The 72,089-nt window shown below is 40.2% G+C and overlaps 1 protein-coding gene across 2 annotated transcripts; it reads right to left on the bottom strand.

Annotated features, from left to right (window-relative positions):
* Window positions 1-16,924: 16,924 nt before the first annotated feature.
* Window positions 16,925-19,091, bottom strand: LOC147905094 (hypersensitive-induced reaction 1 protein-like). 2 transcript variants are annotated; one of them, XM_087390159.1, is made up of 6 exons: window positions 18,793-19,091; window positions 18,502-18,701; window positions 18,306-18,426; window positions 18,134-18,225; window positions 17,741-17,837; window positions 16,925-17,550 (listed from the first exon to the last, which is right to left on the bottom strand). In XM_087390159.1, the coding sequence occupies exons 2-6, from the start codon at window positions 18,688-18,690 to the stop codon at window positions 17,183-17,185; spliced, it is 867 nt and encodes a 288-aa protein (XP_087246285.1). In that variant the 5' UTR covers window positions 18,691-18,701; window positions 18,793-19,091; the 3' UTR covers window positions 16,925-17,182. The 2 variants fall into 2 exon arrangements, with proteins under 2 accessions (XP_087246285.1, XP_087246278.1); XM_087390152.1 differs by having other exon boundaries at window positions 18,502-18,712; window positions 18,793-19,088.
* Between the last annotated feature and the right edge of the window lie 52,998 nt (window positions 19,092-72,089).

Consider the following 72,089-nt stretch of genomic DNA (forward strand, 5'->3'; position numbering starts at 1 on the left):
GAAATTAGAAATTTAAGAAATCTTGAAAGAAATTGAATTTTAAGGAGAATAGAAGGAGGAAAATAGGCAAAAAAAATATAAAAATTTAGGAAACAATTTTAGGAAGAAAATTCAGAAAAAAGGTAGGAAAAAAGTATGGAGAAAATTAGGCAAACAAATAGCAAAACATTGGGGGAAATTAGGAGGGAGAAAATAAGGGAACTTAGGGGGAGGGATATAAGCAAACAAAGAAAAAATAAGAGAAAATATAATCAACAATTTTTTAAGAAATAAGGAAAACTATGGTACAAGAAAGGGGGTAAATATTTAAAGTTTCATTTGAAGAATTTAAAAAAGTAGAGAGAGAGAGAGAGAGAGAGAGAGAGAGAGAACGTAGGGAAAAATCGATAAAAATTTAAGAAAATTTTAGAAAACTGTTTAGGAAAAAAGTAAAAAGTAAAGAAATTTAGAAATAATGGAAATAATAGGGGGAATGAGGAAATACTTAGCGGAATTAGGAAAAAAATATAGGAAGAACTAGGGGAAAATAGGGGAGAATAGAAAAAATTAAGAGAAACCTCTGAAAATTGAAAAAGGTGCTAGAGTGGGGTAAACTGCAAGGTTTTAGGGGAGTTTAGGAGAAAGAGAGGGGAGAAAAGAGTAGAGAAAGAGTGAGGGAAAGAATCTAGAGAGAGGGAGAAAGGGGAAAAGGTAGTATAAAAGGGTTTTCAAGGGATTATAAAGAAAAAAAGTAATTAGCATGTTCAAGAGAAAAAAAGAGGATAGTAAGTTTGTGTGTGTGTGTGTATACCCACATTTGCCCCAGTAGGATACAACACACTAGGTGAGACATTAGGTCATCACCTAGTGTGATGACCTACTGTCTACCGGAAGAGAAAAAGAAGTATCGAGAAGTGCAATTTAAAGTAATGGAAAAGGAATGGAAGAGAAGTACTAGAGTGCGGTATGTAAACAGTATGGAAGCAAATTGGTTTAATAGAAATATGGGTAAGTTGTGGTTATAGAAATATTAGGCAAGCAAAGGAAGTGGACAATTATTACAACAATCTAGGTTAGAAGAGTTTTATATAAAAAGAGAAAAACTAACAAGGTAAGTGTAATAAAACAGTATTACACAAAAGAGAAATGAAAGGAGTCAAAAAAGGCCAAAGGCCATGATGACTTAAATGTATTGTATTGGGAGGTGGGAGCCGAAATCAAGGGTGAGCTGTTGAGAGTTTTGGATTTGGAGTGTGACATCCGATGAATAATTCTGCAAGGACAAGACAAGGATTAGAAAGATGTTTATTAGAAAAAATAAAACAAATGAAGAATAAGTTAAAGAAGGGAGTCAAGAAGCCAAAAAGGCCTTCATGACTTAAGCGTACTATGTGCAACCGTCCAAAGTTGCAGGGGAAACGACCTGTGTGTGGAAGACTTGATAACACCCCTTTACATAGTGAATAGACAAAAGAGTGAAGCTAGAGAATGGAATAGGACTTAATTGCATTAACGGAGAAGTTTGTACAAGTCAATGAATTCCTGATTATAAAGGAAACCAACAATGGGCCATTTTGTAGAAATGGCATTGTGGAAAATGTATAGAAGTTGAGCTTGGATAAGTCTTGGCAAGCATCACTTTTATTGAAGAGGGGAGTCTGCCTACCTACCGCTGCCATCCAACAAGAAAAATGATAAGAACCATATTTTAACTTGGTTGGGAAGACAAGTGTCATAGACACCCCTCACTTGTTATCGGGATCACAATAAAATTAGTTGCTCACACTACAAACTTATAAAGCTAAATTTTGATATTATGCTTTAAGTGTAAAAATTAATTGGGGTGAGTTGAAGAAAAAAGTGAATAAATGGTTATGTAGGGAGAAAACAATTAATGTATTAGGTATGAGAATGTAAAAGGATAAGGAGGAGCAGAGAACTTAAGATTTAAAGCAATAAATGTAATATTAAGACTTAGAACGTAAGGCAAGGATCAATTATAAGAAAGAGGAGTTTAAAACTAATGCTTTATATCATTAAGTGTAAATTTTAACAAAGAAAACTTAACATAAAATATTTAAAAAAAATATTTAGACAAGGAAGACTTAAAAAATTTTAAGAAAATTTTTTTAAATTGAAAGACATAGAAAGAAGGGGGAGTAAGTTAAAAAGGGATGGGAGAGTAAGTTGTATGAAAAAATCCATATCCATTAACAGCATATGCTAGGTGCTTGTTGGGAAAACAATAGCTGTAGGTATTACTTACAAAAACTTTCAAGCATCTATAGAACCGAGTCCTCTTTGCCATGTACTCTTTTAAAAAGAAGAGAGAAATTTTAGAAAAATTTCAGGAAATGAGGATATAGAAGGGGAAGAGGAAGAGGATTGAATTTCAATAGTAGGAGTAGAAAAAAAGGGGGGAAAAGGGGGGTTGGGGATGGTGGTATGAATGTGGAAGGGGAATAGTTATATAGGAGATAAGAAAAAGGGGTTATATATATTGGAGAAAGAGAAATTATATAGGTGGAGAAAATAGGGCGAGAGGATAGAGGCATTCAAGGCCACCAGCGAGAGGGGGCGGGGGGTTGGAATAAAGATATGGACATTTGAGTCCATGGTGTAGTTGACAGTACAATAGTCGAGGAGGCAATTGTAAAAGCAACAACGGATCAGGGAGCCGCACAGAGGATATTGTCGATCGTACGGGCTAGGGGGGTTGCCAGTTGAAAACTCAAACATGCACAGTGGCAACATGAGCAGTGCACAACAGGGACTGCAGGACGTCGCACAGTGGTGAGTGGAAAGCCGTAACAGAGGGGAATGGGGTAGACATCAGGAAAAGGTGGATAGCGCTCAGCAAGGCATGGCAAGGCACATAGCAGCTCGTAGGGGAGGAGAGTGTGAGGACAATGGGTGTGGCAAAGGAAAGGTGGTTAGCGACGAGCAAAGAGCGAGGTATGGCAACACAAGTAGCAGATCGTAGGGGAGGAGAGTAAAGGGTAACACAAGGGTAGAAGTAGTTGGTAGATAGGCATTTTATAGTTAGGGGAGAAGGGTAGTCGGGGAAGGGAGAGTCGGGAAGATGGGGAGTTTAAAATAGGTATAAAAGGGGAGGGGGTTCATAGGGGGAAGTAAAAGGGCATATTAAGATCAAGGGTTGGCCACACGCACTAAATGTGGGAGAGTCAGAGGTTGGGTTATTGTTAGACGGTAGTTAGTGGTTAAATATGTTGTAGTTATAGAGGCTAGTAAAGAGATGATTAGGTTGTAGAGCTTTATGGAGGAACTTGGGAAGAAGCAAGAAAATTGTAGCTTGTATAGTGATAGCCAGAGTGCTATTCACCTCGCAAAGAATTCAACCTTCCATTCAAGACCCACACATATACAAGTCAGATATCATTTCATCCAATTGCAGCAATTTCTTTCATAGTGTCCAAACTTGTGACAGTAGTTGCACTGAATGTTTGACATGTTGGTGGATGCATTCTCTCGTCCTTGAAATCTTCCTCGGTTGGAATGATTTCCTCTTTGCTGATTCTGATGTTGCTGATGCTGACTTTGATTTTGTTGCTGATGATGACCACTTTCCTGATATGATCTACCTCTGCCTTTGCCTCTGCTTCTGCTTCTGTCTGAAGCTGTGAATGCCTGATTATTAGAATGACCTTTACGTGCTTGAATGGCCTGAGTCCTGAGTTCTTCACCAAGTAGGATTGACTGAAGTTCTTCCAGTGTCAGAATTTGCCATTGAATGGCAATACTTTGGACTAGATTCTCGTATCCCTCTCCTAGTCCATTTAGAATGACTTGAACCATTTTTGCGGGGTTCATAGTCTCTCCTCCTGCTACAAGTTGATTGTTGTAGTCTTTTATGCGGAGTACATAAGCATGACCGGTTTCACTATTATTGTGGAAACTCTGGTTTATTTGGTTTCTCAGGGTGAGAATCTTGGATGTGTTCTTGGACTCGTAGAGAGCTGCAAACATATCCCATGCTTCTTTTGATGTCTTGACTATGTTGAGCTATCCTAGCATGACATCTTGCACATTCTGCTTGATCAGATGATAGGCATACTTGTCTTTCTTATCCCATTCTGCCTGAGCTCCGGGCAATGGCAGGATCTACTACTGGTGCAAAAACTGTTTGTGTAGCTGTAGATGCCGTTGTAGATCCCATTGCTGGTGCTATGCCAACAGATGGAGTAGATCTACTGGTGGCTGGATCGGCCAATGTTCTAGGTGTAGACCCGTCGACATACTCCCATTTGTCCTGAAGTACAAGAATGGTCTCCATTCGGTATTTCCATGTACCATAATTGGAGTTGTCTAAGTTAGCAGATGCCTCTAGATTGAGATTACTAGTCATAGACATGGTGCAAGAAATGTACTCAAAAGTGTCGTGAAAATCTCTGTATGAATCAACTACAAATACACTGACTATGCCAATGAAATCTTTGTACCATCGGTGAAGATAGAACTGCAATATATAAAATCTGATTTGTATTACAAGGCTTGTGGCAATGATGCTGAGAATAGCCAAGAGGCTTTACAAGGCTGAAATGATGTGCACGATGCCGTGAGATAGCCGAATAGGCTTTACAATGGTGGCATGTGTGTGTGAAATCAAGTGCTATCTGCCACTGAAACAATCTGCAATGCCTCTGTACTCTCTGAAGTTTGCTCATTGAACTGATGAACGTAAAGTTTCAGGTAATGTAATGATGTGAAACCGTATGTGAGCGTATGGACCGACTCCGAGTAGGTACTAGTCGGGAATTTCGGGCATGGCTTAGATTGGCAACTTGGGAAAATTCAAAGCATCCCCTCTATGGCGATCTAGTCTACTCTGATCTTACCAACCGTTGAGCGATGAAAGAATAGCAAATAATTTCTTTTCTTTTGTTCTTTTTAAGTGCTGGGTCAGATGCTTCGATGTAGAGGCAAATGTGCATGAAGGAAGTGGTTTTGTCGACGAGGCTAAAATGTGAATGTAACTTGCATCAAAATGTGCACATGATGTGACAAGCGCATAGAGCACGAAAAAACGAGCGACTTTTCTTTTTGAAGTGCCCTCAAATTCTTCTGGGATCAAGAGATACAACTTGATCTGCAAATGTGCTCAATGATGATGTGTCACTATGGGTCACATGTAGTGATGATGTGGCACTGTGCCTAGCAAGATGTGTGCCAGTGAAGCATGTGCTTAGGTGGCATAGATGATGTGGTAGATGACATGGTAATGATGATGTGGCATTGATGATGTGTCAATGATGACATGGTAGTGTTGACGTGGCTGTGCTGATGTGGTAGTTGGCATGGCTATGCTGATGTGGCAATTGACGTGGTTGATGAGCTGGCAAGGTGATGTGGTAGATGATGTGGCTGCCACCGTGGCAGAGATGACATGGCAGTTGGTGATGATGTGGCAAGTTGAGCTGGGGTGATCATGTGGTAGATATGGTCTACCACATGGCAGATAAGGGTTAACACGTGTCAACCTTGAGACCACACCGGTGTGTGTGGTAACCCTTGTGATAGGGTTGGTGGCCTATGCCATGTGTCATGCAGTACTTCACTGAAATCTCGATGATTCCGACGAAGATTTCGTCTAGGAAGAACATTGAGCTTGCTGAGTTTCGGGTGATCGTCGATGGAGAAGAAGACGTCCCGTGAAGAAGATGGACGGCTGAGGAGCACGTTGGCTTGCTATTGGAGAAGCTATGGAGGTCGACCGTCGTGAGCATTCTTTGTGGTCGTTGAAATCCGCCCTTGAGCTTCGTGAGCTCCGTGAGCTTTAGTCTTATGCTGCACGTCACATTGGCTGCTATGCAGCTGCTTTTGTTGGAGAGGCTAAGGCTGCCAGCCGAAGGAAGCTATCGTCCGTGGAGGCTGGCTTTTGGAGATTGCGGTGCGCATGGGCTTTGGAGCTTGGGCTGGTGCTGCTACTTGTTGTTCGCCTGTCAGCTAGGAGTTTTAGATGGAGTGGACGCTATGGAGAGCCAGAAGCTTGGGCACAGTCAGTCGAAGTTGTTGGGCAACATTGAGTAAGATAGTTTGGAGCCCTTTGGACTACTCGTCGCGATGGAGCCGCATTGGTCTGCAAAGTTTGTTGTAGTTGAGGACTACAGATTTGAGTCGCAAGGTTGGAGCCACCGTCTCTTTGTAGGCGATAGAGGCCAAAGGTTGTTGAAGATGCTGTGCTTTGCTTGTTGGTGGTGTATGCACTAGAGTAGCAAGGTCGATGGGCATTGTTGGAGAAGAGTCTCTTTGATGAAGCAAGCCGAGAAGAGTATTCGGATCCCTTGCCATAGATGCATTGAGTCCTCTTGTATGCCTCGTGGCGGCTTTGCTCTCGTGGAGGCTTTGCTCTCGTGGAGGCTTTCAATTGTCCAAGAAGCTCTTGATCATGAGACAAGCTTTGGAGTAGAGCCTTAGTTGCAGAAGGGTGTCGAAGATGGCTTTGGACCTTTTGGAAGTCCAGGCAAATAAAGTACCTCACAAATAAAGTACTCTCTTTCTAACAAGCTTTCTTTCTCACTGCAACAAGATCTCTCTCTCCCTAAGGAGACTAATCAAGAAAACACTCAAATGAACTCTCTCTCAAATGATGGAAATCTCTCAAGAACAATGACGGAAATTTCTTTCAATGGACGGAATTTTCTCTCAACGGAAGAGAATGGAACACTCAATCTCTCTCGATCTCTCAATCTCTCAATCACTCTCATAAGAAGGATGGCGCCTCAGTAGAAGGCAGAATCATGCTCTGATATCATGACAAAATATGAAGAGGGGAGAGGAGAAGAGTGGATCCAGATGAGGAGAGAGGGCACAGCTAGAGAGCACACCACAAATGAATAATTGTACACTAGATTTAGTTGAAAAAATAGAATATATATAAACCCATATAGGGTTAGGGTTAGGGGATTTAACCCTTTCCTTTATAGCACTCTATAAGGTTAGTGCTATGCACATATGATCATCTGATGGTGCTATGCACACATGATCACATGATGTTGAGCGTGAACTCTCAACATAGCATGATCTCTGAACACCTTCCCTCAAGATCAACATCATGAAGTATCAAGATGATGATTCTGGGGAATCAAAAAATAATGAACATTACATTCCATCACACCCCTTTAATGGGAATGTCCTTCCTCTGCGTCAAACCAAGAGCTTGTCGGTGTTTCTCAAAAAGCTCTTTACCGAGTGGTTTGGAAAAGATGTCTGCAACATTCTCTTTGCTATCATAATGTTACAGTGTGACATCACCAAGTAATACTCTTTCTTTGATGAAGTGCTCACTGACATCAATGTGCTTTGTCTTGGAGTGATGTTTTGGATTCATGGCCAATGCTTGAGCTGATTGATTATCATAGTATATTGTTGTTGAATTTGATTCATCAAAATAGTCTATTTCTGACAATAGTCTTCTACGTCATATAGCCTTACATACACCTATAGTGAGTGCTCTATATTTTGCTTCAGTCGAAGACAAAGAAATAGTTGGCTGTTTGTTTGACAACCATGATATAGCACCTTGACCAAGGAAAAATGCATATCCCTGTGTGGATCTGCTAGTCTCATGATCTCCGGCATAGTCAATGTCATAGTATCCATGCAACCGTGGATGACTTCCTCTGTATTCTATCCCAAACTGTCTTGTAGCTCTGATGTATCTCAAGACTCTTTTGACTGCATTTTTAGTGAGACTGTTTTGGATTTGCCATAAACTGTGCAAGTGAGCTTACTGCATAACAAATATCTAGCCACGTGATAGTTAGATATATAAGAGATCCGATGAGTTGCTTGTAATACCTGTCATTGACTATAGGCCAAACAAAAGCATGAAGTGTGTAGGGTACGCCTTCCAAATTAACAATTATAAGGAGTACAAGACATTATTTTGAGAGAAGATCCATAAATGCATCACCAAACGTATGTTTCAAAACTATGGTTAATTTTTAATAAATATGAAGTCCATTAAAAAAAAAGAGAGACCATAATGATTTTGTTGCTTCAATGTTCATAAGTACTATCTCATATACTTATTACAAGCCAGGATGCACACAAAAATTAAGTAAAGAAAACAAACCACCTAGACATAGAATGTCACTACACTACTACATAAAGAGACAATCCATACTAAACAAATGAGGATGTCATAAATTTCCCGTGCACAAATCATGTAGAAGGCATCCCTTCTTCATATAAGACCTTACAGTAGATCAATCTGCCAGCAAATTAGTGGTACCCTGCATTAGCCATAGAATGCACAACATACTGTAAGTGTGAGTATGAGTAATCAGTATGCAAGAGTGTGGGTAGTTGTATGTGTGTGTGTGAGTGTGTATGTAAGGGTGAACCTAGAGCTATGTGTGTGTGTCTGTGTGTGTGTGTGTGTGTAGGGTTGAGTGTACTCCAACAAAGAGAGTGTGTGTATAGGACAAAACTATATATATTAGGGGGGTGGGATAAGCAAGTAAGGAGGGAATTTTTTAATAATATTAATGTAAAAAATAAAAGAAATAAAATTATTATAAGGGGGGAAAATTGTGTTTGTGTGTGTAGATGTATATGTAAGTGTGAATGAGAAAGAATATATATGTGTGAAGGGGGGAGAATTCATAAAATTGAATAATAAGAACAAGAGGGAGACTCGTGGGAAATATATAAAACTTAAATTTAAAAAGTGGGGGTAAAAAGTGAGGGCTATATACCAAGTGTAAAGCTTAGTATTTAAAGATAGAAAACAAAATACAACTTACGAAATAAAATAGTTCATGCCCATTATGATTGGTTACCACTTACCATGGTTGATCAAAATGCATGCAATAAGTTTCTTGCCACGCAACCTTCACAGACCAAGTGTGGGGAGTGGCACTATAGATTTATTATACTTTCCCACAAGAGTAGACTTGAAATAGATGCGTAACCTTCATGACTTATACAAGAAGCATCACAAACTCCAAGCATCTCCTTTGCAACCACAATGCCCTTGAGTCCATCAACGTTACAAAAACTTGCACATGCAGGCATTTGTGCCTTGGGTCCTTTAATATCTCAATGACATCACTTGGCCTCAATAAACTGGATTGAGCATATGAATCGTCAATATCATCTCTATCCATTCTTCCCATCACATCTTCCATTAAGTTCCTGAAGAAGAAACCAAGTGAAAATTAGCACAAACAATGTAGCACAAGGGTAAGAACTTTCATACACTAGAGAACCAACCTTGTAGCCGAGATTCTCATATTTCTAGGACCAGTAGTGGGTGCCAACACACCTATATACTGTAATTGTCTTTTCCTATCCTTGAATATCAAAGATGTGTTTCCTTCATCTTTTGCACTCATCTTGTTGTCTTCTCTCATTCCTTCTTTGCAGTTCATTGAACATGGTTTTTTTTTTCCAATGTTTTTTAAAGTGTCAGCTCACTTATAGAGTGATTCCTACAATTCCTATTGCTCCAAGTCCAATGCATTGGATTTGTCATAAAGATCCTAGTTTTGCCTTTGAAGGTCTTGTATAGGATTGTGCATTAGGATAGTGGTAATATTTTGCTAATTGTTCTACTTGGGCTCCATGCACCTCGCTTGAGAGATAAGCTAGAGACAAATTGAGAATTGCAATAGATATCATTTTGGAAAGTTCAAGGTGCAAGCTCCATGGGCCCACTACAGTTTCCAAGCACATATCTTGAGGAAGTATAGGCTCTGTAGCTGCCCATGTTGCAGTAACTTATGTGGATATAAATCCTCCTCAATATATTTCGTAAGATCATCTCCATCTATGACTCATGCAATCAAAGTTATGAGCCACAAACAATAGCTAGTGGAAGTGATAGGGAGGAGAGAGAGAGAGAGAGAGAGAGAGAGAGAGAGAGAGAGAGAGAGAGAGAGAGAGAGAGAGAGAGAGAGAGAGAGAGAGAGGCACACGATATAGCTACCTGTACACTAAGTTGTATTGAACATGAACATGAAGAACCCCTTAGGGTTAGGGTTAGGGTTGGGGTTAGGGCTCGCCCCTAATGCCCTAGAGGTATGGTGCAATTTACACCATACTCAACACCCCCTCTTAAATTGCACTAGGTAAGTAGAGGGTGAATGTACAAGACCTTTTTGTGTTTTAGTTGGTGCATATGATAGCATCCAAACCTGAAAAGAAAACTGAAAGAAATCAGAGTAGTATGCATGTATGTGAGCATAGTGACTATGTAGCGGAAGCATGTACAATGAGTACAAATTACGATCCTATACATAACGTGCATTTCCCCCTCTTAAGTTGTGGGAATAAAACCCAAAAGATCGGCCGAAAGGGAGAGGAAGGAAATATGCAAAAATTCAAGTCCGCCTCGATCAAAGACTAGTCGATCAAAAGATGGCTGCATGGATAACTATGTGTATGGAACATGTCAAAGATGAACATGTCATGAGTCACTGTGGACTGTGCAGATGCTCTATAGAAGAGGCATCCGGATGTGAGGCTATTCAATGTGGCTATGGAGAAGTAATCCAATAGGTTGTGACATACGAGAGAGTCACCAACCTAAAAGAACTAGCAGCAATGTCGGATGTATGCTGCAGTAGTGTAATCTCTATCAAATGATGCAAGGTCAAAGAAGCCTGCACTTGTACAACACATTGTACAAAATTATATAGTACAAACCATATGCAAAAGAGAAATATCCTATACTATGTGCACAGTTGTCTTAGATGGAGGGAAAATAATAAATAATTTATTATGTGCATAGTTTTCTTAGATGGAGGGACAATAATAATTCATTTATTTGCTATTTCACCATGTAGGGAGGCTTTCCACACATCGATTGATGTATCACATGTAAAAGAGACAAGGAGCTACATTATGGGTGTATTGTCAAAGTTCCTAAGAGAGATAGGCCCTAATAAAATTGTGTAGGTTATTATGGATGATGCCAATAATTATAAGAATATTGGTAGAAAACTACAGAGGGAGTTCAAAAATGTATACACATCTGTACAATACACACTCTAAATCTTGTGTTGAAATAATGGGATCAATTTGTGGCATGTGGTTCAAGTAAATTCTATGTGGAGCCTATGACATTTTTAAATTCATAGAAATTTTCATCCCAAGGTATTTCAACCATGTTGCAATTGCTAGCAATTATAAATGTTTTCCCAAATATTTCTACATGTTGTAATTGCTAGCAACCAAATGATTTCCCATGTATTTCTACATGCTACAATCATTGATAAGGAACAAAAGTATCCTAATTGAGACATTCCATTGCAATGCTTTACATATTATTGGCAGCTGGTAAAGGCAAATAATCCATAGTGGTGTCTATCTCCTTGATCCTGGATTGTAAAAGATGACACCCAAAGAGATCCCCATGGTCATGAATGACTTCCATAATGTGGTTCCCGCATATTATCCATAGAAGCATGAGTTTTCAAGGTATTATAGTGAATTAGAAATGGAAGGTGGGGTTATTTATGTCAAGTAGTCTTTAAGGAATAGTAGAAAGCACACCTACTTAGAAATGATGGACTATATATGATGCCAATTGTGAGATTTTGTGTCCCATTACCATGAAATATATTTCTCAATCATCCTCCAATGCATACTCAAAAATAAACTAGAGTCATTAGAAGTACATCCATGGTAGTCTGAGGAATAGATGCTTGGAGGATTGACCTAGAAGGTCATGTATATTTATGCTAATCATAAAATTCTAGAAATGTTGGGGGATAAGAAATATGAGGAGTAAGTTCCAAAGTGGATCCATGATGTGGGATATGAGGAGTAATCTCCAAAGGTGGACCCATGATGTCGGATATGAGGAGTAAGCTCCAAAGGGGACCCATGATGTGTTGTCTGATTCTACCCGATCTTAAAGCCATCCTCCACTCCAAGTTCTAGATGCCTAGCACGAGAAGGCAAAGGAAGAGGGGAGCAGGAGGGGATGGTGAAACATTTGATGATGATGAAGATGACAAACTCTAATGAGGAAGAAAGCATTGATAATTTTATAATGATGGGAAAGCATTGATGATTTTATAATGATGGAAATTATGATGCTTAAACCTTATGTGATAATACTAATAGTGATGATGTTGATGATTCCTTTTTTAACCATGGAATTTTTTCCATTTTGCTAAAATGTGCATGCTTGTACCTAATTTGAGTTTGGTTATTGGCTTTGACTATTTGATATTATGTGATACAAGAGAGGCATTAATATGCATAAAGACTTATCATTTTGCTATGGGAATAGCATAACCTTTTATAAATGTTGTGTATAGATGTCATTTTTCATTATAAAAAGCTTTTTATGTTTTGTAAAACTTAGTTGTTAGGCTTCTTAAGCACATATGAACACAATAAGCAACTATGAAAGAAAAACTATTAACAAACAAGCAGATACAAAAGATGTATTCAAAAATAAAGTATCATATTATTAGTGTTGCATATTTAATAAAACATATAAAAAATTAAAACTCTCTTAATCAAGGTAGGATAAAACTATCTTAATCAAGGATAAAACAAACCAAGTTCAAAAGCAATGTTTTCAGTGTGATGATTCTACTATTCTAAATGTTACACTCGTGATTTGTTGTCTTTAAAACAAGCAATCTTCATTGTTTGCTAATGTTTCTATTATCACATGGATTCTGAACAAAGGCTCATCAAAACAAGTAGTGACTTCTCCATATGCATTGAATTATAGAGGTATGTTGGGAATATAGAAAAATTGCAATGGAAAATGAAATTTTCTTTCCCACAATGAATAAGCAAAAATGAAAAAATAGACAATTTCGAAATTGAATGAAGTGGCAATTAGTGGCGCTTTGTATTTCTTTTGCTCAAATTCAAGAGTTTTCTTGAAGTGGTTCTCATGGTACTTGAGGTGGCATATTTAATGTGTTTTATATCATTTCAGGTGGCAAGAATAGCATATTGGTAGCAAGATGATCGACATTAAGCCTTTTAAGTTGGACTTCACGAAGGGATCCTAACACTAATCTCTTATGAAGTTGTTAGCAGCATCATTTTTTGCACATCAAATTCTTGCAAGCCATTCCTTTTACTGATGGACTACTGTAAAATTTAGCAACTATGTTCATTAGTAAAAGGAATGGTCTTGTCTGCAAGACCATTCTTGGAAGAACTATTACTAAATTTTTTATAAATAGCGAATGTAGAGAGGAACTTAAATTGATCCAGTAGTAGAGGGTCAATAATGTAAAGAACAGATCCCTGAGAATGCCAAAGATAGCTTGAGATCCTAAGGCCATGAGGACCTCATCAATGCGGTGTAGAGGGAGAGCAATGACATGCTTTGGATCGATATCTTGAGAGGCAATGTGAGAGACTAAAGTCACTTCATACAAGCATGCAAGACAAACCTGGCTCTTTTGGTGTTGAGAAGTTGGCATTGTGGACCTTTGTGTGGTCTGATAACAGAAAAGAGACCTTAAGCCAAACCAATGAGCTACCATTACAATTAATTGGCAAAAGAAGTTCATGACTACTTTTGGTAGGTCTAAACAGTTGGTTGGGCATGAATATGATAAACCTTCTAGAACAAGTACCAAAAATGATTTTCTCACACACCCCTAATCCTTCAAGTTTGGACTTTATCTTGTAGCTTGCACCTCTAAATATAACTCCAAATAAAAACATAATTCACGTCCGGGATTTAGCTAGTCTCTTTTATAATACATTCAATTTCACTATTAATATTTCCTAAGAGAGAGAGAACTTACACCATGAGCATTGACTTTTTAGGAGCAAGCTTGTTACAAAGCAAGAGTTGTTGATATGGCCTTTGAAACCTAAGGATGATGTAGAGGGAAGCATTGATGGGACATCCACCTTATATAAATTGATGAGCTTATTGCCTTGTTTATCCAAATGACAAAGTCATAAGTTACTCTAGATCACGAAGCATCAACTACTCAATCTAAGAGCTGTAATGTAATCACTTTTTGGCCCAAATTTCGACCTTGAAGCACTTCTTCTTGAGATAACAATTGATCCAAGGAATTGATACATTAAAAGCCCTTGATTTGAGGAGATGATCCTTTATGATTTATAAAAACTTATTACTCTATCATTTGATGAAAAAGAAAAGAAACTCTTGTATGTGCTATATGGTGCTCCTAAATTAGATCCCTCTTAGAATCATGTGACATGCATGGAGATATTTGTTCGAGAGATTGAATCATTGAGGCCTAACAAACCATAAGATGAGATAATTTCTCATCTCATCCAAGGAATCCTAGAGTTATCCAATATTTCAACCTCTTAGATATAGATACTTCAATCTATACATCTTGCAAGAGTAAAGTAAAATGATGTTTCCTTTGTCGTGTTCAAGAGCAGTTAACTAATGTAACTCATTAAGATAGACAAATTTGTCTTGAAACAAAACTTTGTAAAATATCTCTAATGTGTCATAACAATGTTTTAATATCACATTTCTAATCCTCTATAATACAGAGGTATTACCCCTTATGTCACATGGGAATCAAATGAAAATTAATCATAACTATGTGTCTATGGAACAATATGATATACATGAGGATGCTATCTAGTTAATAGGGGCAATCTTGCTAGTTGGGGGCTTACACACGCTAAATGCTCCTCAAGTTCCTACCTAGTGTGTAGTAATGCCTGGTTTGCTAAATGCAAGGTTATGGTCATTATTAGAATGAGTATCCTAGTCTTAAGGAAACAATTAAGTCATGTAGTCAATTGATATGTACCATTTGCAATATGACTAATCATGTTAGAGCTTATCAGAATTTCCATACAACAAAGTGCTTGCCCTTGAAAGACATCATTTCTAGTTGGGGGCTTACACACGCTAAATGCTCCTCAAGTTCCTACCTAGTGTGTAGTAATGCCTGGTTTGCTAAATGCAAGGTTATGGTCATTATTAGAATGGGTATCCTAGTCTTAAGGAAACAATTAAGTCATGTAGTCAATTGATATGTACCATTTGCAATATGACTGATCATGTTAGAGCTTATCAAAATTTCCATACAACAAAGTGCTTGCCCTTGAAAGACATCGTTTCTAGTTGGGGGCTTACACACGCTAAATGCTCCTCAAGTTCCTACCTAGTGTGTAGTAATGCGTGGTTTGCTAAATGCAAGGTAATGGTCATTATTAGAATGAGTATCCTAGTCTTAAGGAAACAATTAAGTTGTGTAGTCAATTGATATGTACCATTTCCAATATGACTAATCATGTTAGAGCTTATCAGAATTTCAATACAACAAAGTGCTTGCCCTTGAAAGACATCGTTTCTAGGGACCATTTGAAAGGGCTTTAAAGAAGAAAGCCCCCTTCAAATCCTGCCCTTCTTAATGCCCCTTGCTTTGTTGGGACTCCTCTATAAAATTGACTATGTTCATATATGTGACTCTCTAACTTATGTTGATGGCATAGAATGAATATTCTCATCATGTTCATGAGTTTTGAGCTCTATGCCTAGAGAGCTTGGCAAGTGCTCCCTTCTTTGGTTTTCTCTTGAATGGTTCAAGGTCCTTGGCTGCTTCTGGTTTTACATAATATTATTCTTCTAATGTGATGCACTAGTCAAGTTCATTCACCTTGTTCATCTTTGTGCTTTGACTTGCATCTCCACAAATAGCTCTCTTTAAACAAAAGAATCAATGTACTAGATTATCCAAGTTATACGCTTTGCTTTAATATGAGCAACCACTATATGCTTTCAATCAAGTAATATCAAGATATGCAAAGGACAATCTGGACAATTCCAATCTGACTACTAACTACCAAATCCATAAGAGATGACCAAACATACAAAAGTTAAGCTCAATGGCAGCATTCAGCCTGAGAATGCAAATGGAAACTCATGGAGGGTGGGAAAACAAAAAATTCCAATGCCTATTCCTTGATAGACCATTCCAAAGCCAAGTAGATAGACATCACTAAGCCATATGTCTATCTACGTGGCAGCAATGAGTGGCATCAAAAAGCACAAGGGAGGGGTGCCCACCTTTGAAGAACTGGAACAAGAACAAAACTCAGTCACACATACACTACAGCAAACTCCACAACCACCTCAATGCCTACAATGAAAAGGAGAGTTAAAGGGAGGGAAGAATCCAAATATTGCCTTGAACCTGAATGCAATGCATCTTGTACGACTTGTATAGAAGGATTAATTCATAGAAGCAACAAGAGCAAATTTTGAGGTACCATTATGTGCAAGGTCACATCAACAACAATGATTGAAGGGTGTCATTTTATTGAGTTTTGTCTGAACATCAGTTTCCACGAGATGCTGCTTCTTCAGCTCAGCATTTAAGATAACAGTAGCATATAGAAACCTCGGAAGTTGAGGGGTCCCACCGCATGAGCAAAAGAATCTTTGAAGAGAGAGAGAGAGAGAGAGAGAGTGATCTTTGATTTTATAACTTTTGGTCCCCTCCTTTTCTTAAGGGACAGTTTAGTGTAATATAATCTACATGGTTTTCACCCCCCATGTGCGCCATGTGTGTGAGCCTTGAGGGGGAGAGAGAGAGAGAGAGAGTGGGACGTGGAAAAGGAGGCAAAAATGTCAACAAGCTAGCTCGATATAACCATCAGCCAAGTACTGTCAAGTATATACCAAGTATATGCCAAGTACTGTCACGTACTCTATTCTACCTTGCCCAAATGTACATAGCCCTATCTTGGGCGAGCTCATGAGCGTCTATTCCTCACTAGTCTCTTAAGTGCGTTCATGCAAACCCTTAGGCGTGATACTGTGAGAATAGAGATATCAAGGATCATCACTCTACTTCAAAGCTTAAATAAGAGCCAGTAGCTCATGATTAACACTACAAAATCAGCCATCCTAGCATCAAAGTGTCACCGATGACCAATAAAGATGGTGACAAAAAGAAGGACAAAGCAGGCTAAGGCTGGGCCAGTAACGTAAAAGAACATAGCACAGGAGATACACTTCTATTTCATCACGAAAGTTGGAAGGAAAACCAAGACCAGCTACCTTTCTATATACAATTACTCAACTTTACTCAATTTTGCATGACCTAGCATTGTAACAATACATATAAATTCCTGTACAATTTGCAGAGTCAACAATAGGTTCAGGCATTCCTAATTTCCTACATTCAAGAAAAACGCATGAGAAAAGGAAGACACGACTGCAGCTCCAATCACAGTCCCCTAGGCTTTATGGCTGACTTGAGCCTGCAGCAGCTTGAAGCCAACCAGTTCGGACCTGTCCCGCTATATCACTAACAACTCCTGGTCCATGGGGGAGGAAAACTGTGGAAGATTTGCTGTGGGCCCCAATATCTTTCATTGTATCAAAGTACTGAGTGATCATAACCATGTCCATAACATCTCTTGGTGTTGTACCTGGGACATCGTGTGAAAACCCAAGAACACTCTCTCTCAAGCCATCAACTATGGCTTGTCTCTGTCGTGCAATGCCTTGACCAGAAAGAAACTTCGACTCTGCCTCAGCCTCTGCCCGTTTTACTTGCAGAATTTTCTCTGCCTCTGCCTTCTCTAGAGTTGCAACACGTAGCCTAGCAGCTGGAGGCCCAAAATTATGCGCAGCCAAAATTAGTATCAGGGTTGCAACCTCAAGGGTCATTTATTGACGTATCAAAAGGAGAACTTGAGAAACAACAAAAGCCACAGAACAGATAGAAAACCATGTCAGAATTGTAATCCACTCGCAAGTTTTTTGTATAATGAGAGGGTTGGGAAGCTTGAACAACACCTGCATTGATTTCATTCATGGCCTTCTTTACAGTCTGATCTGGGATGATATCAACTATCAACGTTTGGACTATCTCGTAACCATAATTGGTCATTGCCTGCATTGAGAAAATGGGAAATCCAGCTTTACATTATTACGTGAAAACAGATACGCTCACTAAAAAAGGTAAACAGGCGATTCTCTCTCTCTCTCTCTCTCTCTGTGTCTGTCTGTCTGTCTGTCTGTCTGTCTGTCTGTCTGTCTCTCTCTCTCTCTCTCTCTCTCTCACACACACACACACACACACACACACACACACGCTGTATATATTTAATCACCGCAGATCTGTTTACATATACGTAACTCAGCTACAAACAGCTGAAAAGGGCAGAGCAAGGGGTTATGACTACTTGCCTTCTCCAGTTCATCTTCTACAGATTTAGCAATCTCATTTTTCTGCTCGAAAACATCGTCAAGGAGTAACCTTGGCACACTCGCTCTTACAACTGCACAAACCGCACTGCCGATGGTGATGTTTATGAAACCTAGCAGAAAACATGCTACGAGACCAGCATATTGTATATACCATCAAAGACGTAGGCTTGAATCTGCTCCTGAGGTCTCGAGAGTTTGTAAAACGCCTCTTTTGCATGTTCTCTAACAACTCGATATTGTATCGAAGCCACCAGCGTGACGAAAACGTTATCCTGAGCATATACCATATAATGGTTACCAAGCTAAGAAGTCGGTAAGGCGAAAAAAATCGTGCAAGAGATGTAGACCTTTGTTTTCGTTTCGCAATGGACATCCATCTGCTGAACTCGCATAGTTAGAAGGCCTGCAACTTTGGAGCCAAAGCACCAATTCACACAATGGCACCCCGGTTCTAGAACGCCTTTGTATTTGCCCCATCTTTCTTTCACGCCTACCGTAGCCTGATTCACTTGCATGCAACAAAACAACTGTCCCATTCTTGTGATTCCTGCAAGAAGACTGAGCACATCGATTGTGAGCCTCTAAGTACTGACCTGTTGTCAAGATGTTCTCTGAAAAGCAACATTAAATTCACCTACCAGACGGGATCCAATGGAACTAACGGCTTCTAGAATGCAAAAGCCTTGCGATTAAAGAGGCACTAGTTGACCGACCATACGATGGATCATGAAGACGACTGAGAATAGCGAAGCGCAGAGCGATTGCGTGTTATAAGAAGTGTCCGCCTCTATTCCTTGCGTTGCGTTTTAGGCCAGGATAAGATCAAGACGAAGGAGAATCTCGCCGGCGTGGATCGAAGAAAAGACGAAACGTGTTGCTAAGTCCACTCTTGCAAATCAGCCTGGATGGGAGCAATTTCGCGCAATCAGTGAGCTGCCGGTAGACCACGGGTAGGGCTGCCCATCTCAAACGGACAACTTATCCTTTGGACCTACCGTCAAGGGCCCCGCTCGACCAAAAAACCGAGGAAACGCACTTATGCTCGTTTTCACCGGATGGCGCCTTGGCGCCTGGGCTTTGTTCTTGCCTCCCTAGGTCCTTTCCTTAGGACCTTCTCAATAGGGACGCCTCTGGCTCAGCCTTAAGTTGATGAGGGACGCATCTGGAAAACCTACCAACCAAGAGCTCGATACTGTGCTAGCATTGTCAGTGGCTTGCTAGCCTTCCAGCACACGAGGAAGCCCTCTAAGATGACCAACAACGTGTAGATCTCCTTGACCCATAACTCTGTCAACACTACGGACATCTTAGTTTATGGAATTAAAAATAAGAACACCAAGCAACCTACCTGGCCATCAATATGGAAGGGAAAAATATCTATTGTTGTGGTAGAGGCAGGGCCCAAAATCTCCAAGGTGTATAATGGTCTAGCAATGCACCTTGTATATTTAAACTAATCATGTGCATTATTAGATGAAACATTGTGTGGAGGGGCCAATCATAAAATCTCTATGTAAGGAGGAAGGCCTAGGGGAGGCTCTTGTGCATGGAAATATCTATCTCACTCTTCTTATGCTAAAGTCATAGCACATAGTTTTCAAGGAAGAGCAAAACAAGAAAAGTGGAAAAATGCATGTAGTGCACTAGTTGCCTCAATAAGTATAACATTTTTCAATTATAAGTGAATATAATGCTAAAATTTGATGACAACCATTAGAATATTTTTGAAGAAATTGTAGCCCTGAGGAAAAGATTAATTAATAAAAGAATCTTTAGGAAATATCCTTAAGGAGGTGCAAATGATGATAAGCTATGCATGAGACAGAGTGCAAAATGTTAAGTATACTTGTATGGTAGATGTGTCAAGGTTTGATAAAATCAAGGATAGGAAGGAAAGAGTTGTCTTATTACTAAGTTTACATGAGATTCGTAGTGTCTTAAACTCGAGGCGGGGTCACTGTATAAAAATGTAAGGTAGTAGGTTCATTCATCCAAGGGGATTTTTAAATTTTGGGGAGTTATGGGCAATTTATGGATATGAGGGGATTAAAAGATAGATATCTAATGTAACTATGGTATGTACATCTAAGGAGGGGACTTTTAAATTCATAATTACAACATATATACATATGGAAGAGGGATAAACAACTATGCAAAAAAATGTAAAATTATAAATATAGGGGTATTTTAAATATGTGCTTGCTCACATGTGCTTATGGATTTTTACATAGTGATGGCCTGGCCGTCTTGAATGACTTGGAAATGCATACATAAATAATTATTGAAACAGACAAAGGAAATATATGTGAGCGAAGTTCAATATCATTATGTTATACTTGAGATAAGACCATAAGAAACCATACATGGTTTCCTTCCTTACACTGGAGCTATTTGTGTGAAGGGAAAGTAGCATCCCCATTGATTAATGAAAGATTAATTATTGAATCTTATTTGATAGCTAATTAGACAACAATAATTTTTGTCTTTAAACTGGTTATCCTCAATTTCCCAAGTTCATGTGAATAAGGTGCTCCTATAGTATTGGTAAATAATTTTAAGACTATACTCTACATTATTTGCATCTTTATTGTTTCATCGCAAATTGATTCTAGCAATTGACTTTGTCATGATGCTAGGATTTAAGAGAAGTTTTCAAAAGAGCTTGAAAGGGGCAAATTCAAAGTTGTTCCAAGCCATGAAAATGCTTTAATTGTGTTAAGTCTCTAGGTATTGAAAATTTTTATTTGTTGAACTAGTAATTTATTTAAAAATGGTTTTTCTCGAGACTCTTAAGGAAATATGAGCCCTTAAGTTATATATATGTGTGTGTGTGTGTGTAGTCCAACTTCTTTTAAGGGACCATCCTCTAGCTTTAAAATGCATTCAATATCCTCAATTCGAGTAGAAAGATGATTATTTTATACCATCGTAACTTGTAGTTTTACGAGTACTGAAAGTGTTGCTAGCACACAAAAAAGCACTTAAAATTTTATTGCTTTTGAAAAGCTAGTTCTCATAGTGTACTTTGGGGGGGATGTATAGCTTAGCACTTAGTACAAGCAATCTATTACAAAACAAAGAAATGATAATGGCCTTAGTAAAGAAGTAAAACAATAAACAATCCAGAGAGAGAGAGAGAGAGAGAGAGAGAGAGAGAGAGAGAGAGAGAATAATGAAGATACAAATGGTGTTATATACAATTTACTCCTTAGGTGTAGGGTTTAGGGGGTTTCCTCATGTCCCCTTTTCGGATCCTCTCTAGACCTTCGTATATTTTATGCCATTCTCAACACCCCCTCTTAAATTACTCTACATAAGTAGAGGATGAATTGCAAAATCTTTTAGGTTTTTTGTATCGAAAAATTAAAATTGAAATTGAAATTATCAAAGTAGTATGTGAGTGACCACTATTGGAAGATATGGTTCACTCTGGAACCCAAGACCAACCTACCTCACTCAAATGAAGTGCAACAAAAATCCATTATCACTTCACGGGACAACTCATAAGAAAAAGCTTCTCAAATCACATGCCTACTTTTATAGATTATAAATACAATAGAAGAATGACACGATGCAAACAAATTCACAAATGCAAGTCACACAAAAACAAAACTCTTGATCATAGCTATCAAGGAGCTTACCAATATATTGGACCACTATTGAATTATTATATCAACACTTTGACTACAATAAGGAAGAGATGCTGTATCATCCCTTGAATTAGGGCTTCAATGGGATAGTGTGCCTACTCGGCTTACAGCTTATAGCTACTCGAACTCACCTTGCAAGTTGTGCCTTCTTTGTCTCACATGTATCTTACAACTCCTCCAATTTGCTTTGCTACTCACTCTTTGAGTGGCATCGCTCGATAGAGTCCCAGACTTTGTTGTGTGACTAAGTGCTTGGACTCATTGACTTCCTACTTGCTCCCTGAGTTCGTTACACAATGTAATATGTGAGTGACTCCCTAAATTCACCCCACGACTTTAGTCCTAGACTAAGTTCTTCAATGCTTTATTGTTGACTCCTTGAGTGTGGCTAAATATAAGTGTCTATGCAATTGTGGACTATGAAAAAATGTCCATGCGGTTGAATGTAGTTGTAGGACTATCAAAGTGTCCATGTAGTTGAATGTAATTATCTTTGCAACTATAGACCATTAACCATTCACCTCTATACATAGAGCAAGATCCTTTTGCACCAACCTTGTAGAGGTGTCACTAGTGGCACTAATCTGGGAACGGTTCTATAGATTCCTATGGAGCCTGGAGGTCAAGGTGATTAAAGCCATAATATTCAACATTCAATGGCTCTTGACTCATCATATATGCTTGCAGGTTAACCTATCTTTCGAATCCAATTTGAGACTCTTGCTTCTAGAATAGACTTGGACAATCCTATGTATTTGTTCTATCTCTATTCGATGGAGGCTTGATGGATGTAATGTTGTTGGAATCATATTCGATGAGAACACTGAATTAATGATTTGGTGCCTATTACCATTAACCAACCTAGTTCAATGGTGTGTCAATTGTCATGAATTGGATCCTACACTATGACGTGGTAACTATTTAATGCTCATTCCAGATTCAATCATGTGGCAAAGTTGGAAAAACAATTTTGGTTTGATGACTTGATTATCACTTCTCAACGATGGAAACTCACATGTGGGGTAGTGATTTCTAGCACCCACTCTCATTGGCAAAATGTGCACCAACACAAGCATCAAATGAGATCCTCCATCTATTGTTGTGGTAGAGACTTGGTGAAAATATCTATGATATTTTTCCTAGGTACGTCTTACATCAACTCAAACTAGCCAATCCTTGATGAGCTACTTGATTGTGGTAGCGAGCCTTGAAGTGGTTCATGCTAGCATGCCTAGTGAGTTCCTTGCCATGGCTATGCAACATTAGTTCTTGCAAACAATATATCTCCACTACATTATTTTGGAGGAACTTTTTGTGTTCTAGAAACCATCTCTGGCATAATGACTCGCATGATACCATACATGGAGATTGGTGCAAAGATAGAGACATTGTGGGTTGCTTCTGAAATAGTCCAAGCTCTTAGCATGAAGCAATATCCAAAAGTGGATTGCCATGTGTCCTCATATTTTGGAAGTCAAACTCCACTTTGGTATAGGTGATTCCATATCCCGTGGTACACAAGTATTGGAGCACACAAAGGCATTCCTTAGCTCCTTGCATGAGTAAATACATGAAAGTGGATCATATGTTCCACAAATCTTTGGGCCAACTTGTGAACTGCAATACCCATGGAATTCAAATTCCACTCTAGTAGGTGATTCCATATCCTATGGCAAGTATTGGAGAACACAACGTCATGCCTTTCAATGTCTCGCCCTCAGTGCAAATGTGAATTGATAGAAAAACAATTGAGAAGAAAATGTCAAGACATCTTGCATTAGCCAAATATAGTAGACTCTTAACCAGTTGTCAATTACAGGTTGAGCTTACTAATTGGAGTAACTTTTTTTTTGGGCAAAAAAAGGTATTGTATTATATTGATGATTTAAGTTTATACATTCAACCTCTTAAAGAGGGAGTATATCAAAGCATAGAATAGGTAGCCTAAGTGCCATAAACATTTTCCCTTGGCAAGAAAACAAAGTACAAAAATCCAAATATTTTGTCCAAAATCTTCAAGTAGCTAGAGCTACGACCCTGCTCAAAGGATGAGTGTTCACTAGAGGCATTCATCTTTAAGTTTTAGGCCTGAGGAATAGGACAAGGGACATGAACATGAGAGCCTGCAACAAGGACTTGTGTAGCAGATGTATGAGGCCATAGGATCAAGGGTAGCAATAAGAACATTTGAAGCGGGTGCTCTTGCAGTAGGCACATTATTGAACTCCTTTTCTTGATCAATAGTAGGAACATAGGATTCAATAGCAGTATGAGAAACCATGTCCACTTTGACATTTGTAGGCATGGGCATCAAGTTCTTTGTTCAACAAGTCATGGGCCTCATTGTAATTATTTATGGTCCTATCAAGTCTCTTTATGGCCTCATTGTAATTCTTTATAGCCCTATCAAGTCTCTTTTGTGCCTATTCCAAAATGACAAAAAAAATAAAAATTTTTCATTTAAATCTACATCATTAAATTGAAACTATTCCTAGCAATCCAAATGTAGTAAAGAGCACAAGCGGTAATCCTGACCCATTTATTTTGCTAGTTTTTAAAGCATTTATTGGAGGTATGGCTTTCTAGTTTAGTGGTTCCCCTTCAACCATCTGCACGAATTTTCATAAATTTCTAGCCTAAGGCTAAGCAAAAAAGAGGTGAAAAACAACTTCTTTGACCCTAAGCATTTGTTGTAGTTTCCATCTCCTTTTCCAATGGTCAACCCTCTTACAAACAGCCATGTCTAGAACTAACCAGAGCAAAGTGGCCATCTTTTTTGGGATGGATTTATTCTAGATCTTGATTTTCCAATGGTCAACCCTCTTGCAAACCCCCATGTCTAGAATTAACCAAAGCAAAGTGGCTATCTTTTATGGGATGGCTTTATTCTAGATCTTGAAAAATCTAGCTTTTCAGAGGTCTTTTCTATCTAGAAGTTTCCATCTAGCATTAAGAATCCTAAAAATCCCATCAATAGTTGAGGAGGGTGTGGGAATGGGAAAAAAGTGTGGGCTACCAACCCAAATGAACTACATTTTATACATAAGGTGATTACTTGCCTTCCACTAGGTGTCCCCATTCCAAAAATCTGTCTTGGGCATAATCAACCCTGAAATTGATTTGAAAGAGGAAACTCCTTCCTAATGTCAGGCCAAGTCTTCCACCTCTTGATCTCTTTGTTTGACACGTGCCCCCAACTTTGGAGGCCTTTTTGTGTAAAAGGTTGGCTCTAACAAAGTCATACTAGTCTCTTAAAACTTTACTCTTCAAGATCACTAATCTCCACATAGCGTCAAGAGCCATGAACACACCCTTGCCTAAGAAGACAATACGACACTTGATCTCTTCAAAATCCATCCATATTGACACTTGATCTCGTTCAAAATTCCTCCATAGTAACACAATCGACTGCCCTTAGATTTGCAAGGTTTGGGGTTGCAGATAGCTGAAGGATTGGATACTGCTCCCCTTTGGTATCTTTGATAGGCTTGACATGATATAGATTTCTTAATAGTACTTGTGTGTATCCACACTCAGAATTAAGAATAGCTTTGATGATCTAGGAGGCTAGCAATTTCCTAGCAACCCACTCTAGGTCAACCACCCCTAATCCTCCTTCCTCTTTTGGTTTGATGTAGAAGGACCATTTAACCTTAGAAAAACCTTATGTCTCCTTGCCATAGGAAAGATCTACAAAGTCTAATAAACTTGTCTAGGTTAGTTTTGGAAGGAACCCAATAAGAAAGATAAAATATGGCTATGGGGTATATGCAGTGATTCAAGACTAGCATTCTTCCTATAAACTAGCCTAAAATCCTCTCCACCATTTGTCTAGCTTTTTAAACCTATCAATGAATTAGTCCCACCTTTGATTCATTGTAATATCAAATCCCGTTGGTATACCAATAAGTTTGCACACTAAGTCCTTGTATGCTTAATGGCATCCCAAATTATTAAGGACAATCTTCTCTTCCCCCCCAAAAGTGGCATAGCCTTATTTTGAGTGATTATTATGGACCCAAATGCCCTGCAAAAAGTGCCACGGCAATGTAGCACCCCTTGGATGTCCTGCACATTGTTTTTAGGGGTGAAGTTTGTGTCATCAATGGACAGATTGTTGGCATAGCAACTATATTTCAAAAGGTTACTCTATTCCTTTGAATGAGTGTTCCTTCACATGGTCATGTAGGAGCCATCCTAGGGAATTAGTAGCTATAGCAAAAAGGAGAGGAACTAAGGGACACCCTTTTCTAATGGACCTTTTGAGGGAACAAGGCTAGCTCATGTCACCATTAACATAAATTTTGACAATGGCATCAAATAAACGACCTAATCTCATGTTTTACAAAGATTGGATGAGAAATACCCATTCCTACCTATCATAGGCCCTATTAAAGTCTACTTTCAAAACAAATGCCTTGCCTTGTTTCTTTGGCAGATTCATCCTTCTCGAATATTGACAATAGCCTCAAGGAGGTGTCTTCCCTTAATAAATCCCTTTTGCTCAAGAATCCATGTGTCCATTCTTTTCCATACTCTGAGAGCCAAGGATTTAGCAACGATCTTGTGGCTATAATTAAGCATGGTAGGAGGTCTCTAGTTTTGAGTTCCTCTTCTTGGGAATGAGTTTGATGATACCTCCATTAATATGGAGAGGAAGAGCCTCCTCTATCAAACTTTCTTGCCAAACTAAAAGCAAGGCAAGTCCTACCAAGTCCCAAAAGACCTTGTATAACTCAATTCAAAGACCATCTTCTCCTAGGGTCCGGACCCTCCGCATTAATGTTAACTACCTATTTGAGATCCTAAAGTGTCAAGGGTTTTTCCACAAAAAGAAAACCAAAAGTGTGGCTTGTTTTCTCGCAACTGCTTGACATGTGACCCTTTCTCTTTGTATAGCCTCATCTATTACAATGGTTGTATCTTGAAAATGCTATTGGATTAGTTGCATGTTCTCCTCAAGGTTGGAGGTAAGGGTGGTGTCACTATTCCTTAGGAGGGGGATTTCCTCATTGGCTCTCTTCCTCCTAATCATCTTGAAAGTTTCTTTTAGTGGCATGTCTATTTTCCCTACCCACCACTCTCTAAATTGTCATTAAGCTTGATTTGTTCTTGACATATTAGATCCTTTCTAGCCTTGATAAGCACCTCTTGAGCTTCAATGTCACCTTGCCTAGCCTGGTTTTCCCGATTTAGTATTGCTCTTTAAATCAGGTCCATCCTCTTGGCTCTGTTTTGGCCCTGATTTTCTTGGCTTTTCTTAGCATTTTTTGGGTGATTTCAACTGCTAATTGCCAAGAGTGTGCTGTGAACCTAGATTCAAAATGCCAAGAGTGCTAAGAACCTAGTTTGTAAAAAAACATTTCTCCCAAATTGTTGTGATTTGATCCTGTACACTCTTTAGAAGGAACAACTTTGGATCTTCTTTGATCTAAGAAGAGTCTTTCTTCCCCTTCCCAAAATGACAACTCAGCAAAACTAGTTTATGATCTAAGAGTGTGAGGGAGGAGTGGGCCTGAGCTAACAAGGAGCAAGTTCTACTGATCAATCCTAAGAGATATAAATTTGGTCTAATCTAGCCTCTCTTTTGTTGCTTCTAGTTTGTCTATTAAAGATATCTACACCATGGAGTGAGTCCTTAACCTCTTTCCAAGTGAACAATTCTATCCCCCAAAGATTAGACCCTCTATATAACTACCTATTAGCCCTAAACTCAACCATATTAAAGTCCCCCATCACACGATAGTTGCCCTCAAGGTCTAATAGTGATTCCCAACTGTGAATTCTACTCTATGCACCATTTGGGGCATAGATGGAGATAATTGTAAACTTCAATCCCCTTATATCACATTGCAAAGTAGTCCAGGTGTCATAGTGCTCTTGCACAACTCCTTCATTATAGTGTGAAACCACCCCAATAGCTATTCCTCCTCTTTCTTCATGATTCCTAGTATAGTACCACTTCTGCTTTCATCTAGTGATTTAAGCCTATTTTCTATAGCATTACCAAAACCTTTAACCTCTTGCAGAGCAAAAAAGGTGGGAGAGAGCGTCTTGTCTATAAGCCAATGAGCAAGCTATTCACATCTCAAAAAAGAAATAGGTCTACTTACCATTCTTTTTATGACTTCTTTTAGCCTTGGGGTTGGAACTATTCACTTTGAGAGATGTACCCTTGTCCAAAGATTTGTCTTCTTCTATTCTAATTCCATAACTAGTGCTTTACCTTGCACAATGAAGTCTTTCTCTCTAGGGTTTGGCTAATGTTGCTCTAAGTCTACCACAACACCCTCCACGCTATCTTGATTTTCTTTATCCACTCCTCTCTTTCCTTATCTACTAAAATATCAAAACAATTCTTGGAGACAAAAAAGGTGGACTCCTTCTCTTTCCCCTTGTCCAAGGGTATTTTGGAACTAGAACTATTGCCTAAATCCTTGATGATGGTGCTTGGACCTTCCTTATCCATAGCACACTTAGGCACCCATTTTTCTCTAGGAGCAACTAGAGGCTCAGTATGGGGTCTGATGCAATGTTTTACCTTTCTTCTGAGGGAAATTTTTTACCATAGGGCTAGAGAGGACACAAAGGAAAATCCAATTGGGTAGGCTTTTGTAGACTTGCTGTTGCAGCTTCTTAAAAAGACTTCCAATTCTACTAAGTATAAACAGAGAGCTAGGAAGCTCTTCAACAACGTCCATCTGAATACAAATATGATGGTTGCCTATGGGGTTAATTAAGGTTTCCACTCTAAGGACTTTCTCCAACTGACCACACAGGGATGGCAATCAGTTACACAATGACAAGGACAAGTCAAGGAGTTTAAGCTAGACTAGGGTCTTGGTTAACCTTTGATTGTCTAGGGAAAATCCCTGGGACCAGGTATAAAGGCTACTTTCTAATGGTCCAAAGGCCATGTTGAAGGGCCTTGACATCCATTTCAATCTTGTCAAGCAAAAACACAATATACCCTTTTCTCAAGAACTTGACATTTGTGAAACTTAACCCTTTCTTGACCTAGTTTTTATGGAGCCATTAGTGGATCTAGAGATGCTCTCTCTTGGGCACATGCATTGTATCAGTTGCCTATATAAGGCCACTTCTACTCATGAATAAACAAGTCTTTCTCTCCATTGTTGGTACTCTCCATGCTTCCATTTTTGTTCCATCATGTGGTATCAGAGTCACTCCATCCTCCTTGAGCTTCCATCCCATTTTGCCATGTCAGCATCATCTCTCCATTTCCATCTCCTTTCTTCCTCCTTTGCCTCGTAAGCGAGTTCTCCCTCTGTGATGCACCACTTCCCAAGTCCTTTGAGCCCAAGTATCCTCTAGATAGGGTGCACTTTGAGCTCCAAGCAACTATGAGAATGTTGCCTCGTTTGCTCGTGCCAACACGATCTTTGATCGGCAAACTTTTGACAAATTATGTTGCTGTGATGCATCATTCCAAAATTGCTTCTATATGTTCTTGGCCAATGACTTGAGTTGCTCACAGTCCAAATTTGATCTCATTTGATCCATAATCGAGGGAGTAATTGGCATTTCTTATATGGTTTTTCAAGCTCTTGCCCTGAACGAATTTGCGCGACCTTTTTCCTATGCTTCTTGGTGGATGATCTTTGGTAATAGAGCTTCATTTCTATGCTAAAATCCCTTTGAAAGCAGACTCCATCAGTACAAATTTTGGGCTCCAAGCTCTATTTGTCTCTAGTTGCACATTTTGACAATTTGGTGGTCTTAATGGTTGACCAAGTCTACTAAAAATTGGGGCTTTTGACCTTGACTCAAAGTTTTTTGTATATTGAATCTGCTTGAGCATTAGAACTCAATTATGGAGCTCATGGGTGTCATTGTACTTTGCATTTATGGAGATGACTTAGTGGTGTATGTAGCATATCTTATGATGTATGCAACTTCTTTGCATCTATATTAGGATGACATGATGATTGTGCTCTATAAGTTCTCAAGTTCCACTTGTTTGAGTCTATTTGTCAAAGCTTGTAAGGCATTAGACACTGCCCATGTGGTAAGACCTTGCCTAGAATTGGATATTTTGCTTCACATTGACAAAAAGATTATGCTTTGTATACCAAGAAGATACAAAAAGAGGGAAGGATTTGCTTCATCGGACACCAAGCACAATGAAATGGACAAGAAAATTCATTCACATTGACAAAAAGATTATGCTTTGTATACCAAGAAGATACAAAAAGAGGGAAGGCTTTGCTTCATCGAAACCAAGAACAATGAAATGGATAAGAAAATTCATGAGTCTGATACAATGGTGGCTTGGAAATGATGCAAAAAAAGATTGCCATCGAGGGGGGAAATTTCCCCACATCTTCAACTTGGACTTTTCTATGTTTGAGTCGATAAGGGTTCTCTTGGGATGTATGCCTTAAATGATTATTAGTCTTATGTGTGAGTTATTTCCTTGTCAGACCTATCAAAATTTCCCATGCATAATCATTGTCCATACTCCCAGTTGTAAACCAAGAGCCATAACCAAAGTGAGTCATAGGTTGAGGTCATGTGAGTATTGTTACAAGGTGTGAACAAGCCATGAAGCTTCCCATGTACTACTGTTGGGGTTATGTTGGGACAAATTGATGTAATGGGGTTGCACCAAGGGGTACAAGGTCAGTGTGTGTTTGTGTGTGTCACCACATGGTGGTTAGTGTGACTAGGTTAGTTGGTACAAGGTTCTAGTAGGTGTGATTGAGAGAATCATGGACCTGATTGAGAGATTAGTGGAGAAATTAGTGGATCTGGAGATGTTCTCTCTTGGGCACGTGCACTGTATCAGTTGCCTACATAAGGCCACTTCTACTCATGAATAAACAAGTCTTTCTCTCCATTGTTGGTACTCTCCATGCTTCCATTGTTGTTCCATCAGTTATCACCTTGTATCAAAAGTTGGCCTGTTCTCTTTGGACTTCTTCCACAATGCATTTGTAGGCTTCTCCATGCATAGTTTTAAGTCTCTATAGGAGTCTGGGGCTTCTCAGTGAGGGCCTACAGGTCATTTTCTTCAGCCTTGCTATGATCTGAGGTCTTGTCTAAGCCTATTAGTGAAGCCTAACCCATTTCAAGTCTACATGGCATATCCAAGGAGAATTTAGCCAATTGGCATAATCCATAATCAGGTAATTTAATGCAGGGAATGGTATTCCACATAAATTTTGTGGTCCTTCAAATGGAGGAGGGAGATGTGCGCTACCCTATGTTGTTGGGTAGGCCATAGTTTAAAGCTATTAGAGTGAATCAGGATTGGGGTTCCTCAATGATCACAATACAAAATGGCAAGAAGGAGCTTAAGATGGAAATGATCCCGAGTATGGCCTTGAAGAAAAGGGAATAACCTATCATGGTGCAAGGGCTAGAACATGGGGGCAGAGCTTGACATGATGATGAGGATTAGAATTTCCTAGATGTGAATCTATTGGTGGTTCCACTATTTAAGATAGATGTGGAAGAAGTGTTTCAACCCAGGTTCCAAGGGAAACAACCCACTACAGAGGCTCATATATAGTAACAGTGGAAGACTCGATATCAGATGAGACATTTGAACCAGAAGAGGCTAAACCTACCATGCTAGATCTAGTTTTAGATAAGGGGAAAATAGCACTCTACTTGAAATACAGAGAGGAATTAATTTTGAAGGCTGAATCAGAATATGAGGACCAAATGCAGAGGACTTCCCACGTTAAAGAAAATGATTTGGAGGAATTTAATATGGGAATAGAGGATGATCCAAAAATAGTAAGGTTGAGTGTGTTTGCTACATAAGAATTCCAATAGGAGTTGGTCCGTTTATTCCAATAGGAGTTGGCCCATTTATTCCAAAAATACAAGGATATTTTTGCATGGGAGTATACAGACATGAAAGGAGTAGCTCCGATCCTTTGTGTTCACCATGTCAATTTGAAGAAAGATGCCAAGCTCATAATCTAGCAACATTATCAAATGAACCCAAATTTTGCAAAGTGGGATAAAAGGAAATTGATAAGCTTTTAAGGGTGGGAATTATCTATTTGAGAGATAAGGTGATGTGGTTGTCTCTGATTGTCATCATTTTGAAGAATAGTGGGAAGCTCTAGATTTGTGTGGATTACCAAAAGTTGAATGCAACAACGATCAGGGATCCATTTCCCCTATCGTTTTGTGATACTATGTTGGATGCTATGCTGTTGGTAGTCACAAAATGTATAAATTTCTGGATGGCTTTGCAGATACAACCATATTTAGATGGCCAAATAGGACAAGGATAAAACAACATTTGTTACGAAATGGGGGGTCTATGCTAGCAATGTAATATTGTTTGGATTGAAGAATGCACTACCAACATTTTTGTCTTGGATATAGAAAGTCTTTGAACCCTATCTAATCACCTTCATGCGAGTGTTTTTGGGGATGACTTTAGTGTCTTTCGGGAAAAAACTAAGCATCTGGATCAATTGTGTCTCTATATTGACAAATGCATGAGTGCTTGTTTAAGTTTAAATCTAGTGGTGTGCTTTTGCAATAAAGAGAGAAGTATTGTTGGGTAACATCATTTTGGAAGAAGGAATGGTGATTAATCCCTGAAAGGTAAAAGCCATCCAAAAGGCCAAGGCTCCCTAGAATGTCAAGGAATTGCAAATGTTGTGGTCAAGTGAAATGGTATAATCGGTTCCTAAGGTACTTATCATGTGTTTGCCAACACCTTACAAAGTTGACGAAGAAGGATGTTCTATTCATTTGGGGGGAGGAATAGGAAAAAGAGTTCTGGTTGCTACAAAAGATCTTGTTGGTCATGCTAGCAGTACAACCTTGGATTTCCATGTGTTTATGGATGCATCAGATATTACAATTGGTATGGTGTTGATGCAAAAATGGTGAAAGGGCTGGTATTAGCCAATATATTATGCAAGTCAAATGCTCATTAGTGTAGAAAGGAATTACTTCGATGAACGAAATGGAAAGGTTTAGGAATGATGCACTCCTTGGGGAAATTTTGGCACTACTTAATGGGAAATAAGATTGTGTTCTATATGGTGATATCACCAAGCATTGTTGTACTTGGTAAACAAGGGCAACCCAACCAATAGGAAGATTGGCTTGATGGATTCTCCTATTGCAAGAGTTTGATTATACAGTAGTATACACACCAAGAAGCCAACATTTGGTGGCTGTCTATTTGAGCAGTTTGGATTCAGGGGAAGTGCCCTTAGAGGGCATTCTAAATTGTCTATTAGATGTGGATCTGTGTGAGATAGAAGCCATTCAGGGCACATATTGGTATGATCGCATGATTGAGTTTCTGACAGATGGTCCTTTCTCAAAGGAGATGTCACTGGATCAAAGAAAATTGATGTCATTGAAGAGTAGGACTTTCATGGTTATTGCTAGAATGTTGTATCTTAGAGGAGCAGATTAGGTGTTAAAGCGATGTGTACTTACTTTGACAAATCAAATACAGCAACCTGCAACAACAACTCCTATGTTACTAGAGGCCAAATAGGATGTGTTGTAGATAAAACAATTGTCCTTGTTTGCTACACCCATTGTGCACTCTGAAGCTATAGGCAAAGCCTCTCTTGCTTGCAAGCTTATGTCTTTGCCACCACAGCATTCAAGAAATAAGACTTATGAGCCAAAAAATCCATACATGCCAAACAAACTCATCCAACTTTTGTTGTAAAATCACAATCTAGATATATAAAGTTTTAAACTTCATATATTCTCAAAACACAATAGGCTCAAAGTATAGCTTTCTTGTGCTATTTTGTTCTAGAGAAAACTTTCTTGGTAAACTTAAGTAAAAAGTTTAATTCTGGCATATAAAATATCATGCTTTCAAATGTTGTCAAAATCCAATAGGCACAAAATGTAGCTTCCTTAGATTATTTCTCCCTACAAGGAAAGACTTCCCTAGTGAACTTTAATTTTGGAAACCCAAAATTGGTACATGCTCAATGCCATTGAAAAACCCAAGTTTTTCTTTGGTCAAATAAGCAACAAGGAGATTTTGGAAATGCACTAAATAGGGCCCACCCCAGTTTGAGTATGAGTAATGCACATCTATCGACTTGACAATACCCAAGGTATAAATAATGGCCATTGCATTGAGATATGGCTTTAGTTTCAAGACCCCACTTGATACCATCTCCTTGGAATACAAGCACACCCTTCCTAGGTAAGTATCACAAGTAAGGGAGGTCCTCTAGCAAATACAACATCAAAGCAAACCCCATGTTGAGGTCCTCTAGCAAATATGGCATCAAAGCCAATGTCGTGTTGTGGCTTCACTTGGGAAAGGGACTGTGAATTCTTATACAAATTCCATATGCACTCCAAGTGAATACACACTCTTCTACATTTGGTATCAGAGCTGGTAGGCTTTGGAGAACCCACTTTGGTAGTGCCAACTCATTATCTTCTCCATCACTTCCTTTTGAAGCTTTCTTCTTCCTTCCTCCTCATAAATGGCTTAGCTCTATTCTCCCCATCCCTTGTGTCTTTTTCCATGCCCTCCTAGATGAAGACTCTACCCTATGGGATGCACCTCTCGATCAGTAGAGCATTCCTCCAGAGATGGTCTCTTTCACCCGCGCTGATCCAAACAGATGCTGACGACCAAATGCACAATTCTTCCTCTATGCTCACCTATTGCTAGAGTCCTAGCACAAGTTAGTCTATGTCTAGAGCTTGCTGCTAGTGAATTGTGAAGGCCACCACATGCTAGAGCAAGGAGAAATCAAGGAAAGAACAATCAAAGAAGGCACAACTCTCCTAGATAGAATGGCGTACTATTTCGCCTATGCTCTGTGTTGAATCCACCTTGGTGTGCAAGCTTTAGTTTTGCATAGAAAGCCCTCTCAAACTCTTCTCCAATTGTGTGAATTCTACCCTCCAAGTTGAGCTAGTATTCTGCAAAGCATTTTTTACAGTTTTGGAAATTTGATGCTAGAGCAAATGCTAGGATGATGTTTGAGGAATGAAGTGATGCTAAGGTACAGATCAGAGAATGCAATTTCAAATTGAAGTTCAGTTGGGACTGATCTCTTGTCAAAATGCCAAGCTCTGAAGGTTCTTTCAATGCTAAGCACTTGAAGAAGACTACAAGAAGGACAAAGTTCAAAGTAAAGAAGACCCCAGCCAAGAAACTTTGGGAGAAGCCAACTGGGTTTGAATATGCTAAACAATTTGGCTTTTCTAAATTTATCTCTAGCAATCTACATTTGTATGGTGAGGGAGATTTCTTTGTTCAACAAGATTACTCATTTTGTAAGAGAGTAGACATTGCCTGAAAAAGGTAAGACCCTCTCATGGCTACTTATAAAATTGACAAGTTCAATGACCAAGGCTTTCATACTTGGCAGATGAAGATAAATTTTATGCTTATGAAAGAAAATTTATGGGACTTAGTCAAGGAAGGAACTCAATCGTCTCAAAAAGAAGAATCAACTACATCTAAAGGTAAAGGGAAGGCCATTGACTCTACTTCTACACCTGTAGATGCAAAAGGATAGAGAAATCCTATGAAATAATTGTATTAGGTTTGGGAAATGATTATGTACACCACATTTCAGATTTGGAATCCCCTTTTGAAGCATGGCATAAGTTAGACATGTTATTTGGTGCTGAAGGGGAAAATTGTTGTGTGTGTGTATATGCCTATGGGCTTGGAGTCCTATGCAAGGAGTGTGTGAGTGTAGGTGTGCTAGAAGGTTCTAGTGACTTGGCAGTTAGGTATGTCAGGTTGGTGTGATGTGTGAGTGATCATAGGAGGTGACTGATTGAGATAATCATGGAGATGATTGTGGATCTGGGATCTACCAACATGGAGGCAGTTGCCTATATATGTAACCACTCATGAATAAAGATTTGTTCATTGTGCCTCATTGCTTTCTCTATGAACCAACATGTGGTATTAGAGCTTGTTGATAATCCTAGTGCCTAGAATGAGGATCCATGAGATTCTTTGAAGATTCCAAGATTCCATCTTCTTCCCAAATGTTTCCCATTTCTCCTTCTTCCACCGTGACCTTGGAAATCTCAATTCTCCTCATCCACCCAATGGATTGAAAAAACCTCTCAGCTAGACCTTCCTTATGCTTGGGCAAGCTATCTGACCAGAGTGATTGACGGATTTCATCACCATCTACACGCACTGCTTCTCTGTCTCCTCTATGCCACTTTTGCAATGCTAGTCACCATTGTTGCTTACCTCATAATTCCTCTGAGCCATGCTTTCTCTACTACTAGAGCTACCCTCAATAGATATTTGGAGTGATTTGGTCCAGTAACGGGGGAGTTATCAACAAAAACCCAGTCGATTCAAGAGAAGACAAAGCTTCCTCAAGTGAAGAAGATGCTGCTGCCCCGAGAGATGTAATGCACCATTTCGCCTATGATTTGTTCTAAGTCTTCCTTACCTATAGATCTTTGATTGCGCAATAAAAGCCCCAAGATTGATGATGTTTAAGTGAGGTATCAAGCCTCCAAAGTTCCTATGTTCTCTGCAAGCATTTCTAGTCTATTTTTGGAGTTTTTGATGCTACACTAAATGCTTGAGGAGAGTGAAAGTACAGTTCAGAGATTCAAAGTGTGCCCTTTCAGTTCAGCAAATGTTCTTCCAAGTTTAGTTGATGTTGATCTCTTGACAACATGCCAACTTCAAGTTCTCAAAGTTCTTCAAATGCCAAGAAGACTACAAAGACGAAATACAAGGTAAAGAAGACCCCAGTTAAGAGGTTGTGGGAGAAGCCAACTAGTTATACATATGCCAAACAACTAGGATTTTCTGAATTCTTATCTTGCAATTTGCATCTATATGGTGAAGCTAATTTCTTTATTTAGAAATATTGATCTTTTGTAAAGGGATTAGACACTGCCATTAAATCGGTAAGACCTTCCTAAAATGGCTTCCAAACTCAAAATAGATAAGTTTGAAGGAGAGGGGTTCCACACTTGGCAAACAAAACTGAAGTTTATTCTCATGAAAAAGGGAATATGGAAGGTGGCTAATGGGAAAGAAACTAAACCTACAACTAGGGAAAGAGAAGCTTCATGGCTTACCAAAGATGAAAAAGCACTAGCTATAATTGCTCTTGGTTTGAATGATTCTTTTATCCATCACATTGATGGATGTGAGACTGCTCATGCTGCATGGACTAATCTTGAGCATGTTTTTGGAGCACAGGAGAGATGCTCTAAGTTTAGCTTGCTTATCAAGTTCTTTGATTTAAAATTGGATAGAGGAGAATCCATCTCTTCACATCTAAATTCAATGAAGAGCATTTTGACACAATTTAATCTTGATGAAGATATTGTAATTGCCATCTTACTTAGAAGTCTCACTGAAGAATATTGTAACTACACTCACAATATACCAGAGATAAGTCTGGTGGAAATTGAAGTATCCCTCTTGGAAGAGGAAAGAAAGATCAAACAAAGAAGTGACTACAAAGAAGGGACATATTTGGCCAAAAGCAACTTCAAGGGAAAGAGAAAAATGAAGTGCAACTTTTGTGGCAAACTTGGACACTTTGAAAAGGAATGTTATACAAAGAAGAGATGTTCAACCAATCTTGTTGAAGAAGCAGAGACTGAAGAAGAAGAAGAACTAGAGAATGTTAAAGCTCTCATTGCTTATAACACCCAAGTCAATTCTGACAAGGGTGAGGATCCATATGTTTTCTAAGTTATGTGTGTGTGAGGTCAATAATGGTTCTCTGCAATGGATAGTCCATCCTTAAATGATTGTTAGTCTTTTGAGATTCTTTCCTTGTTGGACTCATTAGGCTTTTCATACATAATCATTGTCTATCTCCCAGTTGTAAACTAAGAATACTAAGAGTGAGTCACAGGTTGGGGCCATGTGTGTTGCCACATGATGGTGGGCAAGCCATGGAGCATCCCATGTACTACTGCTGAGGGATGAGGTCATCAATTTGTGGGGGGGGGATGAAGGGGTAAATTGATGTGTGTGTGTGTATGCCTATGGGCCTATGCAAGGATTGTGTGAGTGTAGGTGTGCTAGAAGGTTCTAGTGACTTGGCAATTAGGTATGTCAGGTTGGTGTGATGTGTGAGTGATCATAGGAGGTGACTGATTGAGATAATCATGGAGATGATTGTGGATCTGGGATCTACCAACATGGAGGCAGTGCCTATATATGTAACCACTCATGAATAAGGATTTGTTCATTGTGCCTCATTGCTTTCTCTATGAACAAACAGAGTCTTATGACACAACTAGCCTCAATTAATTCTCCTGCCACTAAGGATGATGCTATGGCAATGTTTTTAAAGAGTATGCCTCAAGACTTTGACTATGTGATTACTACTTTGAAGAATCTTCCTCAACCCACATTAGAGGGCTCATCAGTGCCTTACAAGAAGAGGAAAGAAAGAACACTTCAAGAATGGGCAAAATGCACATAGAAGCACTTGCAGTGAAGTTTTCAAAGAGCAGGTACAAGGCATGCAAACACTGTGGGAAAAAAAATCATCTTGAGAAGGATTGTTATAAAATCAACCCTTGCTTTTATTGTGGCAAGAATAATCACTCTCAGAAGTTTTGCAATGAGAAAAAGAGGTATATGACAAATCTAGTTGAAGAGAGAACTCCATCAACAAATGAAGCATCAAACTTTGTGGTAGAAGACAAGGAATTTGCCTTTTGAGCAATTTGTCTTTGAATTTTTGTTTATCATCACTTGGTCAAATTTTGAGGCACTTTGCCTGTAGTAGTACTTCAAAAAGAATGCTATGTGTTTTTTGTCTTTTGTAAATCACCTCTGGTCACCATATGATGTAGGCCATGTGATATGTGTGTTTGGTATATCCATTTTGTAAACCTTGACCCTTGGGCACCTTTGCTAGCATGAGATCCCGGCCATAGATTTATCCTTGACCACCATGAGATGGCATGAGAAACTATGTGACTAAATGTATCCTTGACATAGCAAGAGGCAAACCCTTGAGGGGGGGTTTGTTGGGATAAGTATGGTCAAGGGCTTGCTCTATGGTGCATATGTGCATCTAGGGGAGTCACATGTGTGTGTGTTGTAGAAGCACACCTAGTGCTATGAGGTGTCTAGTGTGTCACCTAAGTGATGATGTAAGCACAAAGGCCCCCACATGGGAGGTTCCTTTGATTTAGGCTAGTCCACCTGATGTAGGGGCTGATTGCCACTGATATCGGGGAGGTGCCAATGAAGGAAATTCCTTCATTCTAATAAAATGGATTTTGCCTCACTTGAGCTCTCAAAATCTCTTTGTGCCATGATGCATCTATTCTATCCCACACTCTTCTGCAACATGCATAGTTATTTCCAAGATGCGCACAACCTGTCTTTCCACTGTCATAAGTGGAGAACCATTTCCTATGGGGAGTAACATGGAATGAAGCACCAGAATCCAAAATCCAATCTTGGGAATATGCATAATCTGAAGTGGTAAACAAGTCTGCAAGTAGACTAGACATGAAGAGAATGTCATTGTCACTATTATTAGTGATTGCATTGATCTCCTCGATCTTCATTTTTCCTTTGGACTCTCTTCCTTCTTATTTACACCCCAAGTTACATTCTTTTTCTTATTCTTTTACTCTCTTTTTATTCTCTTTTTATTCTATAGTAATCCTTTTTCATGTGGCCCTTCTTGCCACAATGGTAACACTCCCCTGGATTTGCTACGAGACTTCCCTCTTTCTTGGGACTTCCCTTTGAACTGTGATATGCCCTTTTGCACATTTAAGGTTGCATCCAGCTTGTTGCCATCCATAGAATTTCGTCTAATCTCCTTGGCCAACAAGCTACCCACAGCATCATCAAACTTTAGTACTCCACTAGGTGTAGAGTTACTAACAACTATATGGAAGGTATCCCCCAAGGATGGCAATGAGCACAAGAGGAATATTGACTTAGTCTCTACATCAAAATTCATCTTCCGAGCTTGAAGCTAGCTAAAAATAATAAATTCATTCAAGTGAGAAGCAATGGAGACACCTTCCTTCATCTGCAGCTCAAACAACCTCTTCGTGAGATAAACTTTATTAGAGGTAGATTCCTTCTCATAAGGGGCACATAATTTCTTCCACAAACTCTCCCGTAGTCTGCTCATTTACTACTATGAAATAAACTGACTCTGCAAGATGAAGTCTAATAGTAGAGTTTGCTAATGCATCCAACTCATTCCAATCATCCTAATACAGGCTTAGCTCTAATCCCTGCCAAGGGTGTGATCTTCTTCTTTTGAAGAAGCACATCCCTTATCTATTCTTTCCACAAAGAAAAGTTTGTCCCATCAACCTTTTAAATGCTTAAAAAATCCTTTTCAAACATGGAAGAGGATGCCATGATGCAAATGAAACAAAATCCCAAATGCTAGTATCAACAAGAGAGAAATTACACCAAATACGAGGTGCACCCAAATATGTCTTCCTTAATGAAGGATAGTGTCACCAAAACTCAAGGTTCAAAGCATCAAAATGCATTTGACTCATGTGCATATACTATGCATCCATATGAGCAAATCTGGCCTAAAAGAAAATGTCAACCTCCAATGACAAAACAATGGCAAACCCAATGCCAATAAGATCCAAATGCCTCAAGCATAAACACTGTCCATGGGCATAAGCATCAATAATGTCTCATCCAAGAGAGCATAGCACTATGAGTGCATCAACTACAATGTGTCGAAGCTTTCCCTTAGCATAAAATAGCATCTATGCACTAAAAATCCATCAATAAAGCATCCCACAAGGAAATCTGGGCCTCTCAACACATCCAACATCACAATGCATCCAAATGGCCTGTAAAGCATCCACTGCAAACCACAAATGAGCGCACACAGCTCAGAGTACAACCAGAGTGATCTGCATAAGGTATATCCAAGAAATCACGGCCCCACGACAATGACTGCTAGTAAAAATAGAACCTGGGATGCCTCAAAACATAGGCTTCAGTGCATAATCAGACTCAACAAGATAATCTACAAATATCTCTCTTCTGCTGGAACTCCAAAATCCCAATCGATGAATGGGAAACGGGGAGTCAACCCTTACATTGACCTATAGTCCAAAAATCAAAGGTTTGAACCTTTGAATGGATTTTTGACAGAGAAAGAGATGATCCGGCAGCTCTGAGAGACAAAACTTCTCCAAATCTCAACAGAATCGTGCAAGAGCTGGCAAGTAGGGGTTTTTGGGCCTTTGGAATGCAATGGAACAAACAGTTTTGAAAACCATGGTCCCAATCACTAGGTCCCACACATAGACCAAAAAACGTTTTTGCAAATAGATATGTTTGTAAACATCACTGAAGTGTGAATGATGAGCAACACAGAAGTTTTAGGACCTCCTGAGTCCATCAGAACTGACAGATCTATGAATGGTTACTTCAAACTTGAGTTCCAACACACTAGTAGAAAAACGTTGAAACAGAGACAGTGAGTCAAAAATCAAACACAATGATGCCAAATTCAAGAATAAAGGTGTTTTTAAACTCTCAAAGTGCAATGGACACCAAAAGCAGGAAATGGTTGCCTCTACAGGTCATTTCGGACTCTCAGTCTCATTGAAAGGAATAGGGGAATCATTAGAAAACATCTTTTTTTGCTCCAAAACCACTTAGAGAACTTTCCAACGGTTTTTGCAAGATCTCTGCACACCAAAATGTAGGTATAGTCACCCAATAGAGCTTCTCCTTCCTCCCACAAAGCTGCATTAGTAGACTTTGGGCTCCAGGCCACTCTGGATGCGTCAATTTTACGAGCAAAAACCTATGAGCAAGTTGGTGCCACTTATTCAAAAACAACGTGGATTAGGACTTGGAGCCAGTGTGTGCAAGAATTAGATCTCAAATGCGCCTTCAATTTATCCGAGTGTGTTTTTCAAGAGATTTAAAAAATTGTCTTTCTTTAGGAAACATGGTTTTTACACTTTTATTTTCACTAGAACTAGATCCTTTTATCATCAAAACATACAGAATTGTCACTCATTCAATTTTACATAACATAAATCTTCTTCTTCATAGACATACCCCAGTTATTACCTTAAAAAATTGTTGAAAAATAATTCTTGTAAGAAACATCCCTCATAATCACTCTCAATGTAATAATATTATACATATATAATTACTTATTAAACATATTTATATCAATATGACAAGAGCTTTTTAGTATTTTAATAGCATAGATAACAAGATATTTATGGATATGTTTCTAAATAAGTTTAAATTACTATAAATAAGTATTAACTTGGGCTTATATATCACTCTCACAAAATGTATGTAATATTTAATACTTTTAGAGTGGTTTTGGCAGTTTATGGGTGTTGGGGTTTTTAAGGAAATTTTTGGCAGCATTCACTAGGAAATAGTAGTTCAGCACTTGGGTGAACTTGGTCTTATCGATCTAATCTAGTGGACATTGAGTTAACCTTAATTTAGCACCCTATTGAAATGAATCATTTGAGTGCTTTCGACCTGCCACAATTGTAGTTATGTATGTAATATGTTTCTTTATGCACCGAAATACACACAAAAAACATCTTCATGGCATTCTCCAATCGGTGGGGAACTAACAAAGTCAATTCAAAGTTTTGTGTGCTGGAGTCTTGTAAATGCACATGAATGACACTAGTGCAATCAATCCACTATTTTATGTATATTATCCTTGTTGGCATCTATTGTCTACATTAGTTGTCTTCCTGGGGGCTTAATCCTTTACCCTACTAAATTAAGGGATTAATCTAGCATCCTGATGTTCCAAGGCTAAATAGTGTCTTGTGTGTTTTACGTCAATGAAATAATCTTGTGGAACTTTGGAATGACTTCCCTTGATGAAAATCAATGGGTATGGAGAATTAACATTTAATCAAGCATTGCTAATTTTTGGGGTGGAAGTAACTTACGTTTGTCCTTGATGTTGACCCTTACCTTGCATTGACATGTCTTGTAGCTGGTATTAGGGCTTCGTCTTCTAGTACTGGCACTTGAAATGATTGTCCCTTGTATATCATCTTTGCTTGGTGCGAGTGCTAATCAATTTGATAGTTTAGAAGATAGCACCATGTACACCCGAGCACTACTCGGTCTTCCATTAATCTTGTAGGCATAACATGAAAACGTACTTGCAACACAGTTTTAGCAATAACAACATCTAGAGTAATATGGCCTATAGGTCTGGATTGTGTGCCATTAATTGATTTAACTGTTGCATTTGTTGGAACCATGCTTCCCTGAGGTAGGCTCTGCCAAGCTTCAAAATATATGAAATTATGGGTGGCCCCTGGATCTATTAGTGCTTCCATGCCAAAGGATGAGTCCTTTGCAATTTTCAAATAAAAGGGGATCCTCACAGTTTCGACTTGTGGCTCCTCACCCCCTAAGTGTTCATCTATCAGGGTGCCTTTGTACAAGTTCATTTGTCTAGATCTTGTTTTTACCTCTCTTTCCTTAGCTTCTTAACGAGCTTTTTTTTGTCTCAACTTCCCTTCCTTTTTCCTCTTTTTTTGATTATGGATTTTCTATAAGGTTTGTAAGGTTAAAGGTTCGTAGAACCTTTTTAATTTGCTTCCATTGATATAACCTGACTGATCCTTGTGATGTGATTTCTACCACATGATAGGGTCCCATACCCTTCCATTTCATATTTCTAACCCATAACAAACACAAGCCTCCTTTGTTTAAATCCTTGACTCTGAGGTTTCAATCAAACCACTTCTTTCTCCTTAATTTCTCAACTCTCATGCCACATACTGCATGTAGTTGAGTCTGCTCTAGTTTTCAAGATCCAAAAGACTGTCTGTCAAGGCTTCTTCCATCAATCTCTCATGAATTGCTACCCTCAAGCTTGGCACAAGGTATTCCATGGGCATTACTACCTCCAACCCAAATGCAAGAGTAAAAGATGTACAGTTGGTTGTGACCTTATAGGTAGTTCTATAAGCCCATAGAGCTGCTCTGAGTTTATGTTCCCAATCATTATGACTAGCCTCTATCATCTTGGTTAGTATTCGATATAAGGTTTTATTTGTGCTTTCTGCTTGATCATTTTCTTGAGAATAATAAGCTGATTTGTATGTATGTGTGGGGGTTAAAGGTCACTGTGCCTTTACCCCGGTTATGTACAATACTCAAACACATATATAAATGAATGAAAAAGAAGATTAGGGTGGTTCTGCACCCACCAAAACTTGTGTGGCTCTCTGTCTCTCTCTCTCTCCTTCTTTCGTTCTTGCTTCCGTTGAGAGCACTCTCAATTGGTATCAGAGCCCGGGTGATCTAGCTGAGCGTGCATGAATGCTTAGAAGCTCAAAAGCTCTGTGGGAGGAAGGAGAAGCTCTGTGGGAGGAAGGAGAAGCTCTGTGGGAAGCTTTGTGGGTGACTTTACTTGCATCCAAGTGTGCAGAGACCTTGGAGGAACCTTTGGAAAAGTCACTTTGGCTTTGCGAAGTAGTTTTGAGAGCCTGTTAAGTGTTTTCAAAGAAAAAGTCGTTTTTTGAGCTTTTCCCTATTCCGTTCGATGACAGAGACTCCGTATTGACTTGTAGAGGCAACTATTGCTTGCTTTTGGTGTCCACTTGACTTCAGGAGCTTGGAAACACCTTCGTTCTTGAATCTGGGATCATTTCATTGGATTTCTGACTCACTGTGTCAGTTTCTGCGTTTTTTGCCTGGGTGTTGGAACTCAAGTTTGGAGCAACCATTTGCAGATCTGTCAGTTCCAGTGGACTCAAGAGGTCCTAAAACTTCTATGTTGCTCATCATTTGCACTCTGATGGAGTTTACAAACAGCTCTGTTTCTAAAAACGTTTTTTAGTCCGTGTGTTGGACCCAGTGATTGAGACCACGGTTTTCAAAACCGTCTGTCCCATTGCGTTTCCAATGCCCAAAAACCCCTACCTGTCAGTTCTTGTGCGATTCGGTGGAGGATTTTCAGAGTTATAGATCTCTGTGTATTCGATTTCGTCTCTTTGTTATGCATTTTTCATTCTAAGGTTTTGAAACCTTAGATTTATGCCACATGGCAGTGGATAAGTGTTGACTCCCATTTCTCACTCATCGGTTGGGATTTTGGAGTTCTGGCAGAAGAGAGATATTTGCAGATTTTCTTACTGAGTCTGATTATGCAATGGCACCCATGTTTTGAGGCATCTCAGGTTCTATTTTTAGTAGCGGTCATTACCGTGGGACTATGATTTCTTGAGCATACCTTATGCAGATCACTCTGGTTGTAATTTGAGCAGTGTGCACTCATTCATGGTATGCATTGGGTTGCAGTGGATGATTTATAGGCCATTTGGATGCATTGCAGTCCTTATTGGATGCACTGATAGGCCCAAATTGCCTTGTGGGATGCTATTTTTATGGACGCTTTGCACATGGATGCTATTTTATGCTGAGGGACAGCTTTGACACATTGCAGGTGATGCACTTATAGTGCTATGCTCTCTTGGATGAGATATTATTGATGCATATACCAGTGGATGGTGTTTATGCTTGAGTCATTTGGCACTTATTGGCATTTTGGATTGCCATTGCAGTTGGCATTTTCTTTTGGGCCAGATTTGCTCATATAGATGCATAGTATATGCACATGAGTCAGATGCATCTTTTGATGCTTTAAGCTTTGAGTTTTGGTGATATTTCACTCTATTGTGGCATACACATTTGGGTGCACCTGGTATTTGGTGTGATTCTCTCTTGCAGGCACTAGCATTTGGGATTTTGTTTCATTTGCATCATGGCATCCTCTTCCATGTCTGAAAAGGAGTTTTTCAGCATTAAAAAGTTTGATGGGACAAACTTTTCTTTGTGGAAAGAACAGATAAGGGAAGGGATGTGCTTTTTCAAAAGAAGCAGATTAAACCCTTGGCAGGGATTAAAGCTAAGCCTGCAAATATGTCTGAGGATGATTGGAATAAGTTGGATGCATTAGCAAAATCTACTATTAGAATTCATCTTGCAGAGTCAGTTTATTTCACAGTAGTAAATGAGCAGACTATGGAAGATTTGTGGAAGAAACTGTGTGCCACTTATGAAAAGGAAACTGCCTCTAATAAAGTTTACCTCATGAAGAGGTTGTTTGAGCTATAGATGAAGGAAGGGGTCTCCATTGCTTCTCATTTGAATGAATTCAATATTATTTTCAGCCAGCTTCAGGCTCAAAAGATGAATTTTGATGTGGAGACTAAGGCAATATTTCTCTTATGTTCATTACCATCCTCATGGGATACCTTCCGCACAGCTGTCAGTAACTCTGCACCTGGTGGAGTACTAAAATTTGATGATGTTGTGGGTAGCTTGTTGGCCGAGGAGATTAGATGGAAGTCTATGGATAGCAACAAGCAGGATGCAGCCTTAAATGTGCAAAGGGGCAGATCACAGTTCAGGGGGAAGTCCCAAGAAAGAGGGAAGTCTCATAGCAAATCTAGGGCATGGAACATTGAGTGTTACCACTGTGGCAAGAAGGGCCATATGAAAAAGGATTGCTACAAGCTGAAAAGAGAGCAAAAGGATAAGAAAAAGAATGCAAATTGGGGTGCAAATCAAAAGGAAGAGAGTCCAAGGGAGGACAAAGGAAAAGTGAAGATCCAGGAGATCAATGCAGTCACACATGATAGTGACAATGACGTTCTCTTCATGTCTAGTTTATATGTAGAGTTGCTTACCACTTCAGATGATGCATATTCCCAGGATTGGATTTTGGATTCTGGTGCTTCATTCCATGTTACTCCCCATAGGGAATGGTTCTCCACTTATGACAGTGGAAAGACAGGTTGTGTGCATCTTGGAAATGACTATGCATGTGACATAGTGGGAGCAGGTGACATAAAGTTTTCTTTTGCAAATGGGTCTGCATTTGTTTTAAAACATGTGAGACATGTGCCTAAGCTAACCAAGAGTCTTATTTCAGTGGGTCAGCTAGATGATGCTGGTTTTCACACCACTTTTGGCTTTCAGAGTTGGAAAATTCAGAAGGGCTCTATGCTTTTGGCCAGGGGTGCCAAGTGTGGGACTTTGTATCCCTTACATGTATCAGGGGTGTTTGATCATGTTGTTGCAATAACCGAGCAGCCAAGCACTTCTTTGTGGCATTGCAGGTCGGGGCACATGAGCCAGAATGGAATGAAACTCTTATGCCATTTGGGTTATGTACCGTATTTGAGTTTCTCTGATTTTGAATTTTGTGAGCACTGTCTCTATGGGAAGCAGACTAAATCAGCCCATAAAAGAAGGGGAAAGAAAGAGTTTGAAAAGCTTGATTTGGTGCATTTAGACATATGTGGTCCCATGCCTACACGGTCATTAGGCAGGGCTGAATACTATGTGACATTCATTGATGATGCAACTAGGAAAGTGCGGGCTTATGCTATAGCTCAGAAGAGTGATGTGTTCCAGGTATTTTAGAAATGGCTGGCCTTGGTTGAGAATCAGTCAGGTAGAATGCTTAAATGCCTACGGACTGACAATGGTGGAGAGTATCTCTCTCATGACTTTTAGCATTTCTATGATACACGTGGGATTAAGAGGGAGCTCACATCCCCTCGTACTCCAGAGCAAAATCCAGTTGCAGAAAAGATGAACCGTACCATTCAAGAAAGGATGCAATGCATGCTTTCCAATGCAAGTCTTTCTGCTGGTTTTTGGGTTGAGGTAATGAAGACTGCAGTGCATGTGATCAATAGATCCCCTAGTAAGAGTTTGTATAGTGGTATTCCTGAAGAGGCATGGAGTGGCAAGAAGCCTTCTTACTCTCATTTGCATATATTTGGGTGTGAGGCATATGCACATGTGCCAAAAGAGCTTCGAAAGAAGCTAGATCCTAAGTCTAGGAAATGCACCTTTCTAGGTTATGGTGAAAGTGGAGAGATGGGCTATCATCTCTGGGATCCAGAAGCAAAGAAGATCATACGCAGCCATGATGTAGTCTTCAATGAGAAAAAGATGCATAAGGCACCCATGAGGGATGTGGAAATGAGGAGAATCACTTTCCAGGATGTGAATCCACGTGCATATGTTGATATACAGCAAGCTGTCCATGCACCAAATGTGCAAGAAATGGTACCACCAAGTACTCCCACAAGTATACAATCAAGGGTAGATGATGGATCATCTATTGGTGGAAATGATGAGCCAAATGTGGCTGATATGCAGGTGGGACAGCAAGCTGAAATTCCTTTGAGAAGATCATCTAGAGTGTCTAGACCACCTGATAGGTTTGTTCCAGGGGTAGACTATGTGATGCTTACTGATTGCGGGGAGCCTTCTTGCTACAGAGAGGCTATGATGCGCGAGGATCAACACAAGTGGGAGTATGCTATGCAATCAGAGATGAGTTCACTTATGAAGAATAAGACTTGGGACTCGGTTTCTTTGCCACATGGAAAGAAAGCATTGCCATGTAAATGGGTCTACAAAATGAAGGTCACAGGTGATGATGTGCCTAGGTACAAGGCCCGTTTGGTCACTGAAGGGTTCAAGCAAGAGAAGGGTGTGGACTTTGATGAGATATTCTCTCCGGTTGTGAAGATGACCACACTTAGATGCATGCTTGGACTAGTGGCATCAGAGGATATGGAGCTTATGCAGATGGATGTCAAGACAGTTTTCTTGCATGGGGATTTGCATGAGGAAATTTACATGGTGCAGTCGAAAGGCTTTGAAGAAAAGGGCAAAGAGCATTTAGTTTGCAAGCTAAAGAAGAGTCTCTATGGTCTTAAGGAAGCCCCTAGAGAATGGTATCAAAAGTTTGATGCTTTCATTTGGTCCCAGGGTTTTAGAATGAGTGAAATTGATCACTGCCTCTACACTAAAAGGGCTAAGGATAATAGCCTGATAATCTTGGCACTATATGTGGATGATATGCTATCGGCTAGCGAGAATACTTATGAGCTAGATGCATTAAAGGCCAAGTTGCATGAGGCCTTTGATATGAAGGATTTGGGATTTGCAGGTCATATTCTTGGTATGCGCATCACGCGTGATCGGAGTAGGAAACTCCTTTGGCTTTCACAAAAAGAGTATGTTACAAAAGTATTGCAGCATTTCAATATGGAGGGGGGGAAGGCAGTGAGTACTCCATTGCCTCCATATGTGAAATTGAGTCATACAGATAGTCCCAAATCAGATGAGGAGAGGGCCATGATGGCCAAGGTTCCTTATGCATCAGCAGTTGGGAGTCTTATGTATGCTATGATAGCTACACCTTTGCAAGTGGTGTAGTGTCGTGGATGTCTGACGACAGAAATGCGTTGCTTTATCTACCACAGAGGCTGAGTATGTTGCAGCCATAGAGGGTTGCAAGGAGGCTATATGGCTTGATCGACTAGTGGGAGGGGATTCATACAGGTGTACCGACATTGCACAGTGATTCCATGAGTGCTATTCAGCTAGCACGAAATCCGGTCTTTCATGCAAAGACCAAACACATTGAGGTCAGGTACCATTTCATCAGGGAGGTACTTGAGGACAAGTGCATAGAGCTTGTCAAGGTTCATAGAGATGATAACCCTGCAGATATGCTGACGAAGAGTCTACCTAGTCAGCAGTTTGAGTATTATCATGTATTGATGGGCATTGGATAGTATGCTCACTGGTTGTTCTCCCTTAAAGGCACATTGTCCTTTAAGTGGGAGGTTGTGGGGGTTAAAGGTCACTGTGCCTTTACCCCGGTTATGTACAATACTCAAACACATATATAAATGAATGAAAAAGAAGATTAGGGTGGTTCTGCACCCACCAAAACTTGTGTGGCTCTTTGTCTCTCTCTCTCTCCTTCTTCTGTTCTTGCTTCCGTTGAGAGCACTCTCATGTATGATCATGAATTTGGTAGTCAACCGGAGAATGACTTCGGTGAGGAAATGTGTTTCTCAGTCACTTATCAACTCCAAGGGGCATCCATATCTAGATATCACTTGCTCATACAAAAACTTCATAGTTGATCTAGAATCAGCTTTTTTAGTCACTCTCACTTCAACCCACTTTGTAAAGTAGTATATTGCAACTATGATATATCGGGCTTGTGAATTTCTTATAGTCGGACTTATTAGTCCCATGAAATCTATTCCCCATTTCTCAAAGGGTTGAGATGCTAAGTGTTGGCTCTTTCCTACTGCTTTCATAGGAAGAGCTGGGTTTTCTCAGTATGTAGGGTTCCGAGGTTTTTGTCACCTACAGATATAGTGGGGTTGTTGGTTGTAGTATACGTGTAGCTTAGGACCTCGAGTCATGTTCCAGTGAGAGATGTAGGCTTAAGTGTGGTAAGCAAACAAAGTGCATGCATGTGTAAAAGGAAAGTGTATCATCTGGTTGAGGTAATGAAGGCTTTCACCTTCATTGGGGGTTGTAGGGTTTAGGAGGAGTTTAAAGGTTAGAAGGAGGTTCTAGGGTTAGAAGGAGGTTCCAGGGTCTAGAAGGAGTTCCAGGGTTTAAAAGAAGGTTCCAGGGTTTAGAAGGAGTCCAGGGTTAGGAAGGAAGTTCCAAGGTTCAGGGTAGAGTACATGGTGGAGAACTCGTCTCCCTCGTAGATCATGGAGTTTAAGGGTTGAGGAACAAAGGTTTTAGGGGGAGCATATGAGTGGGAGAGGAAGAAGGTGTAAGAGCATGGGTAAAAGAAGAGAGAGGAGGGAGGAGGAGGACGAAGAGGAAGGAGGAGGAGGAAGGAGGAGAGGGAGAGGATGGGTTGCAAGGTTGGAGGAGAGGGGAGGGGGAGTTGCAAGGTTAGGACATGCTTTTGGGCGTGGAGTGCAAGGAAGCATGGACACTTGAGACAAATGATTGGAATACCAAAGTAGACTCAACACAATGCCCCAAAGAGTGTGGGCTTCATTCCATTATGGGGTATTTATACAAGGGATACTTTGGCAAAAATGTACAGCATAAATATGCAAGCCAGGAAAATGCAGCTCAAGCAGGAGTTGCACAATGTGCAGAGAGAAAATATGAGCATCAATGAGCTTCCATTAGGTCGCCAGTGGAAGATGATGATTTAGTTTCTGTGACCTTGAATGGTCTAGGAAAAGATTATGCACAGTTCCAGACATCCATTGCCATCTGTGAAAAATTTCTTGATCTTGAGGAGTTGTTTGCTCTTCTAATTTCTGAAGAGCAGAGAAATGGTGGTGCATCTTCTTTAGGAGGAACTTCAAAAGAAACTATCTTCTACTCAAATGCTGGAAGAGGTAGAGGCAGAGGTAGAGCAGGCCGATCTGGAGGCTATGGTAGAAATTAGAATATTCAGCAAACTCAAGAAAACCAGTCCTATGGAGGAGGACGTGGTAACTCTAGAGGCAGGGGGAGCCAAAGAGGTCATGGTGAATGGCAGAGAGGCCAAAATGCAAACAGCAATGTTGAATGCTACTACTATGGTAAAATTGGTCATATGGCTAAAGACTGCTACAAAAAGTAGAATGACATCATGAATGGAAAATTGTAGCAAGAAATTATGCATCTTCTAGTAGACAGGGTGATGATAGAAATGAGCATCTGTTTATGGTGCAGCACATGACCAATTCTGTGACAAGTACACAAGAAAGCAATGATGTGTGGTATGTCGACTCAGGTGCGTCAAACCACATGACAGGTCATGCAGAATGGATGCAGGATGCAAGGAAAATGAAAAAACCAAGATTTGTGGAGATTGGTGATGATACTTCACATCCTATCGTGCAGATTGGTAAAATTCATTTGTCTATGCAGGATGGGAGAAAGAAATACATGTCTGATGTATTTCATGTCCCGAATATCACCAACAACTTGGTTTCTATTGGCCAAATGGTTGAGCAGGGCTTGCAGGTTAGATTTAATCCTCATGGATGCTTTGTTGAGGATATGAAAAATAACGGTTGCTTGATAGCAAAAGGAAAGAAGAAGGGCAGGATGTTTACGTTGGATGCGGACATGCCTGAATTGAGTGTAGCAATGTTTGCACATGGGACTGGTGTAGTTGCAGATATTAATATCTGGCATAAAGGCATTGGTCATGTTAATGTACAGTGACTTAAATCAATGCAGGCCCAAAATATTGTTGCAGGATTGCCAAAATTCAAGGTTGCAGAAATGCATAAGGTATGTGAAGCCTATCAATTTGGAAAACAGGCAAGGAAACCATTTTTTAGACATGTTCAAGAGAGTAAGAAGCCATTGTAATGAATCCACTCTGATGTGTGGACTACTAAAGCTGCATCTATTGGAGGCTGTCATTATTTTGTCACTTTTATTGATGACTACAGCAGAAAAGTTTGGGTGTATTTTATGAAAAAGAAAAGTGAAGCCTTTGGGCATTTCAAAGCTTTTAAAGCTATGGCTGAAAAAGACACAGCCCTACAAATAAAATGCCTAAGGTCAGATGGAGGGGGAGAGTACCTCTCAAATGAGTTTGCAAGGTTCCTACAGGAGCATGGCATAAAGCAGCAATATTCATGCAGTCATACCCCACAGCAAAATGGACTTGCAGAAAGGAAAAACAGGCATATTGGAGAGGTATCTCGGGCCATGCTAAATGAAAAAGACCTACCAGATTATTATTGGGTTGAAGCAGTTGCTACAGCAGTTTACATAATGAACAAGATTCCCACGGCAGCAATACATGGCATGACACTAGAGGAGATGTATACTGGTAGAAACCACATATTTCTCATTTGAAAATTTTTGGTTGCACTGCCTATGTTCATGTGCCAGATGAGTTGAGGCCCAAGTTGGATCCAAATGCTGAGAAGTGCATCTTTATTGGTTATTCTCTACAACAGAAAGGGTGTAGATGCTATAACCCTTCTACTCGTAAGTTTACAGTGAGCAAAGATGTTGTTTTTGATGAGATGAGTAGTTGGCATAAACCAATAAATGTGATTGATGATGTAGATGCACAAAATGGTAATGCTGCACAAAATTCACAGTAGCAATCACAAAATATTAGTGGACCTGTAGTGTCCTCTAGCAGTGGTTCACATACTTTGCCATGGATAGGCAGATTGAGATCAGGAGAATCTCGTCAAAGCAATGCAGATAGTGGTACACAGGTATCACGAAAAGGAAAAGAGAAGGTAGATCAGCCCATGTTTGATGTGAATGTAGGTCACTCTTATGTGGATGGTGAATCCAATGGCTCAGAATAGAGCATTGATGATGAGTTGGGTATTCCTTCTATTGTTACACCTGGAGTAAGGAAGACCAGGGATGTTTTGAGAGCACCTAGAAGTGAGCCTATTTTGTGCAGGTCTACCAGAGCTAGGTATCATGTGGATAGGCTGAAATATGATGGATTTACAGCCATTCACTATGCCTATATGGTCAAAAAGATACAGGAACCAGAACCCACTTCTTTTGAGCAAGCCATGGGAAAAGAAAAATGGGAGAAAGCCATGGATGAAGAAATGTATGTCATTTATTGTGACAACATGAGTAGTATACACTTAGCAAATAACCCAGTCTATCATGCTAGAACAAAGCACATTGAGGTGCATTATCACTATGTGTGGGAGAAGGTTTTACTAGGTCTTATTAATCTAGTTTATGTCAGCACAGAGGATCAGGTAGCTGACATATTCACGAAGGCATTGGGTGCAGAGAAGCTGCGCAAGTTCAGAGACCTACTTGGTGTGCAGGAATTGGGATTGAGCTCGAGGGGGAGTGTTGAGATATCGAGCTCCACTTGCGATATGCCAGGGTGACTGTTGTGCATTTATGTCACCGACTTGTTAGCTGCAGATGCAGTTGGTACACCGCCCATGAATAATAGCTGGATGACAGCTATCCTTATGTACTCTAGTTCGTGGCTCAGTTAGTATGCCACCTTAGTTAGCTGAGTTTGGTTTGAGACCCACATATAGAATTCTTCTATTTCTTTGTACTAGAGTTCTTTTGGCTTTCACAACTAAGAAGAGGAAAATTGTTTTCAGCCTCCACCTTTGTGTGTATTCCCCCATTGTGTATGTGAGAAAGCCGCAAATGAGTCTCCTTCCTTCTCTCCCACTATCTTCACAAGTGTGTATGTTGGCTTCCCATTTTTTATGCCGTGGAACTGCATAGAACTTGGGATGGGTTCTGAGACATGGAGGTGCCCGTAAGTACTCCTTTAAGAAGATTACATCAAAGAGCTTGGGATGTGGCACCAATAAGGTTGTGGATCCAACTTGCTAATCCAACCTTCACTAATTTGACGCTGACGAAGGTTGCTAGGAAAGTTGTCTAGGGTCCATCGACCTCGAGTTTTCATATTAGGATATTTGCTCCAAATTTCCTTGATGGGGTTACTGGGAAGTGGTATCTCATCAAAATCATACCCATCATTGGAACTTGGCATGGGCGTACAAATTGGATTATTCGAATCCTAATATTCAAAATCAAATACTGTGTCATTTTCTGTTGATGGAAGCACCAGAAGTGTCGGAGGTGATGATGGGGCAGGGAGAGAATCGGGGGACATTGAGGAGAAATATGGCAGAGTGATAGTGGTGGAAGGGGGAGTAGAGGGGAGGGGGGGAAGAACTGGGCAAATGGTTTGAGTAGCTTGGTAATCCTCAAGGGTAGGATTAGCAAGGGAGGGGAAAAAGCTAGGTGTGAGGGGCTCATAAGTTTGTGAGTGTTGGGTTAGTTGAAAATGGTGAGAGGCATGAGCAAAGAGACGATGGAGGCAATAGATGTTAGGATGGAGCTTGGGGAAGGTTAAGAGGGTGGTAGCAATAAGGGTAAGTGAGGTTATGATGTTGGTTGAAAGAGTGGTTAGATATGGGAAGTTGGATGTGAGATAGGCCTTGTCATCTTCCGACACTTCTTTTTGCTAGTACGATGGGATGATCAGCTACATGGGTGGGATGTCGATTATGTCATGCCATGCAATTAATAGGGATGGCCTTTGTATCAATGGCAACAAACCTGCAATAATCCTGAGGGGAGGACTACCCATGAGGCAGACATATGCAATGAAAGCATCCGTCCTGAGTGTTATAAACCCAGCATGTGTAGACAGGCAAAAGATATTTTTCTCATCTTCAAAAAAGTCTTGGAAAATTATGCGTAGGGTTTTAGTCCCGATGGAACATTCCCAGTTGATTGTTGGATGAGCAGATATGATCCTGATTTGGAGTTGCTTCCATTGGATAAGCACGCGTGCATTGAGGTGATCTTCCAATTGTAGAGCAGCCACAAGCTCTTGGTACACCACTGTTGTGCATTGAAGTGGGGCATCATTGGTGTTCTCTTCCAATGCCTCATTGTTGTGCACTAGCAATTGGAGTTCAAGCTTGGAGATGATTACTTTTTGGAAGTGCATCTCATTCATTTTTTCTTTGTATTGATGGTAGATGGTTGTGTATGCCTCCTTAAGCTTTCTCATTTGCAAGGTGACCTCTGCCTTTTGAGGAATGTCTTCAGTGGTATTGGACCATTGGTCCAAGACTTGTGATTGTGAAGTGCTAGCCTCTTGAATAGTAGCAAGTTGGTCTTTTAAGATTCTACATTCCCTTGTAAGCTCATCAATGCTGAAGGCACGTACTGCCAAATATTGTTTCTTATCTTCAAGCTTGTCTTTACAATCCTGGAGCTCTTCTTCTTTGTGAATTAGAGTGAGTTGAGCTTGTGCCACTACCTCCATCTGTTGTGCATGTGTAGATGTCAAGGAGTTATAGTAGGTCTATAGGATTGACGTTGCTTCTACTACCGCAGTCAGCTGTGTTTGACTTTGGTGGAGGTTGGAGGTCACATCCCTTACTGCCTTCTCTTGAGCTTGGAGAGCTTGGTTCATGCGCACTTCTTCTACCTCCTTCTCAACTATCTATGCCCGAAGTGCCTTGACCTCTATGGCGATTGCCTGGAATTGGTCTTCGATTTCTGATGCAGTCCGCCTTTCCAATTCTCTTGCATATTCTTCCTTGGCCAAGCTAGTGAATAGTTCTAACATTTGGATCATTTGGCTAGCTTGATGTTGGAGAATGACAGACGGTGATGAGGTTTGGTGATATTGTTGATACAAGTGGTGCCCATGTAGCCATCCCGATGATTCTGTAGTACTTGGGGAAGGTTGTTCCAATGGCATTTGTCCCTTGTGTACAATAGTCATACTGCTGATCTGGCACTAGCTCCCCTTGCGGCTCATCGACTGGCATGGCATCGATGGGTGGTTTGAGTGTTGATGTAGTCTCAGGCTCTGGTGCCAATCTTTCCTCAGGTTCAAGTGCCGATATTGTCTCAAGCTCTGTTTGGTGCTATTGGTGGAGATTATTGGTTGCAGTTGTGCACCGAGCTGTAGCATCTCGTGGGGCAATTCCGCAATCCCGACCTCCAGAATAGGTACTTCTGCTAAGGCATCTGCACTTATCAATGTGATAGTTAGAGAAGTTGGTGACGGCTCCCATACTAGTGAGAAGGGTATGTCCAACTCCTCAATTGGTTTTGGTGACGGGGGCAGAGTCATTTCTCTTTATTGTAGTTCTTTTTTGATGATTATAGCCAATAAGTGTGGAATTTTACATTTTTGGCCTAAAGAACCATCGAGTTTCTTGGTAAAGAAGATGATGAAGTGCTAGACCCAGTCTTGTTTTAGCTTCCTACTCAGCAAAACAAATGTGCGGAGTGGAAGGGAGCGATCTTTGCTGTACTTAATTACCAGGATTGTGGATAGGAATTGTGCTGCTTCCTTGAGGCGATGGTCAAGGATTGTACGAAGCAATATGCCATCTCTATGAATCAGTGTGCCCTTGGTGAGGAGAGACTGTACTTCGATAAACTTTGCATCAACAAATTGTTTAGGGTATTTGCCACCTTGTTTTGGTAGTGAGAAAGCCCTTTGAATGACTGTACTGTCGAGGATAATGTTGAGTGGGTTTTGCTGTATAGTGATTGTACCGTACTTGCCATCCTTTGCATTATTGGAGTAGTAAGAATGGAGAAAGTCCTTGATGTAAGTGGTTAGGGTAGGACTATCCTCCAAGGATTTGAGGCTCTCATGCAAACTACCTAGACCCCATTGCTCTAAGTAAGATGTTGCTTCCTGGGAAAGAGCATAAGTCAATGTGGGTGGCTAGACAAGTTCTAGTGATTGGGCCTTGTTAATGGCTGTGTAGGCCAGTTGTGACTGGGGTGGCATTTATTCTGCTTGGTCATGCACTGAATCTTCTTCAGAGCTATCGCTTTGGACCACGAATGCCTGTGGTCTCCGTGGTTGAGAGGATGTAGATGGCTACGAACTCTGGAGGGGTTCCTGTCGTTGAGGTGGTGGGCTCTTTCTGCGCATCCTCTTTAGTGGCGGCATCTTTTATGAACCTGCATCCATGTGCATGTAGTGTACCATTGATCATTAGATTGATTGGCATGTCTGTATGACCTTTCTCTGTGTGTGTATGAGAGAGAGATCTTTTTTTATACATGCTTTGAGAGTGTGGAATGAAAGTGTGTGGTACAATTATTCATGCAATCATCTATGTGTCTAAGCAAAAGCGTGTGAGTGCATGTGACCTAGTAGCTAGGTAGGGACTAACTATATGCTTTTTTGCTGGGATTTTCATAGGGCAACTAGAACTCATTCATCACTTCTGAGCCCTAGGTAAAATCGGTTGGTGATACCTATATGTGCGAAGACGTACATATGCAAGTGAGTGCTCGTGATACAATCTAATCCTAACTAAGGAAGACTTGGTTTTCCAAATCTTCATTTTTGTCAGGGATGGCTTGCGTATTGATGTAGTAGCACTTCAATCGGCTCCCGTTTATTGTTGTGTTGAATTGGACTCCATCCAATGTTTCTAGTAGCACAGCTCTGATGGGATTCATCTTTCATACTCGGTATGGTCCTTGACCTAGATACTTGAGTTTCCCCTTGTGTACTTTGGCATTGTATAACAGGACTAAGTCACCTTCCTTGATGTCTTTAGCTTTCAGATTTCTATCAAACCATGCCTTTCTTCTGCATTTTTCTATTGTCATGGCATGGTAGGCGACTAGTCTTGTCTCTGTATGCTTCTCCAACTGATAGAGCCTTTCTTTCAAGGATTCATGGTCACCCATGTGTTCCTGTACTGCGATGCATAGACTTGGTATTACAAATTCGAGTGGGACCACAGCTTCAAGGCCGTACACCAATTGAAAAGGTGTGTTCCCTATACTGACCTTGAATGTGGTTCTATATGCCCATAAGGCAGCATTCAGTTTCTCTGTCCAATCAGAATGCTGTGGTTCTACTACCTTGGTGAGAATAATGCATATTATTTTGTTGGTGGATTCTGATAGTCCATTCCCTTGGGGGTAGTAGGGTGTGCTTTTTCTATGGATTACCATGAAGCCAGACAAGAGTTCTTGGATTACCTCATTGACAAAATGTGTGCCTCTATCCGACGCAATTTCAATGGGGCATCCGAATCGGGTGATCACATTTTCGTATAAGGATCTTGCTATGCTTCTGGCATCTGCCTTTCTAACTACTTTAGCTTTAGCCCATTTTGTAAAGTAATCAGTGGCCACAATGATGTAGCGTGCCTGTGTTCCTTTTGCTGTTGGATGTATGGGACCCACATAGTCAATCCCCCATTTTTCAAATGGTTTTTGTGCAACAATTGGTCTTAGGGGATTGAAGTCTTTGTTTTGTGGTTTAATAGTCCGTTGGCATACATCACAACCTTTTACATATTCATAGGCATGTGCCCATAGTGTTGGCCACCAGTAGCTTGCGAGGAGAACTTTTCTTGCTGTGGCTTCCCCTTGGAAGTGTCCTCCTGCAATGCCTTCATGGACTTCACTTAGGATTGGCATGATCTCATGAGGCATTACACATCTTCTTTAGAATCAATTTTTTTGCATCTACTGCTTTCATATCAGGGGGTGGTCTTCCTACCATCAAGTACCCGATGATATCTCTGCACCATTCTGGAACAACATCTATTTGAAATAGTGTTACATATGGTAAGTCATCTTCTACTCCAGTGGCTTCTTCTCCTGACTCGAGACATGTGATCGGCAATGTAGTGTTGGGCACCTTTGTGGACCACTATTTTGAAGTTGAATTCTTGAAGCAAGAGGAGCCATTTGGTTATTCTTTTTGTGGTACACGGATGGTTCACAAGATAAAGTAATGCTTGATGGTCGGTGTAGAAGACAAAATCATTTGCCAATAGATAGTGTCAAAATTTCTTTACACTATACACCATTGCTAGGGCTTCTCTTTCTGTGGTTGTATAGCTGATCTCTACATCATTGAGTTGTCGACTGGTGAAGTAGAAGGGGTAGTCTTTCTTATGTTCACCAAGTTGACAAAGCACACTCCCAATTTCATACTTGGATCCATTAGTATGAACATGAAAATCAATATCCCAATTGGGAGATATAAGGATGGGTGCTGTGATTAGGCGCCACTTTAAAACCAAAACAACTCCATGGGTGACCATGAACTAGCATTTTGTTGGATTTAGGGAGATGCCATACTCCCTGCATTTGATTAGTACTTCTTCAAGACATTTGAAGTAGTCCTGTTTGTCTGAATGGATGCACAAATCATCCAAGAACACCTGTAAAAGCTTATTCAAAAATGACTTGAAAGTTGTGAACATGACTCACTGGAATGTGGTCGGGGCATTACAAAGTCGAATGGCACGACTCTATATGCAAAAATACCCCATTTTTTAGCAAATGTTGTTTTTGATTGGTCTTGAGGAGCAATTTGCACTTGGTTATAGCCACTGAAGCCATCCAACAAGCTATATATTTCGGATCCTGCCACCTTTTCCAACATTGTTTCTATTAAGGGTAGGAGATAGTGATCCCTAATTGTGGCGGCATTCACATTTTTGAAGTTTACGCATATTCTGAGCTTCTTGTTGCATTTAGGCATAATGACAATGGGTGAAACCCAATCAATGTGCTCTATCTCATAGATGAATCTGGCATCTAGTAGTTTTTCTAGCTCGTCATAAACCATGGTGCCATATTTAGGATTTGTGCGATAAGGTCCACATACCTTAGGGTGAGCATCTTCCCTTATAGGTATTGTGTGTACTACCACTTCTGGTGAAATTCCTTTCATAGTCACAGTATTCCATTAGGAGTTCTTTGAGTTTGGTTTCATCTTCTTGACGAAGCTGTTTCCTAATGAAAACCAATTTTTCTTCCTCCCCTTCAAGGGTGAGGTTTATTGTCCGTGTTTTTGCCTATCCCTCATAGATTGGAGTTTCACCAATGCTATCAATTGCTTGAACTTCAGATTCTCTGAGTGGTCTTGGCATTGCTATTGGTGCACTACCACTTATATAATTCTTGAAGTATTCTAGCACTTCGCGAAGATCGGCCTCTGATGGGGTTGAACTAGCTTGACATGTGTCATGTGTATTGGGTGGCATAGTTGCATTTATTAATTTGTTAGGCTCTTCTTTTCTTTCTTTTTCTGAAGTCTCTTGATCAAGCTTCATCCGCACATGTGGCTTATATTTCCGAAACTTCTTACGTTGGGAACTATGGGGTAACTTTTCCACAGGTAAGGTGTTTCCAAGTAAGGGTTCATTTGCTACGCATACTCCTTCCAGTCCCTCAGGAGACCATTCAAGAGGCGGTGATTTTGATTTTGAGGGAGCTGACTTTGAAAGGTACAATTTGATGATCCTTGGTTGGACTCGTTCGAATTCATTGAAGTGCTCAGCCTTGGCTTTTCTACGATTTGCTCCTTCAGCTTTCTTGCAGGATCTTCTGCTGTTATTCAACTTTGGAGGTTCAACTTTTGGGAGCTCGACTGCCATTAGGGGATGCAGAATGGCTAAGTCATTATCAAATATTTGACCTTCAATTTCAGCATTTGTAGCCTCTGTTTCAAAGTCCCAAGGAAAATCTGAGTCATCATTGGTATTGGTACCTTCTTCAGGTTTATTATCCCATTCGAGGTTAGCCATAAAGAATTGCATCTCTAGATTGATTGGTTCTTCATGTGTCGGTAGAGGATCGACCTATAGTGCATTAGCATCTATCTATGAGAAGATGGGGTCTAATGAATGGCAATTGTTGATGGTTGCCAATGTTTGTATCCAATTATTGACATTGTTTTGTGAGTCACCTGCGATGGCATGCTGTTGCAGGGGAGCTGATTTGCTTGAGATTATTGTTGAAGATGTGTCATCCAATGATCTAGGCACAATTGGTTTAATAGCTCCTGTCCCCACATTCACCCTGACTGCAGTGTCTCGATTCTGGATTGTTAGTCTATCAGTTCCCCAGTCATGGACTGATGATTCTCATAACCAAGGACATCCCAGTAAGATTTGATAGGATTTTTTGGGGAGATCTAAGATTGTGAATTGAAGGGAAAAGCGGACTCCTATGATATTTGTGGACACGCCATTCACTATCCCCAAGGGTTTAGCCCATGAATCATCAGCAAGGCGTATGTTAAAATTAGCCTTTTGCATTGGTGGGAGACCCCATTCTTCGTAGAGCTCCTTGGATAGGACATTTACACTTGCTCCACCATCCACTATGGCTTGGACTTCATTATATGCCTTGTGGATCAAAGGCATAGTAATGTTGTGTATGTCATCTCTCTCACCCATCTGCATAGGGATATCTTCAATGTCATTCATAGGTGGAGGGGGATTTGCAAGTTTAATCCATCCTTTGAAATTCTCCCAGAGATTGGGACAATTCCATAAGAGGATTCCGATGGGAATTGACACAGGGCAACTCAGGATGCTAGAGAGTGCGGCTCTTTCAAGTTGACGTGATGGTACATTCTGTTGTGGAGTCTGTTGTTGGAATAAAGGCTCGAGTACAATATCAATACTTTGCGGGGACAAGTCATGGATTGGGTCTTGAGCTTGTTTCTCAGCCTCAAATTGAGCTTGTTCATTTTGGACCCATTGTTAAAGTACCTGAAAATGAGCCTTCTCCACCTCTGCATTCGGGTATGGAGCTTCTTTTATTTGAGGCTCAGGAGTTGATGTGGATGAGCTCGGCTGCTCATTGCTTGGCAGAGGTGGAGGCACTTGTGCTTCCTTTTTCAGAAGTCGCTTTGGGTGGGGATTGGAATGTTAGGGTCCTTGGTGGCCTCTTTCTGTTGGCGTGTAATTACATTGACAGGTTGTGACTTTACACTTGCCGACCCAGACTTTGATGGTCCACCCCAATGATGCCGATGGGGATGTCAGGCTTAACCTTTGTTTGTTTTGGGATCTTATTTTTCATGGGACAATCCATGCATGCATGTCCTATGCCACAATCTCTGCAGAGTGGTTGGAAAGTAGCTGGGCTACCACGATGAGGGCACTCTGCGATCTGGTGATTTTCTCCACAAGTGTAACACTTGATTGGTGCTTGAAATGTGTTGGGTCGTACTTGATTTGCATAAACTGGTATTAGACCCTCTGCACCTTCTACATAGTACACTGGGCACTCTGCTTCATACTCAAATGGCGAGTCTAATTCCTTGGCTTGTAATTGATGTATTGGAACTACCTGAGGAGCTAGATTTGGTGCTCTTGGGTATGGTTGTGGATTTGGATTCCTGAGAAGTTGTGGGACTTGTGTCTGAACCGGTACAGGATTTAGCCTTGGAGTTGGGGGTGCTTGTGCAAGTGCTGGGTTACCTGTACACTGGTATGGGTGCCACTTGGTATTGTTGAGGTCGAGGCAGGTTGTTGCGCATGTTAAAGATGCAACTGTTCTCATCATGGCCGCCGACGACGTAGATATGGCACCACAACCTTGGTGGTGGATTTGCTTGTGAAGTGATCTTGGCTCTTAGGACTGGGCACTCATTTGCTGTATGATTTGCTAGGCAGTGTGGACACCAGACATTTTCTCGCCATGGATATGTCTGAGTTGGCGGTTGAGACAAGTGGAGTTTTTGATCCATGGCCTGCATCATATCTTCTTTCAGCTTCATGGTCATGGCCTCTAGGTGATCTTCATTAGATGTTTCGGCAGTGTCCTTTGATTTACCCTTTTTCGAGTGCTTATCTCATGTATTAGACCTGTTGTCATCATTGCTAGTGTCTGAGTCGGTCATGCCATCCTTGATGTCAATGGCTGTCGCATGAGCAACATTGAATGTTTCATAGCTGCTTATATTTTTCATATCCTTTCGGATTTTTTTTCTTAGACCTACTATGAACCATGCCGTGAGGTACTTTGCATCTAGCCATGGGTCACATTTGGCAATCAATCTCTTCATCTTTCCCAAGTACGTGCGTACATCTTCTCGCCAGCCTTGTTCAAGCTTGCTTAATTGGAGAGTGGGATCATCTTGTAGCCTCTCTGTTTGAAAGCATCATTTGAATTCTGTTGAAGTAGGTCCCATGTGGTGCGTTCTTCCACGAGAAGGTCTAGGTACCATTCAGACATTTCATCAGTTAAGGCCATGGGATTGATCTCCACCTGCGCGGCATGCGGCATCAAAATGCTGGAGGAAGCGGGCTGGATCTCCCCTACCATTATATTTGGGAAGTTCCAGCTTTCCCAAGGGGCGTCGATCTTGATTGTTGTTATTTCTTTGATTGAAGAAATTGTCAGCCTCTGCATCGAGGTCGATATCCCCATCATTGTCATTTGTCATGATGACATCTAGGCATGTTGGGGTGTGGAGGAGTTAGAGGGAGTGGTTGAATCTCAGGGGGGATTTGGCATAGAGGATTGGTGGGGGTGGTTGTTGCAGCGGAGTTATATGTGGATGTGGTGAGCGTTGGAGTTGAAGGCATTGGCCGAAACGTAGTTGCATGCAGATTGGGCGAGATTTGCCAAGGGTGTCTCTGCCACAAGTGCGGGTGTGGATGTAGCTTTGTTAGGAGGGTTAGAGTGGTGTTAGTTTGTGTAGGGACCATCGCTTTGTTGATATGTTTGCGTCTGTGCTGGGGGCAACATTCTAGGATATCTAGATTGTGATGTTTTGTGATTTCCCCATCTAACACAATGTCCATAGCACAAGGCTTGCTGCGTTACACAAAGTCTTGGACATTCATTGGAGGGATGATTTCCTACACATACACTGCACCAAAGCATATCTCATCTTGGGTACAAATGTGTGTCACCTTGGGTATCTCTGTGAGTTGCAAACATGGCTTGAGGATTTAACCTCGCCATGATAAGACCTGCAAGCTCGTCTAGTTCATACCCTTTGCATCTTTGGGTGGTTCTTGAGAAACTTGGGATGAACTTGCATCAGGGTCTTTAGATCCCACAATCGAAGGTACTGATGTTACCATGGTCTCATCGCCCTCTCTCATGTTATCTCCCAACCTAATTGCTTCCTTATTGCATGCTTCAAATGATGTAAAACTCAACACTGTGATTTGGTCATGCAATTTAGGACTTCTTGACCCCAATAAAAATTGAGGTGAAAGTTGTTCACTGCTGAGACTTTCATGGGGCTCACATCTTGCATTTAGATGTTCAATTCTTGCTATGTAATCTAGCAAGGAACTTTTCTCCTGCTTTATTTGATTCAACTGATTAATAGGACTCCACGTTGGACCACTTTGGAGAATACTCCAAAATAAATTCTCCTCTTAGGGTGGCCCAAGTGTCCCTCTCCTTAGGCTTGAGAGCTCGATACCAAGCCCTTGCATTGCCATCTAGCTGTATTCCAAATGCTCCTATTTTGTCACCATCGGAGATGTCTTCAAAGGTGGCACATACTTGTTTAAAGCGCTCAACGTAGATGATGGGGTCACCTTCACCTTGGGATTTTGTGTTCAATATGGCAATGGCTATGGATCTATTTCTAGACCCATGATTGTGTCTCTAGCTGGCAGGTACTGTAGCTTGCACTATGCGCCCCCCTTCCTATAGCTTGCACTAACGCTCTCAATGCTTCATCAGAAAAAACTGTCTGATGAATAGGAGGTGGCTGTGGGTATGGCATTTGTGGTTGACCTTGATATGGAAATGGTGGATGTTGCAGTCTATATTGTTGTTGAGGTGGACTCAGCCTTCTGTATTGTCTCACATTTGGATCCACAAAGAATGATGTACTTGGCCCATCAGTCAATGGGTTTATCATTGGATGTGTTGGGGTAAACGTAGGACCCAATGTTATCAAGTTAAACCTTGCTCTTGGCCCTTGATATGCCATTGTTGTGGTTGGGAGTCTTGGAATTTGAGGTCCACCTTGAAATGATGGTCTTGGTCTAATTGGTGGTGGTGGAAACCTTGGGGAGAATCCCTCAAGTTGTTGCATCTTTGGGTATTGATGGTAATCTCCTTGAGGTTCAAATGGTCTAGCTTTTGAATCAAATTGGAAGGCAGTTCCTTATAGTAATCAAATTTTTTATTCTCCATACTATCTGCTTTTCTCTCTTGCATACGAGATCGTGTTATCTATTGAGCACAGATGTTGTATTGCTTTCTTACAATCCGATAGGTCCTGGTTTGGACACCAGATGGGGACCAAGTGTGGCCTGATGGTTGGGACGGCTTCAGTGAGAGTTGGCACACTGCCAACTAGGTTACATGCAAGTGTGGGAAGGCATCCCATGACAGACCGCATTGAGGGTAGATGGAGCATTTCCCAAGGCAGCCCACTCTCAGGTTGCGGGGCCTGTTTGGTGCCTCAAATGATCCCGGATGCTCTAGGCCAAATGACAACCGTAGGTCAGTTGATCTATTCTGCACCACAGTTCTAACGAGTGGTCAGTGGCCTATTTCGGGACTGACCTCTAGTCGGCCGTTTTGGGCTAGCGGTCTTCCAATTGGGTCTAACTGACTATGACTGGTGGCTATATAAGAGCGAGCCTGTGAAGCCCATAATCATCATTGGCTACAGCAACCCTGATTCCTTAGCATCTAGCCTCCGTCCTCTACTGTTTCTAGCATGCCATTGAAGCTTCTCACACAGGAGCACACTGCTGGGAGGTAGTGCCATCTATTGTACCAGTTTTACAGTAATCAAATTTTTTATTCTCCATACTATCAGTTTTTCTCTCTTGCATACGAGATTATGTTATCTGTTGAGCACAGACATTGTATTGTTTTCTTACATTTGGACTTGAAAAAGAAATGGCTACCAAATGCGCCTATTGGCATGAACACTGAGGAAAATCTAGAAAGCTCTTTTTACCAAAGGCACCATGGGTATTAAAAAAGACAAAACAAATAAATGTGAAATGTGTAATCGTAGCTATGATGAAGTCACCAATTCGATATATGCATAACTTGAAGGGTGAATTTGCAGCAACTGGAAAACTAAGTGGTCTCAAGTCACATGACTGGCACAAGATGTTATAGGTGTGATTACTTTGAATTGATCAGTTGATAAGACTGAGAAACATCCAGAAAGCTCTTTTTACCAAAGGCACCATGGGTATTAACAAAGACAGAACAAATTCATGTGAAAGGTGTAATCGCAGCTATGAAAGCACCAACTCTATATATGCATAACTTGAAGGGTGCATTTGTAGCAATTGGAAAACTGAGTGGTCTCAAGTCACATGACTGGCACAAGATGTTATAGTTGTGATTACTTTGAATTGATCAGTTGATAACATTTCTACATTGATTGCATCTCACTAACACATTGAAAATTCTATAGTATGTACTTCTACTTGCTTTACAAGGTTGCAGTAGTCGAGATGTTCGGAATGCCATCAACAAGTTGGGTCAATCTGTAAGGTCTATCCATTTAGTCCAAGTACATGAAGAATATGCCATGCTTCTCTTTGCCCATCCTTGTGTCACCGTTTGTCTTATGGCCTTTAATTTGCAGGTGGATTTCATTAAAAGAGATTTAAAAATCATCTATTCCTAAAATGAAACTTCTTGCCATTGAAGCTATATGTTTGATTGAAAAGGCATTTCCAACAAGCATTATGGACATCCAACTGCATTTGATTGTGCACTTGGTAGATGAAGTGGCATGCGCAAGAAATTTGCATGGCAAGTGGATGTTTTTTTTGGAACATTTTATGAAGGTCTTGAAAGGGTATGTAAGGCAAAAAGCTAGACCAGAGGGTAGCATGGCAAAAGGATGGCTTGTGTAAGAGTCAATGTTTTATATTATTGAGCTTCTTGTATAGCTCAATCCAAACATGCCTTGGCTTTGGGATGATAGCAATGATCCATGAGTTGTAGGAGAGGTTGGGCAAGGGAATGGACAGCCAAAGAAAATGAGTATTTCATTAAAACTTAAAATGAATTCCTTTTATCCTTATAATTATGCAGAGATGGAGAAGTGGATTAAAAGATACAAAGAAGAAAGAGCTAAAGAGAGGAGGATAGAAGGGAGTGGCAAAGGAGGAATAGGGGTAGGTCTTTTCTTCCAAATTTGGAGGCAATTCCTACTAAATGCACATTAAAATGGTTGGGAGGTGCTTTTGAAGATGCCACACAAAGAGGAGAGATTGTGATAGAGAGAGGAAGAATTCACAATGGGTTGTGATTCATAGGTATTACACTCAGCAAGATTTCTCTCACATTTGTTTCAAGCCTTTATGTTTATGCTAATAGAAATCATATGTGCAGTACCACTCATTCAATGCAATGTGGGCATATGGTAATCATTTTTGTGTGGAAAAATTTGATGTAAATCTAAAATTTTGACCGAGGGGACATGGCCAACTTTTCACACGAAAGTAGATCAAGTACAAGGGACACAAATCTCATTGTAGGCAAAATGGATTATATTGGAACCATACAAGAAATTTTAGAAGTGAATTTTAGAATGTTCAAAGTCATATGTAGAGGTTCTCATGCTACAGTCAAGAAGGATCCAAGTGGCCTTTTTGCAATTGATTTAACAAAATTTTGGGGTGACGAAACTCATACATTTGTTCTACCCTAGCATTGTAAGCGAGATTTTTTCTTGTTTTCTTGTTTTATCTCGCGGCTTACATTCCATGAAAGGTTCCCAAAATTAATTTTTGACTATATTTTAGGTCGTTTTTCAACCCAATTGAATGGATGATTGATGGTGGTTTGTTATCCAAGTTGCACCCAGAAAGTGACATGTAATTGAAGATGTTGAAGTGGAGCATGAAGTGCAAATGTACCAAATGAATTTATTGGAAAATTAAGATAGTCTAAGTTCCTCAAAGGGTTTCTCAAAAACTGATGTAGGAGAAATCACTTTATTTGCTACGGATGTTAGGGATATTGTACCCACAAATGATCAAGATGATGATCATCTTGATGAGCATCAATCTAGTGATAATGATGCTTCTATTTGACAATGGTGTATTTTTCATCTCAAAATCAATTTCTATCGAACCTTGAAAATTTTAAGTATATCGTTATCTAGCTACCCATATACATTGTCAATATGGACCTTTAGGGAAAGGGCCATATTGACAATGGCTATATCATATGATGAGCTAGGAGTGTCAATATGGCCCTTGCCCCTAAAGAGGACTCCTCAAGGGCCATATTGACAATGTAGATGGCATGTCAGAGAATTCCATAATCATTTAAATATAACAATTATTCTATCGACACTTTTATTAACTTTGGTTTTCATTCCAAATATTATTGACTCAAATAACAACTTAAATTTCAACGTTTCCTAAAAATTTTGATGTAAAATTTTACATTTTCTGGACTTTTATCAACGCTTTCTGAAAGGTTCAATTGATGTTTTTATCAACACAAGTATCAACACTATTAACGACACTATTATTGACGGTAATATCGATGGACATATCAACACCCATCACTTTAGCATCAATATCAATAGTTTAGACACTTAATCAAAATTAGTCATGATTTAAAAGAAAAACATAAAAAATGAACGTAAAAAAGAACCCAAATGGTAGTAGTAAGAGAAATAATAAGCTTGTCCTCCCAATCATTTCTAGTCCCTTCCATAGTTCTTGTCATTCCTTCATAGATCCTATTGGAGGTTGACTGTTTTGGGGACGGAGTTCCTGAATTTGGAGATATGGATATGTGAATGTCATGCTGGTCCTACGTATTATCCTCCATGCTCAAGGTTTCATCTGTACTTGATTCGTATTCAAAGAATGATCCTAGTACAGATGAGGTGCTATTCAGTGAAGACTTCTCTCTAGCAGATAAACTCGGGCCCAAGATGGGCCTCTAAGTCTACATTGGAAGCACTGTCTTTTGGAGCAACTTCAGATCCTAGGATGTATCTAGACCTAAGGTGCATGTATAACTTCAAGGTTCAGGTTTGAATGAGGCCTGCTGTCAATCTATTTAGCCTAGCAATGTCAGTGAACTGTTGTCTTGGTGCAAAGAATTATTGTAGTGCGTTGCAATACCATAATGCAGTGCCTTGACTAGTCTAGCCTAATGCAGCAAACTGATGCTCAAGTCAACTAGGTCCAGGTGAAAGTGCAGTTTTCCTAATGAGGAGTGCAATCCCTGATGTAATGAATTAATGCAGCACGTTGCGTTAACTTAATGTAGTGCCCTGGGTTGTTGGTCTTGGACTTGAACTGGTTACTGATTTTTGGCTTTGTACAGTGTTGTTGAACAATATGTGCAAGTTTCAGTATCCCCTAATGCAATAAGTTATTGTAGCACATTGCAATAACAGGCGGTGCAATATTCAAATTTTGAAATCTGCTCAAAAGTTAACTAACTGGCTATTTTTAGATGAGATATTTTTTGCTATGTTTCAAACCACATGATTAGTGCAGCATGCTGTAATAATCTTGGATAGCTGGTGCATTAAATTTTCCTGACAGAAGTAGGTGACAGCTGTCAGTGACTATTGGGAGCTAATGCAGTGACCTAGAACACTAATGTAGTATGCAAGAACCCCGACTTGTTTTCTGACTTTTTCACTCGATTTTTTCAAGTTTTTTCAATCTGTGATTTATGCATAGTGTAGTGCTAGTCCTATTCTACCTTCCTATTGCAAAGAACAACACGAAAAACACAAATTTTGATGGAAATGATTTTTGGCTCCTTTTCAGCCTCTAGCTCAATTCTGAGAGTAAAACTCCTTTAAATGCTACATGTAATAGGTCGTTTTAGATGCCAAGGATTTATCTAACAAGGATCTAACCTCTAAATGCATAAACAACACACAAAAATTCACATTTTTGCAAAAACACAGCCAACTAGCCACTTTTCTTTCCTACTCTCCTTTGCAACCAACTAACGGTTTGGAAGGGTATAGACAAGGAGAACAAAAGCATAGAAACAAGGAAGCTTGGCTTACCTCCCCGGCAATGGCACCAAATTTGTTAAGTTCTTGACGGAGACTCACGTGTCATGGGGATCTTCAACCAAGCCGCTATGGAGAGCTTGTCCTCCTAGCCACTTCCTTGTAAGAGTTGCTTCATATGCAATCGCATGGTGTTGTCACGGGCACTATCCTTGGATTCGTTCTGTGTTGCTAGACAATCGTAAGGGGGGAGGGAATGAGAAGCAGAGAAGAAGAAATATGAGCGTGGTGAAGGGGGAATCGATTCGTAGTCGTAGCAACTAATAACAAGAGTAAAAGAAAGAGGCAATGGACACTAAACACAAGAATGAAGGAAGCTTGCTCTCTATTCCACCACTCAAGAATGGAAAAGAATGAAGACCAAGTCAACATCCTTGGCTTTTATACATGGACATTTTGAAGGGAGGTTTTACCCTAAATTCCTGCCTAGCTTCCTAGCCCTTATGATGGTAAAATTGGCCCACGGCCTATAATGAATTAGAATACAATGAATTGTCAAAATGGAGGATGTTGCGTAACAAAAAATGATCATGTTGTGTGATGACATTGACCTTTCTGAAATCCATGCATACCTTGATCTTTCCATTTTTTTCCCTTTTCTATCACAATTGGAGAAGCCGAATTGGTGTGCTCTATTGGAGAGATGAACTCGAAGTCAAGGAGTTTGGGATCTCCACTTGAATAACTTTGCATATTTTGGGTTCATATTATATGGTTATTGTCTGACGGGGTGGGCTCCTTCCAATAGGGAAATGGTATGTTGTACTACCTCTAGAGGAACACCTTTTAAGTCTATGTATTTCTAGGCAAAACAGTCTTTGAGCTTGGTGAGGAGAGCTATAATCAAGTCATTGGCTATGTAGACCAGTTGAGGGTCTTCTCTTGGTTCTTCCAAATAGGATTCCTTCACCTAGGTAGCTCCATCGAAACTGCCAAGCAATCATGTTTCTCTTTGAGCCTTTTCAAAGGAAATCTTATGGTCCCTAATAGTGTATGACTTTAAGTGGGGGGAACCTTATAAATGTCCTCAAGTTCCTCATCTTCACATTCTTGCTATTTCAGTTTCTCTTTTACCACTATGCATTCTCATCATCTAGCCTCCTCTTCACATTCTTGCTATTTTCGTTTCTCTTTTACCACTATGCATTCTCATCATCTAGCCTCCTCTTCACATTCTTGCTATTTTCGATTCTCTTTTACCATTATGCATTCTCATCATCGAGCCTCATCTTCACATTCTTGCTATTTCAATGTCTCTTTTACCACTATGCATTCTCATCATCTAGCCTCCTTGGCTAAGACTTTCTTGCTGGGCTTGGACTCTTGGGTCCTATGAGAACTAGTAGATCTTTGGGATCCATCTAGCTCTTGGAGTTCTCTACTTATCATTAACTCCATGTGGCCAATGGGTATGATTATTTGGCTCAAGTTTATACCCCAATTATGAGTGAGCTTATGGTGGACATCTATGGCACCTATATGATTCAACCAGTTAACTACACTCAAAATTGATGTGAAAGACTCTTGATTTCTCAGTGGGAAGCTGAAATCATTTTTAGAGAGATTCTTTTTTCAAAGGACTCACTTTCCACGGGGTGCCATAATAATCTAGTCCTAATTGGGAGGCCCATCAAGGACAAAAGGTGCATCCAATTCTCTAAGTCGACGGGCTCAAGGAGAGGTACGTACCATGGATTTTTGGCTTCTTAACCTCCTTCCTACTTATGAGGCTCTACAACATTTAGGGAGGTAGTCTCATGAAAGGACATCCTAGTATGATGTTGTAGGAGTTGTGATTCTTCTTGAAGTCCATTAGTATGAACGAATGCTGGAAGTAGAGGTAGAAGGTGGTGATCATTATGTCTCGCACTATACCCAGTGGTTTTGCAATTGTACCATCTACTAGTTTCACCACCACGAGGGTGGTCATTTAGAATTCTAGTTGACCCCATTCCCAATGCTTCTTGGTAATGATACTCACTCCCACTCCACCATCTAGGATGGAGGTTGATTGGTGGTTATGATATGTGATGGGAATGGTAGAATTGGAGTCTTCACTTTCATACTAGTCCACAAGCTTGTTCACAGGCACCTTATCCTCTTGGGTGCTGGTGGTGTTGGTTGATTGAGGTTGCTCATCATAAAGGCTATCTGCCTCTGGTGGCTTTGTGTTTGGCAGATCCAATTGGAGAGGTCCTTCCA

This window comes from Dipteris shenzhenensis, chromosome 2, assembly GCF_047967505.1.
Source record: "Dipteris shenzhenensis isolate YYH24624 ecotype China chromosome 2, Dip_SZ_1.0, whole genome shotgun sequence".
Classification (NCBI taxonomy): Eukaryota; Viridiplantae; Streptophyta; class Polypodiopsida; order Gleicheniales; family Dipteridaceae; genus Dipteris; species Dipteris shenzhenensis.

Coding starts and splice junctions, on each gene's coding strand:
- LOC147905094 (XM_087390159.1), bottom strand. CDS start 18,690: ATGGGACAGTTGTTTTGTTGCATGCAAGTGAATCAGGCTACGGTAGGC. Junction 18,226..18,305: donor TCAAGCCTACGTCTTTGATG/GTATATACAATA, acceptor CGGTTTGTGCAG/TTGTAAGAGCGAGTGTGCCA. Junction 17,551..17,740: donor CATGAATGAAATCAATGCAG/GTGTTGTTCAAG, acceptor TTGGGCCTCCAG/CTGCTAGGCTACGTGTTGCA.